Genomic DNA, 72,089 nt, shown 5'->3' with positions numbered 1-72,089 from the left:
AGGGCACCCCTCGGTGTCAATTTCCATGATCACTGCACAGGTCCTCAATTGTGTCTTATAGTAATTTTGGACGTATCAGAGAGGCCACTCTTCTACACCGAAAGGAACCTCTGGGGAAAAAATTAGGACCGACCGTACAATGAAATATATGCTGAACGCTGTAAGAGAAAACGTCTGGACGCCAGGACGGATGCGTAACCGATCCAGTGGCTTTCCGTAATAGCCCGCATACTACCCAAAACCTAGCCCCAAACCTAAACCAGGAGCTAGGAGATGAAATTCAATCAATCAATCAATCAATCAATCAATCAATCAATCAATCAATCAGTCAATCAATCTTTTTATTTCAACAACATCGGTGTTGGGGACCGTGAACAAAAATCCACCAAACGGGATTGATAGGGTCTACGGACCCATGTACCAGGCAAAAGGCAGCAGCGGCTTGCTGCCAACATAAGCATGCACATACTTTAACACATACAAAGTTACAATACATAGATATTAAAACAGCAATCCCATCGCAAGAAGATATGCGTAGGCATAACAACAAACTATAACAACAACAAGACGAAGCAAAACGTAACACCAGTTTTCTAAGATAAAATTACACCAAGCCATAAATTACACCAAGTTATACAATCAGTAGACAAGAAGTGGTATTTCAATTGAACAGCACGGTAAAAAAATAAAAGACACTGATGTTTCAAACAAAGACTTTTCAGTGTCAAAGCTTGTTTTGATAAAAGAGAAGAAGGTGACGTAGCATTTGTGTGCCATATTTCGTGCGGGCCCGCAGCATTTCCCAGCGTGCAAAAGTGCGGGCGTTACGCTGGTACTGCTTTGCAATTAGTTTTGAAATATGCGGCAGAAAATTGTAACTTTTTCTTAGTCCACTTTTGTATCGTTTGATCAGTGTGGTTCTGTAATACTCAGGCATTGGAACTGAATTCATACATTTAAAAATAGGATCGCTGTGGCTATCATATGCTGCGTTTACAATTATTCGGCCTGCCTTTTTCTGCAATACATGAAGTTTAGTGATATTGGATTGCGTGATTGTGCCCCATACCAGATGACGATAGTTGACGTAAGATAAAAATAACCAGTTGTCAATAAGAAGTGTAACACTTCTGGGTCAATCAATTCGTCAATCAATGCTCCTAAACTGTGAAAACACAGTCTACGCAGACACTGGGACGTTAGACACGACGAAGGCAACAATTGTCGTTGTGGAGTACCGTGGATATCTGTGACTTCATTACCCTCCTACACACAGGAACAGAAAAGCGAAAATCCTCTTGGCGATCTGCCTCGCCTAACTACCGTATAGATGCTGAAATATCGTTACACACGCTGGAAAATCCCGGGGGCCATGTCTACTAACGTGAAACGTGAGGAAGTACGAAGCATATAGTGTATCAGTGTTTTCAAATGTAAGTCTCAATCTTTCCACACAACGCAGGCCGATTGGTCGGCGGAGAAGCGCCGGTGAGAGGATCAATCATGCGCTTCCTGAGGCGGTGGCGCCCTCTCTTGCATTGTACCGGATTTAAGCAGCTTGCATGCCCCATCTGCCCCAGTTTGGGGTAGTGGCAGGGGTCCACTCGAGTGCAGTGCAATGCCCGCGTCTACCGTTGTCAGATGGGGGGGGTTGAAATGTGAGGCATCACCGAGGGGCTCGTCCTCCGTGATCATCGCAGCCCTGGCAGCACGTAAGTATGCCTTTTCTTTCTTCCACCGACCACCCGACCCGATCAAGCCTAGCGTCAAGAGCCGGTGGGTACCTCAGTGTAACACAAATTATAGCCCGTCTAGAAACAGATTCTGCTTACGCTTGACGATTGTTGAAGCGGACAGAGAGCGTTGCACAAATATTTGAATCATAAGTTATTTTGAGCTGGTTTTATCCATCATACGTTGTAGCGCGAGGTGTTGGAAAACGAGCGTCCTGGTGTTTTAGTACCGTGACCACGACACGCCGACAGCCCCAGCCCCTAAGGGGCATCGCCCCTAATAGGCCATCAGTCTCTTGGTTGTAGGCATAGTACCTAAACGCTTGATATGATTCTTAAATCCACAATGATGAAAGTTCACATCTCATCAACATACGGACAAAGGGTCTGAAACGGAACGACGCAGCCGACGACGATCCAGAAAACTCGCATATTGTGCTCCCTTTTGACAACTACTGCAACACGTAACTCCACAAAAAATATTGAGAACGTCTCCTCATCCTGCGCCTAGGAGCACCATCCTTCCCCGTACCACACGGGGATCTCAACGCCGCAGAATCGCAAGCTCTGCGTGGGAGAGAAACCAACACATATAACCACAAGCCCGCATGGGCGAAGGTGTAAATAGGAAACATGCTACAGTAACCTTAAAGTGCGCCAAACACAGAAAAACACCCACTCTCTTTATGCAACCTGCTCATATTGAAGGATATGCTCATGGGGGAACAACTCTTACATTACACTTATATCGACACATAGGAGGAATATCATTTGGACCATTCGCCACAAGGAAAAACACTCCAGAAATGGGGCCACGTAAATAGCGACTCTGACAGAACCGATTCGCCGCCACTAATTCTTCGTGGCAGCGCCGCTGCATTCGGCGCAGTAAACGAAGAGTATGCAAACATTACGTTCGCACGCTCGCAGATGAGAAGGCAGGCGACGAAGTCGAGAGTTACGCCGGTGCGTCTTTGAATGGACTGACGGCGGCCATTACCTGGACATTCACAGGCTTGCCAGAATTCAATGGATCCCGGCAAATTTCCAACACATACGGCCTCTGAGAATAAGTAACAATCCTGGGCATTCTGGCCGCCACCTGGCAAAATTATGAACTTTCCGCCCATCTCACCGCGAAGAAATTTCGTATTATCACGAATTCATACGTTGCTGTCCGTGAATTGAATCGTCCGCTTTCTCCGAACACTACGGCGACAAATATCCCCACCAGGATACAATACCTACAAATGGAAGGATTCAAAATTCGCATTGTTTGTAATACGGGTCATGCATATTTCCGGCGCACAAGGCAACCGCATTGCTCGAGACGCTGCCAGGCTGAGGCTACAATCTCCTCCGTCGGTACCCGCCACGACTGTTCCCCCCCAACCTTTATGCAGATCGGCAGCAACAGCTACGCCTCCTAAAAAAAGAAAGCAGCAAGCGTTTGCAAGATGAAACTCGGGTCCTAACCAACTTGGCGGCGGCGGGAGTATGTTAAGAGATAAAGATGCGCAGGCAGGGGGCTACAGTAGGGGGAGTAGAAGAGGAGCATCGGAGGTGCGAACTGCCTCGATAATCGACTCGATCACCACATCGGAAGCCACACGCTGGTCTTCTTACGCTAGACATTTTCTGGTGCCGTGAAACCCGGGAACCGGCGCACGAGCGAATCTACGTTCGACGGCGCAGCGGCTCCGATGCACGCGAGGCTTGGATACCTTCGTACTGCTTTATCCTGGAAGCCTTGCCCTCGGCCGCCGCCCCTTTCGGCTTGTGCCCAAGCCCGCCCTTGTCCCCTTGGTATTCGCAACCCCAGCGTCTTGCTTCACCGACTGGTGCCATGGACGCTCTTCGTATTCGCCGAGATGTCCTGCGAGCGACCATCTCCGGTGCCATGACAGTCCTCGACGCCTTGCTGCGGAGCCAGGCAGCAACGGCCCATGACAGACAAAATGTCCTCGACCTCATCTTGCATGACAAGGTGATCCTTCACAAACTCGACGCTCAAGTTCAGGAGAACCTGAAGGATGAAGAATTTGATGCCGACGTTTGAAGGGCGATCGATTACGACGAGCGTATCTGCGCCCTGCGAACGCGTGTACGCTTCTACGCGAGCCAAGACTTTTCCGCAAGCCCCGTTCTTCAACCTCAGGCGGCCCTGTTTACCACCCGCATCACAACCTCGACTATTCGCACGCTTCCCGAGGAGGCCTGGCGGACAATGGTCCCGGGTGAAGTGCCGCCCGTCCGGGAAATAACTGGTGCGGCGGTAGAAGAACAGGACAACGACGACGGAGGCACTGCAGCCTTTCAGGACGCCAAGAAAGACTCCGATGGGCTCAGCCCGGCCGCCCAACCATGGTGTTGCCGAGATGTCCGTTGTGGAGAAATCTCAGGGACCCTGCCGAGACCTCGCCGTCGCTGAAACGACCATCGTTTCCGAGACGTCTGACCGGTCTTGCCGCAGTGCTGGCGTCACCGACGCGGCTCTCACGTGAGAGGCGTCATTACAGCCCTTCCGCAACCCTCGCATTCACGACTTGACTACCGCTACGGAGACGTCGGACCCTTTCTGCCATGGCCCTAGATTCGGTGATGCGACTCTTGTTTTGGAGACCTCCGAGTTTTCCTGTTGCGACCCTCATGTCGGCGACGCATCTCTCGTTTCGCAAGCATTTCAGCAACACATTTTCGAGTCAAATACATTTTCATTGGGTCCAGCAACAAAAACACTATTCGTGCAGAAGGTGAACTCGTTTCAGGAGATAACGAAGCGCCTGCTGCTCCGACGCTCTGTGAGCGAGCTTCGACGCGGGAAGCGAGCTTCGACCGCGCTAGTTCAGGCCCGGTGGGGAGGCATCCTCAACAAAAGCTTCGATGGTGACTAGCACTTCTTCAAGAAGAGGAAGTCGATGCTGGATGCGCCATTCTACAGTGTTGATAGGTCCGAAGAGAGCGAAGTCCCGTGGTTCGCAGAGAAACCGGGTGTGCTTCTGGAACACACCGATTACTTCACGGAACGCCCATCAGACGTGGGCGCAACGACAGTGCCACTACGCTTGCCGCATGATCTCTGTCAATTTGACCGACCACATAAGCTGTTCTCATCCGATCCCGGTGGCCGCCTTGACAAAGCTGTTTACAAAAATCGACGGCACCGAGATGCCCAGCCGAATGCTCCACTGGATCCCCGAGCCAGTCTTCAAGCATCGCTGCTGTGAAATCATGCGCCTCTATGGAAATAAAGAAACTGGTCTTAGTGGGGCCCGTACTTCGCCACCGACCGTGCCGCTGCCGGCTAGCTCCTAACCAACTTGGCGGCGGCGGGAGTATGTTAAAAAATAAAGATGCGTAGGCAGGGGGCGACAGTAGGGGGGTAGAAGAGGAGGAAGTGGAGGATCGCATGCGCTCACTGCCTCGCTATTAAACTGGATCCCCACATCGGAAGCCAGACGCTGGTCTTCTTTCGCTACAGCATCCTTGCTCCTCTCAAGCCCTTCTCGTGTGCGGGCGAGATATTCGCCAATAAAGTATATGCGAATGCATATACACCACCCATTTACATAGTGGTCAGCCCCGGAAGGCTCTCAATTGCACCGATGCTACCTCTGTAATTGTGATGGCATACCAAATCTCTTTCACTTAATTTGGCTCTCTCCTGTATGCGCCCGTAACCGCCGTCAGCTGCTAACTGTAGGTCCTGCATCCGTGACTGAACTGGAGCACGTTCGTCGTGTCCGTGACGACCATGCTACTCTACAAATAATAACCTAGTACGCGCTTGAAAACGTTCTCTACAAATTGGTGTAGCGGTCTGACGGACTGTCACGGACTCACCATATCCACCACGACCAATGTCAAAGGCAAATAGTGCATTTTGGTGGAAACGAAATATGGGCTCAAGTCGGCGTTCCAACTGGGGAAGTTTCTCTTCTGGCGGGAGGGATTCGCAGCTACTTGGCGAAGTAGCATTTGAGGGGAAACGGCGACGGCGGGTTTTGGTCATTTTAGGGGCAGTCCTTGGAAGCCGTTACCTCTTCGCGGTTACGGCGTCTGTTTATGTCCGCGTAACCGATTGAGCGAAAGCAGCAGTGACGAAAGAAAGAAAACAGAGGAGCGTCTAGCGAACGTGAGGTGGACTATGTCACGTGCGGCTACGGCGTCATCTCTCTCCCTGCCTTTCCCTCTCACGTCTCAAGCGTCGCCACGAAGGAGCGTCCCCCCCTGACACTTTCCCCAGACGCTGTTCCATTCTTCGCTAATCCGAACCACGTGACGTTTGAGCGGGAGGTTCCAACACGATATGCAACAGCATGCTCGCTGCTCCCTTAAGCGGGGCTAATCCGAACCACGTGACATTTGCGCGGGAGGTTCAAACATGACTTGCAACATGCTGGCCGGCGGAGGCGCCGTACTGCGAGGTAGCAGCACAGTAGCGCACGCCGCCGTACGTTCGCTGATCACGCGAACACTTCCTGAGACGCCGCAGAAATGTGCCCGTGCCCGCGAAGACTGCAGCTCGCGCTGCGCACAACTTTCATTTAGGGTGTGTAGTAATCGAGACTGCATTTTTTACGCCCATCCGTGCTTCTGTTTATTTTTCGCCAACATCTGATAACCGCATACCGTCGTTAGCTGCCGACTACTTAACTTGCTAAAGGGCCATCGATGGACGCGAGGGGGAAAATAGTTGTGAAAGAGGTGTGGAGGAGCCCCGGAGCGGCGCCGAGTAAATCGATATCTCCGGAATGAAAACTGGGTGGTCACACATATACTGCTTTGCAGTAAAAAGGCCTTCCCGTGTCGCAGTCTAAACTGGGTCCTTCGCGCTATGAAGCCGACGTTTATCTGATTGCGTAGTCACTGCATACGGGGCGCTCAGCATTGTCGTTGCGCAGGCGTTGGCTTTGGACGTTGGCTGCTTGATAGATCGTAGAGTTTAACGCGCCGAAGGTGCGCCTGGGCTATGACGCGCGCAGTAGTTCAAGGCTTCATATTTAGTTTGACGACCTAGTGGCATTTAACGTGCGCTGAAATCTCAACACACCGGTGTTTTCGCTTGTTGCGGCCATCAGAAAACCAGCAATCGTGGCCAGGTTTGAACCCGTGTCCTTGGCCTCAGCAGCAGAGAATTTGGCTGCGCTGAAGTGCAGTTTGGCTTTGGAATTTGGATTTGGAGTTTGGCTTTGAACTTTCGCAGTTTTGATTTGCACCTCAGGAGCGTGGATTTTGACTTTCATTAGACGCAGTTTGCATCGAGAAAGCGGCGGGTTTTAACCATCCTTATCGTAAAAAAGGGGCTCCGATATTTTTTTTTCTTGACTAACGCTGGTTGCATGCTAAAGCTATGAACAATTAAATATCCCGTTTGGCTAATAATACCAAATTGGTGGATAGTAACAGCGCAAACAACACTACGCTATAATATTAGAGGGCAACACCACGGCGCTGACTTACTGTATTTCATTTCGCTTGCCAGTGGTTTCTCTACAATCCTAGACAACAACGAAAAAGGAACGGAATAAAGCGAGAATTGGGCACGTGATCACACGAGAGATAGTGAATACCACGTAGCAATGAGTTCGCGTTTTTGTTACGTGTGAAGGTAATCTACTTTCGAAGCAAGCCTTAAAATGGACCCTAGTGTTCTAATCTTTGAAAGGTACGAAGATACTTTTTTAGCGGCTCTCTAGTCTTCATAACCTGTACATTTAGATTTTAATTTGAGGTCTCCTTTGTCGTACGCATGAGGGCGCCACGCATAGCCCAGTCTTCACTTGACCAGGTCACCCAGATTCGGAGAGTGGGATGGCTCCTTTTTTCATTCTTTCCTAAGTCACACTTTTTCTTCTCAGCAACAAAACTAGGGCTGACTCCACCTACAGACGGACGGACAGACGGACAAACAGACGCACACATAGACATATGCTGAGACGGACGCACAGACGGACAGACAGATAGAGGGACAAAACGAACAGCCGGACCAAATTATCACGTTAAGTAGCCGAACAAAGGTATTGTCTTTCGATGTCACTGGCAGTAGCGGCAGTGGCAGCAGTTCGTCAAAGCTTACCCGCTCACTTCGTGTGTCGCAGGTCCCTTCAAGAAGCACCGCTGCGTCACGGAACTATCCGACGGCTGCTGATAGTCTTTCGTCAGACACACGGCGGTGCCTGTTCAACACTCAGCGGCGCCACTGCAAGTTATCGACATCGTTCATTGGACCGGGCGGTCAACGACATTTCAAGCACCGCTATAAAGCCTGCGCACCAGGAAGAGACCATCACTGGCAGTAGCGGCAGTGGCAGCAGTTCGTCAAAGCTAACCCGCTCACTTCGTGTGTCGCAGGTCCCTTCAAGACGCACCGCTGCGTCACGGAACTATCCGACGGCTGCTGATAGTCTTTCGTCAGACACACGGCGGTGCCTGTTCAACACTCAGCGGCGCCACTGCAAGTTATCGACATCGTTCATTGGACCGGGCGGTCAACGACATTTCAAGCACCGCTATAAAGCCTGCGCACCAGGAAGAGACCATCACTGGCAGTAGCGGCAGTGGCAGCAGTTCGTCAAAGCTAACCCGCTCACTTCGTGTGTCGCAGGTCCCTTCAAGAAGCACCGCTGCGTCACGGAACTATCCGACGGCTGCTGATAGTCTTTCCTCAGACACACGGCGGTGCCTGTTCAACACTCAGCGGCGCCACTGCAAGTTATCGACATCGTTCATTGGACCGGGCGGTCAACGACATTTCAATCACCGCTATAAAGCCTGCGCACCAGGAAGAGACCATCACTGGCAGTAGCGGCAGTGGCAGCAGTTCGTCAAAGCTAACCCGCTCACTTCGTGTGTCGCAGGTCCCTTCAAGAAGCACCGCTGCGTCACGGAACTATCCGACGGCTGCTGATAGTCTTTCGTCAGACACACGGCGGTGCCTGTTCAACACTCAGCGGCGCCACTGCAAGTTATCGACATCGTTCATTGGACCGGGCGGTCAACGACATTTCAAGCACCGCTATAAAGCCTGCGCACCAGGAAGAGACCATCACTGGCAGTAGCGGCAGTGGCAGCAGTTCGTCAAAGCTAACCCGCTCACTTCGTGTGTCGCAGGTCCCTTCAAGAAGCACCGCTGCGTCACGGAACTATCCGACTGCTGCTGATAGTCTTTCCTCAGACACACGGCGGTGCCTGTTCAACACTCAGCGGCGCCACTGCAAGTTATCGACATCGTTCATTGGACCGGGCGGTCAACGACATTTCAAGCACCGCTATAAAGCCTGCGCACCAGGAAGAGACCATCACTGGCAGTAGCGGCAGTGGCAGCAGTTCGTCAAAGCTAACCCGCTCACTTCGTGTTTCGCAGGTCCCTTCAAGAAGCACCGCTGCGTCACGGAACTATCCGACAGCTGCTGATAGTCTTTCGTCAGACACACGGCGGTGCCTGTTCAACACTCAGCGGCGCCACTGCAAGTTATCGACATCGTTCATTGGACCGGGCGGTCAACGCCATTTCAAGCACCGCTATAAAGCCTGCGCACCAGGAAGAGACCATCACTGGCAGTAGCGGCAGTGGCAGCAGTTCGTCAAAGCTAACCCGCTCACTTCGTGTGTCGCAGGTCCCTTCAAGAAGCACCGCTGCGTCACGGAACTATCCGACGGCTGCTGATAGTCTTTCCTCAGACACACGGCGGTGCCTGTTCAACACTCAGCGGCGCCACTGCAAGTTATCGACATCGTTCATTGGACCGGGCGGTCAACGACATTTCAAGCACCGCTATAAAGCCTGCGCACCAGGAAGAGACCATCACTGGCAGTAGCGGCAGTGGCAGCAGTTCGTCAAAGCTAACCCGCTCACTTCGTGTGTCGCAGGTCCCTTCAAGAAGCACCGCTGCGTCACGGAACTATCCGACGGCTGCTGATAGTCTTTCCTCAGACACACGGCGGTGCCTGTTCAACACTCAGCGGCGCCACTGCAAGTTATCGACATCGTTCATTGGACCGGGCGGTCAACGACATTTCAAGCCCCGCTATAAAGCCTGCGCACCAGGAAGAGACCATCACTGGCAGTAGCGGCAGTGGCAGCAGTTCGTCAAAGCTAACCCGCTCACTTCGTGTGTCGCAGGTCCCTTCAAGAAGCACCGCTGCGTCACGGAACTATCCGAGGGCTGCTGATAGTCTTTCCTCAGACACACGGCGGTGTCTGTTCAACACTCAGCGGCGCAACTGCAAGTTATCGACATCGTTCATTGGACCGGGCGGTCAACGACATTTCAAGCACCGCTATAAAGCCTGCGCACCAGGAAGAGACCATCACTGGCAGTAGCGGCAGTGGCAGCAGTTCGTCAAAGCTAACCCGCTCACTTCGTGTGTCGCAGGTCCCTTCAAGAAGCACCGCTGCGTCACGGAACTATCCGACGGCTGCTGATAGTCTTTCCTCAGACACACGGCGGTGCCTGTTCAACACTCAGCGGCGCCACTGCAAGTTATCGACATCGTTCATTGGACCGGGCGGTCAACGACATTTCAAGCACCGCTATAAAGCCTGCGCACCAGGAAGAGACCATCACTGGCAGTAGCGGCAGTGGCAGCAGTTCGTCAAAGCTAACCCGCTCACTTCGTGTGTCGCAGGTCCCTTCAAGAAGCACCGCTGCGTCACGGAACTATCCGACGGCTGCTGATAGTCTTTCGTCAGACACACGGCGGTGCCTGTTCAACACTCAGCGGCGCCACTGCAAGTTATCGACATCGTTCATTGGACCGGGCAGTCAACGACATTTCAAGCACCGCTATAAAGCCTGCGCACCAGGAAAGGACCATCACTGGCAGTAGCGGCAGTGGCAGCAGTTCGTCAAAGCTAACCCGCTCACTTCGTGTGTCGCAGGTCCCTTCAAGAAGCACCGCTGCGTCACGGAACTATCCGACGGCTGCTGATAGTCTTTCCTCAGACACACGGCGGTGCCTGTTCAACACTCAGCGGCGCCACTGCAAGTTATCGACATCGTTCATTGGACCGGGCGGTCAACGACATTTCAAGCACCGCTATAAAGCCTGCGCACCAGGAAGAGACCATCACTGGCAGTAGCGGCAGTGGCAGCAGTTCGTCAAAGCTAACCCGCTCACTTCGTGTGTCGCAGGTCCCTTCAAGAAGCACCGCTGCGTCACAGAACTATCCGACGGCTGCTGATAGTCTTTCCTCAGACACACGGCGGTGCCTGTTCAACACTCAGCGGCACCACTGCAAGTTATCGACATCGTTCATTGGACCGGGCGGTCAACGACATTTCAAGCACCGCTATAAAGCCTGCGCACCAGGAAGAGACCATCACTCGCAGTAGCGGCAGTGGCAGCAGTTCGTCAAAGCTAACCCGCTCACTTCGTGTGTCGCAGGTCCCTTCAAGAAGCACCGCTGCGTCACGGAACTATCCGACGGCTGCTGATAGTCTTTCCTCAGACACACGGCGGTGCCTGTTCAACACTCAGCGGCGCCACTGCAAGTTATCGACATCGTTCATTGGACCGGGCGGTCAACGACATTTCAAGCACCGCTATAAAGCCTGCGCACCAGGAAAGGACCATCACTGGCAGTAGCGGCAGTGGCAGCAGTTCGTCAAAGCTAACCCGCTCACTTCGTGTGTCGCAGGTCCCTTCAAGAAGCACCGCTGCGTCACGGAACTATCCGACGGCTGCTGATAGTCTTTCCTCAGACACACGGCGGTGCCTGTTCAACACTCAGCGGCGCCACTGCAAGTTATCGACATCGTTCATTGGACCGGGCGGTCAACGACATTTCAAGCACCGCTATAAAGCCTGCGCACCAGGAAGAGACCATCACTGGCAGTAGCGGCAGTGGCAGCAGTTCGTCAAAGCTAACCCGCTCACTTCGTGTGTCGCAGGTCCCTTCAAGAAGCACCGCTTCGTCACGGAACTATCCGACGGCTGCTAATAGTCTTTCCTCAGACACACGGCGGTGCCTGTTCAACACTCAGCGGCGCCACTGCAAGTTATCCACATCGTTCATTGGACCGGGCGGTCAACGACATTTCAAGCACCGCTATAAAGCCTGCGCACCAGGAAGAGACCATCACTGGCAGTAGCGGCAGTGGCAGCAGTTCGTCAAAGCTAACCCGCTCACTTCGTGTGTCGCAGGTCCCTTCAAGAAGCACCGCTGCGTCACGGAACTATCCGACGGCTGCTGATAGTCTTTCCTCAGACACACGGCGGTGCCTGTTCAACACTCAGCGGCGCCACTGCAAGTTATCGACATCGTTCATTGGACCGGGCGGTCAACGACATTTCAAGCACCGCTATAAAGCCTGCGCACCAGGAAGAGACCATCACTGGCAGTAGCGGCAGTGGCAGCAGTTCGTCAAAGCTAACCCGCTCACTTCGTGTGTCGCAGGTCCCTTCAAGAAGCACCGCTGCGTCACGGAACTACCCGACGGCTGCTGATAGTCTTTCCTCAGACACACGGCGGTGCCTGTTCAACACTCAGCGGCGCCACTGCAAGTTATCGACATCGTTCATTGGACCGGGCGGTCAACGACATTTCAAGCACCGCTATAAAGCCTGCGCACCAGGAAGAGACCATCACTGGCAGTAGCGGCAGTGGCAGCAGTTCGTCAAAGCTAACCCGCTCCCTTCGTGTGTCGCAGGTCCCTTCAAGAAGCACCGCTGCGTCACGGAACTATCCGACGGCTGCTGATAGTCTTTCCTCAGACACACGGCGGTGCCTGTTCAACACTCAGCGGCGCCACTACAAGTTATCGACATCGTTCATTGGACCGGGCGGTCAACGACATTTCAAGCACCGCTATAAAGCCTGCGCACCAGGAAGAGACCATCACTGGCAGTAGCGGCAGTGGCAGCAGTTCGTCAAAGCTAACCCGCCCACTTCGTGTGTCGCAGGTCCCTTCAAGAAGCACCGCTGCGTCACGGAACTATCCGACGGCTGCTGATAGTCTTTCGTCAGACACACGGCGGTGCCTGTTCAACACTCAGCGGCGCCACTGCAAGTTATCGACATCGTTCATTGGACCGGGCGGTCAACGACATTTCAAGCACCGCTATAAAGCCTGCGCACCAGGAAATTACCATCACTGGCAGTAGCGGCAGTGGCAGCAGTTCGTCAAAGCTAACCCGCTCACTTCGTGTGTCGCAGGTCCCTTCAAGAAGCACCACTGCGTCACGGAACTATCCGACGGCTGCTGATAGTCTTTCCTCAGACACACGGCGGTGCCTGTTCAACACTCAGCGGCGCCACTGCAAGTTATCGACATCGTTCATTGGACCGGGCGGTCAACGACATTTCAAGCACCGCTATAAAGCCTGCGCACCAGGAAGAGACCATCACTGGCAGTAGCGGCAGTGGCAGCAGTTCGTCAAAGCTAACCCGCTCACTTCGTGTGTCGCAGGTCCCTTCAAGAAGCACCGCTGCGTCACGGAACTATCCGACGGCTGCTGATAGTCTTTCGTCAGACACACGGCGGTGCCTGTTCAACACTCAGCGGCGCCACTGCAAGTTATCGACATCGTTCATTGGACCGGTGGTCAACGACATTTCAAGCACCGCTATAAAGCCTGCGCACCAGGAAAGGACCATCACTGGCAGTAGCGGCAGTGGCAGCAGTTCGTCAAAGCTAACCCGCTCACTTCGTGTGTCGCAGGTCCCTCAAAAAAGCACCGCTGCTTCACGGAACTATCCGACGGCTGCTGATAGTCTTTCCTCAGACACACGGCGGTGCCTGTTCAACACTCAGCGGCGCCACTGCAAGTTATCGACATCGTTCATTGGACCGGGCGGTCAACGACATTTCAAGCACCGCTATAAAGCCTGCGCACCAGGAAGAGACCATCACTGGCAGTAGCGGCAGTGGCAGAAGTTCGTCAAAGCTAACCCGCTCACTTCGTGTGTCGCAGGTCCCTTCAAGAAGCACCGCTGCGTCACGGAACTATCCGACGGCTGCTGATAGTCTTTCGTCAGACACACGGCGGTGCCTGTTCAACACTCAGCGGCGCCACTGCAAGTTATCGACATCGTTCATTGGACCCGGCGGTCAACGACATTTCAAGCACCGCTATAAAGCCTGCGCACCAGGAAAGGACCATCACTGGCAGTAGCGGCAGTGGCAGCAGTTCGTCAAAGCTAACCCGCTCACTTCGTGTGTCGCAGGTCCCTTCAAGAAGCACCGCTGCGTCACGGTACTATCCGACGGCTGCTGATAGTCTTTCCTCAGACACACGGCGGTGCTTGTTCAACACTCAGCGGCGCCACTGCAAGTTATCGACATCGTTCATTGGACCGGGCGGTCAACGACATTTCAAGCACCGCTATAAAGCCTGCGCACCAGGAAAGGACCATCACTGGCAGTAGCGGCAGTGGCAGCAGTTCGTCAAAGCTAACCCGCTCACTTCGTGTGTCGCAGGTCCCTCCAAGAAGCACCGCTGCGTCACGGAACTATCCGACGGCTGCTGATAGTCTTTCCTCAGACACACGGCGGTGCCTGTTCAACACTCAGCGGCGCCACTGCAAGTTATCGACATCGTTCATTGGACCGGGCGGTCAACGACATTTCAAGCACCGCTATAAAGCCTGCGCACCAGGAAGAGACCATCACTGGCAGTAGCGGCAGTGGCAGCAGTTCGTCAAAGCTAACCCGCTCACTTCGTGTGTCGCAGGTCCCTTCAAGAAGCACCGCTGCGTCACGGAACTATCCGACGGCTGCTGATAGTCTTTCGTCAGACACACGGCGGTGCCTGTTCAACACTCAGCAGCGCCACTGCAAGTTATCGACATCGTTCATTGGACCGGGCGGTCAACGACATTTCAAGCACCGCTATAAAGCCTGCGCACCAGGAAAGGACCATCACTGGCAGTAGCGGCAGTGGCAGCAGTTCGTCAAAGCTAACCCGCTCACTTCGTGTGTCGCAGGTCCCTCCAAAAAGCACCGCTGCGTCACGGAACTATCCGACGGCTGCTGATAGTCTTTCCTCAGACACACGGCGGTGCCTGTTCAACACTCAGCGGCGCCACTGCAAGTTATCGACATCGTTCATTGGACCCGGCGGTCAACGACATTTCAAGCACCGCTATAAAGCCTGCGCACCAGGAAAGGACCATCACTGGCAGTAGCGGCAGTGGCAGCAGTTCGTCAAAGCTAACCCGCTCACTTCGTGTGTCGCAGGTCCCTTCAAGAAGCACCGCTGCGTCACGGAACTATCCGACGGCTGCTGATAGTCTTTCGTCAGACACACGGCGGTGCCTGTTCAACACTCAGCGGCGCCACTGCAAGTTATCGACATCGTTCATTGGACCGGGCGGTCAACGACATTTCAAGCACCGCTATAAAGCCTGCGCACCAGGAAAGGACCATCACTGGCAGTAGCGGCAGTGGCAGCAGTTCGTCAAAGCTAACCCGCTCACTTCGTGTGTCGCAGGTCCCTTCAAGAAGCACCGCTGCGTCACGGAACTATCCGACGGCTGCTGATAGTCTTTCCTCAGACACACGGCGGTGCCTGTTCAACACTCAGCGGCGCCACTGCAAGTTATCGACATCGTTCATTGGACCGGGCGGTCAACGACATATCAAGCACCACTATAAAGCCTGCGCACCAGGAAGAGACCATCACTGGCAGTAGCGGCAGTGGCAGCAGTTCGTCAAAGCTAACCCGCTCACTTCGTGTGTCGCAGGTCCCTTCAAGAAGCACCGCTGCGTCACGGAACTATCCGACGGCTGCTGATAGTCTTTCGTCAGACACACGGCGGTGCCTGTTCAACACTCAGCGGCGCCACTGCAAGTTATCGACATCGTTCATTGGACCGGGCGGTCAACGACATTTCAAGCACCGCTATAAAGCCTGCGCACCAGGAAAGGACCATCACTGGCAGTAGCGGCAGTGGCAGCAGTTCGTCAAAGCTAACCCGCTCACTTCGTGTGTCGCAGGTCCCTTCAAGAAGCACCGCTGCGTCACGGAACTATCCGACGGCTGCTGATAGTCTTTCCTCAGACACACGGCGGTGCCTGTTCAACACTCAGCGGCGCCACTGCAAGTTATCGACATCGTTCATTGGACCGGGCGGTCAACGACATTTCAAGCACCGCTATAAAGCCTGCGCACCAGGAAGAGACCATCACTGGCAGTAGCGGCAGTGGCAGCAGTTCGTCAAAGCTAACCCGCTCACTTCGTGTGTCGCAGGTCCCTTCAAGAAGCACCGCTGCGTCACGGAACTATCCGACGGCTGCTGATAGTCTTTCGTCAGACACACGGCGGTGCCTGTTCAACACTCAGCGGCGCCACTGCAAGTTATCGACATCGTTCATTGGACCGGGCGGTCAACGACATTTCAAGCACCGCTATAAAGCCTGCGCACCAGGAAAGGACCATCACTGGCAGTAGCGGCAGTGGCAGCAGTTCGTCAAAGCTAACCCGCTCACTTCGTGTGTCGCAGGTCCCTTCAAGAAGCAACGCTGCGTCACGGGACTATCCGACGGCTGCTGATAGTCTTTCTTTAGACACACGGCGGTGCCTGTTCAACACTCAGCGGCGCCACTGCAAGTTATCGACATCGTTCATTGGACCAGGCGGTCAACGACATTTCAAGCACCGCTATAAAGCCTGCGCACCAGGAAGAGACCATCACTGGCAGTAGCGGCAGTGGCAGCAGTTCGTCAAAGCTAACCCGCTCACTTCGTGTGTCGCAGGTCCCTTCAAGAAGCACCGCTGCGTCACGGAACTATCCGACGGCTTTTGATAGTCTTTCGTCAGACACACGGCGGTGCCTGTTCAACACTCAGCGGCGCCACTGCAAGTTATCGACATCGTTCATTGGACCCGGCGGTCAACGACATTTCAAGCACCACTATAAAGCCTGCGCACCAGGAAAGGACCATCACTGGCAGTAGCGGCAGTGGCAGCAGTTCGTCAAAGCTAACCCGCTCACTTCGTGTGTCGCAGGTCCCTTCAAGAAGCACCGCTGCGTCACGGTACTATCCGACGGCTGCTGATAGTCTTTCCTCAGACACACGGCGGTGCTTGTTCAACACTCAGCGGCGCCACTGCAAGTTATCGACATCGTTCATTGGACCGGGTGGTCAACGACATTTCAAGCACCGCTATAAAGCCTGCGCACCAGGAAAGGACCATCACTGGCAGTAGCGGCAGTGGCAGCAGTTCGTCAAAGCTAACCCGCTCACTTCGTGTGTCGCAGGTCCCTCCAAGAAGCACCGCTGCGTCACGGAACTATCCGACGGCTGCTGATAGTCTTTCCTCAGACACACGGCGGTGCCTGTTCAACACTCAGCGGCGCCACTGCAAGTTATCGACATCGTTCATTGGACCGGGCGGTCAACGACATTTCAAGCACCGCTATAAAGCCTGCGCACCAGGAAGAGACCATCACTGGCAGTAGCGGCAGTGGCAGCAGTTCGTCAAAGCTAACCCGCTCACTTCGTGTGTCGCAGGTCCCTTCAAGAAGCACCGCTGCGTCACGGAACTATCCGACGGCTGCTGATAGTCTTTCGTCAGACACACGGCGGTGCCTGTTCAACACTCAGCGGCGCCACTGCAAGTTATCGACATCGTTCATTGGACCGGGCGGTCAACGACATTTCAAGCACCGCTATAAAGCCTGCGCACCAGGAAAGGACCATCACTGGCAGTAGCGGCAGTGGCAGCAGTTCGTCAAAGCTAACCCGCTCACTTCGTGTGTCGCAGGTCCCTCCAAAAAGCACCGCTGCGTCACGGAACTATCCGACGGCTGCTGATAGTCTTTCCTCAGACACACGGCGGTGCCTGTTCAACACTCAGCGGCGCCACTGCAAGTTATCGACATCGTTCATTGGACCGGGCGGTCAACGACATTTCAAGCACCGCTATAAAGCCTGCGCACCAGGAAAGGACCATCACTGGCAGTAGCGGCAGTGGCAGCAGTTCGTCAAAGCTAACCCGCTCACTTCGTGTGTCGCAGGTCCCTTCAAGAAGCACCGCTGCGTCACGGAACTATCCGACGGCTGCTGATAGTCTTTCGTCAGACACACGGCGGTGCCTGTTCAACACTCAGCGGCGCCACTGCAAGTTATCGACATCGTTCATTGGACCGGACGGTCAACGACATTTCAAGCACCGCTATAAAGCCTGCGCACCAGGAAAGGACCATCACTGGCAGTAGCGGCAGTGGCAGCAGTTCGTCAAAGCTAACCCGCTCACTTCGTGTGTCGCAGGTCCCTTCAAGAAGCACCGCTGCGTCACGGAACTATCCGACGGCTGCTGATAGTCTTTCGTCAGACACACGGCGGTGCCTGTTCAACACTCAGCGGCGCCACTGCAAGTTATCGACATCGTTCATTGGACCGGGCGGTCAACGACATATCAAGCACCACTATAAAGCCTGCGCACCAGGAAGAGACCATCACTGGCAGTAGCGGCAGTGGCAGCAGTTCGTCAAAGCTAACCCGCTCACTTCGTGTGTCGCAGGTCCCTTCAAGAAGCACCGCTGCGTCACGGAACTATCCGACGGCTGCTGATAGTCTTTCGTCAGACACACGGCGGTGCCTGTTCAACACTCAGCGGCGCCACTGCAAGTTATCGACATCGTTCATTGGACCGGGCGGTCAACGACATTTCAAGCACCGCTATAAAGCCTGCGCACCAGGAAAGGACCATCACTGGCAGTAGCGGCAGTGGCAGCAGTTCGTCAAAGCTAACCCGCTCACTTCGTGTGTCGCAGGTCCCTTCAAGAAGCACCGCTGCGTCACGGAACTATCCGACGGCTGCTGATAGTCTTTCCTCAGACACACGGCGGTGCCTGTTCAACACTCAGCGGCGCCACTGCAAGTTATCGACATCGTTCATTGGACCGGGCGGTCAACGACATTTCAAGCACCGCTATAAAGCCTGCGCACCAGGAAAGGACCATCACTGGCAGTAGCGGCAGTGGCAGCAGTTCGTCAAAGCTAACCCGCTCACTTCGTGTGTCGCAGGTCCCTTCAAGAAGCACCGCTGCGTCACGGAACTATCCGACGGCTGCTGATAGTCTTTCGTCAGACACACGGCGGTGCCTGTTCAACACTCAGCGGCGCCACTGCAAGTTATCGACATCGTTCATTGGACCGGGCGGTCAACGACTTATCAAGCACCACTATAAAGCCTGCGCACCAGGAAGAGACCATCACTGGCAGTAGCGGCAGTGGCAGCAGTTCGTCAAAGCTAACCCGCTCACTTCGTGTGTCGCAGGTCCCTTCAAGAAGCACCGCTGCGTCACGGAACTATCCGACGGCTGCTGATAGTCTTTCGTCAGACACACGGCGGTGCCTGTTCAACACTCAGCGGCGCCACTGCAAGTTATCGACATCGTTCATTGGACCGGGCGGTCAACGACATTTCAAGCACCGCTATAAAGCCTGCGCACCAGGAAAGGACCATCACTGGCAGTAGCGGCAGTGGCAGCAGTTCGTCAAAGCTAACCCGCTCACTTCGTGTGTCGCAGGTCCCTTCAAGAAGCACCGCTGCGTCACGGAACTATCCGACGGCTGCTGATAGTCTTTCTTTAGACACACGGCGGTGCCTGTTCAACACTCAGCGGCGCCACTGCAAGTTATCGACATCGTTCATTGGACCGGGCGGTCAACGACATTTCAAGCACCGCTATAAAGCCTGCGCACCAGGAAGAGACCATCACTGGCAGTAGCGGCAGTGGCAGCAGTTCGTCAAAGCTAACCCGCTCACTTCGTGTGTCGCAGGTCCCTTCAAGAAGCACCGCTGCGTCACGGAACTATCCGACGGCTGCTGATAGTCTTTCGTCAGACACACGGCGGTGCCTGTTCAACACTCAGCGGCGCCACTGCAAGTTATCGACATCGTTCATTGGACCGGGCGGTCAACGACATTACAAGCACCGCTATAAAGCCTGCGCACCAGGAAAGGACCATCACTGGCAGTTGCGGCAGTGGCAGCAGTTCGTCAAAGCTAACCCGCTCACTTCGTGTGTCGCAGGTCCCTTCAAGAAGCACCGCTGCGTCACGGAACTATCCGACGGCTGCTGATAGTCTTTCCTCAGACACACGGCGGTGCCTGTTCAACACTCAGCGGCGCCACTGCAAGTTATCGACATCGTTCATTGGACCGGGCGGTCAACGACATTTCAAGCACCGCTATAAAGCCTGCGCACCAGGAAAGGACCATCACTGGCAGTAGCGGCAGTGGCAGCAGTTCGTCAAAGCTAACCCGCTCACTTCGTGTGTCGCAGGTCCCTTCAAGAAGCACCGCTGCGTCACGGAACTATCCGACGGCTGCTGATAGTCTTTCGTCAGACACACGGCGGTGCCTGTTCAACACTCAGCGGCGCCACTGCAAGTTATCGACATCGTTCATTGGACCCGGCGGTCAACGACATTTCAAGCACCGCTATAAAGCCTGCGCACCAGGAAAGGACCATCACTGGCAGTAGCGGCAGTGGCAGCAGTTCGTCAAAGCTAACCCGCTCACTTCGTGTGTCGCAGGTCCCTTCAAGAAGCACCGCTGCGTCACGGTACTATCCGACGGCTGCTGATAGTCTTTCCTCAGACACACGGCGGTGCTTGTTCAACACTCAGCGGCGCCACTGCAAGTTATCGACATCGTTCATTGGACCGGGCGGTCAACGACATTTCAAGCACCGCTATAAAGCCTGCGCACCAGGAAAGGACCATCACTGGCAGTAGCGGCAGTGGCAGCAGTTCGTCAAAGCTAACCCGCTCACTTCGTGTGTCGCAGGTCCCTCCAAGAAGCACCGCTGCGTCACGGAACTATCCGACGGCTGCTGATAGTCTTTCCTCAGACACACGGCGGTGCCTGTTCAACACTCAGCGGCGCCACTGCAAGTTATCGACATCGTTCATTGGACCGGGCGGTCAACGACATTTCAAGCACCGCTATAAAGCCTGCGCACCAGGAAGAGACCATCACTGGCAGTAGCGGCAGTGGCAGCAGTTCGTCAAAGCTAACCCGCTCACTTCGTGTGTCGCAGGTCCCTTCAAGAAGCACCGCTGCGTCACGGAACTATCCGACGGCTGCTAATAGTCTTTCGTCAGACACACGGCGGTGCCTGTTCAACACTCAGCGGCGCCACTGCAAGTTATCGACATCGTTCATTGGACCGGGCGGTCAACGACATTTCAAGCACCGCTATAAAGCCTGCGCACCAGGAAAGGACCATCACTGGCAGTAGCGGCAGTGGCAGCAGTTCGTCAAAGCTAACCCGCTCACTTCGTGTGTCGCAGGTCCCTCCAAAAAGCACCGCTGCGTCACGGAACTATCCGACGGCTGCTGATAGTCTTTCCTCAGACACACGGCGGTGCCTGTTCAACACTCAGCGGCGCCACTGCAAGTTATCGACATCGTTCATTGGACCGGGCGGTCAACGACATTTCAAGCACCGCTATAAAGCCTGCGCACCAGGAAAGGACCATCACTGGCAGTAGCGGCAGTGGCAGCAGTTCGTCAAAGCTAACCCGCTCACTTCGTGTGTCGCAGGTCCCTTCAAGAAGCACCGCTGCGTCACGGAACTATCCGACGGCTGCTGATAGTCTTTCGTCAGACACACGGCGGTGCCTGTTCAACACTCAGCGGCGCCACTGCAAGTTATCGACATCGTTCATTGGACCGGGCGGTCAACGACATTTCAAGCACCGCTATAAAGCCTGCGCACCAGGAAAGGACCATCACTGGCAGTAGCGGCAGTGGCAGCAGTTCGTCAAAGCTAACCCGCTCACTTCGTGTGTCGCAGGTCCCTTCAAGAAGCACCGCTGCGTCACGGAACTATCCGACGGCTGCTGATAGTCTTTCGTCAGACACACGGCGGTGCCTGTTCAACACTCAGCGGCGCCACTGCAAGTTATCGACATCGTTCATTGGACCGGGCGGTCAACGACATATCAAGCACCACTATAAAGCCTGCGCACCAGGAAGAGACCATCACTGGCAGTAGCGGCAGTGGCAGCAGTTCGTCAAAGCTAACCCGCTCACTTCGTGTGTCGCAGGTCCCTTCAAGAAGCACCGCTGCGTCACGGAACTATCCGACGGCTGCTGATAGTCTTTCCTCAGACACACGGCGGTGCCTGTTCAACACTCAGCGGCGCCACTGCAAGTTATCGACATCGTTCATTGGACCGGGCGGTCAACGACATTTCAAGCACCGCTATAAAGCCTGCGCACCAGGAAGAGACCATCACTGGCAGTAGCGGCAGTGGCAGCAGTTCGTCAAAGCTAACCCGCTCACTTCGTGTGTCGCAGGTCCCTTCAAGAAGCACCGCTGCGTCACGGAACTATCCGACGGCTGCTGATAGTCTTTCGTCAGACACACGGCGGTGCCTGTTCAACACTCAGCGGCGCCACTGCAAGTTATCGACATCGTTCATTGGACCGGGCGGTCAACGACATTTCAAGCACCGCTATAAAGCCTGCGCACCAGGAAAGGACCATCACTGGCAGTAGCGGCAGTGGCAGCAGTTCGTCAAAGCTAACCCGCTCACTTCGTGTGTCGCAGGTCCCTTCAAGAAGCACCGCTGCGTCACGGAACTATCCGACGGCTGCTGATAGTCTTTCTTTAGACACACGGCGGTGCCTGTTCAACACTCAGCGGCGCCACTGCAAGTTATCGACATCGTTCATTGGACCGGGCGGTCAACGACATTTCAAGCACCGCTATAAAGCCTGCGCACCAGGAAGAGACCATCACTGGCAGTAGCGGCAGTGGCAGCAGTTCGTCAAAGCTAACCCGCTCACTTCGTGTGTCGCAGGTCCCTTCAAGAAGCACCGCTGCGTCACGGAACTATCCGACGGCTGCTGATAGTCTTTCGTCAGACACACGGCGGTGCCTGTTCAACACTCAGCGGCGCCACTGCAAGTTATCGACATCGTTCATTGGACCGGGCGGTCAACGACATTACAAGCACCGCTATAAAGCCTGCGCACCAGGAAAGGACCATCACTGGCAGTTGCGGCAGTGGCAGCAGTTCGTCAAAGCTAACCCGCTCACTTCGTGTGTCGCAGGTCCCTTCAAGAAGCACCGCTGCGTCACGGAACTATCCGACGGCTGCTGATAGTCTTTCCTCAGACACACGGCGGTGCCTGTTCAACACTCAGCGGCGCCACTGCAAGTTATCGACATCGTTCATTGGACCGGGCGGTCAACGACATTTCAAGCACGGCTATAAAGCCTGCGCACCAGGAAGAGACCATCACTGGCAGTAGCGGCAGTGGCAGCAGTTCGTCAAAGCTAACCCGCTCACTTCGTGTGTCGCAGGTCCCTTCAAGAAGCACCGCTGCGTCACGGAACTATCCGACGGCTGCTGATAGTATTTCGTCAGACACACGGCGGTGCCTGTTCAACACTCAGCGGCGCCACTGCAAGTTATCGACATCGTTCATTGGACCGGGCGGTCAACGACATTTCAAGCACCGCTATAAAGCCTGCGCACCAGGAAAGGACCATCACTGGCAGTAGCGGCAGTGGCAGCAGTTCGTCAAAGCTAACCCGCTCACTTCGTGTGTCGCAGGTCCCTTCAAGAAGCACCGCTGCGTCACGGAACTATCCGACGGCTGCTGATAGTCTTTCCTCAGACACACGGCGGTGCCTGTTCAACACTCAGCGGCGCCACTGCAAGTTATCGACATCGTTCATTGGACCGGGCGGTCAACGACATTTCAAGCACCGCTATAAAGCCTGCGCACCAGGAAGAGACCATCACTGGCAGTAGCGGCAGTGGCAGCAGTTCGTCAAAGCTAACCCGCTCACTTCGTGTGTCGCAGGTCCCTTCAAGAAGCACCGCTGCGTCACGGAACTATCCGACGGCTGCTGATAGTCTTTCGTCAGACACACGGCGGTGCCTGTTCAACACTCAGCGGCGCCACTGCAAGTTATCGACATCGTTCATTGGACCGGTGGTCAACGACATTTCAAGCACCGCTATAAAGCCTGCGCACCAGGAAAGGACCATCACTGGCAGTAGCGGCAGTGGCAGCAGTTCGTCAAAGCTAACCCGCTCACTTCGTGTGTCGCAGGTCCCTCAAAAAAGCACCGCTGCTTCACGGAACTATCCGACGGCTGCTGATAGTCTTTCCTCAGACACACGGCGGTGCCTGTTCAACACTCAGCGGCGCCACTGCAAGTTATCGACATCGTTCATTGGACCGGGCGGTCAACGACATTTCAAGCACCGCTATAAAGCCTGCGCACCAGGAAGAGACCATCACTGGCAGTAGCGGCAGTGGCAGAAGTTCGTCAAAGCTAACCCGCTCACTTCGTGTGTCGCAGGTCCCTTCAAGAAGCACCGCTGCGTCACGGAACTATCCGACGGCTGCTGATAGTCTTTCGTCAGACACACGGCGGTGCCTGTTCAACACTCAGCGGCGCCACTGCAAGTTATCGACATCGTTCATTGGACCCGGCGGTCAACGACATTTCAAGCACCGCTATAAAGCCTGCGCACCAGGAAAGGACCATCACTGGCAGTAGCGGCAGTGGCAGCAGTTCGTCAAAGCTAACCCGCTCACTTCGTGTGTCGCAGGTCCCTTCAAGAAGCACCGCTGCGTCACGGTACTATCCGACGGCTGCTGATAGTCTTTCCTCAGACACACGGCGGTGCTTGTTCAACACTCAGCGGCGCCACTGCAAGTTATCGACATCGTTCATTGGACCGGGCGGTCAACGACATTTCAAGCACCGCTATAAAGCCTGCGCACCAGGAAAGGACCATCACTGGCAGTAGCGGCAGTGGCAGCAGTTCGTCAAAGCTAACCCGCTCACTTCGTGTGTCGCAGGTCCCTCCAAGAAGCACCGCTGCGTCACGGAACTATCCGACGGCTGCTGATAGTCTTTCCTCAGACACACGGCGGTGCCTGTTCAACACTCAGCGGCGCCACTGCAAGTTATCGACATCGTTCATTGGACCGGGCGGTCAACGACATTTCAAGCACCGCTATAAAGCCTGCGCACCAGGAAGAGACCATCACTGGCAGTAGCGGCAGTGGCAGCAGTTCGTCAAAGCTAACCCGCTCACTTCGTGTGTCGCAGGTCCCTTCAAGAAGCACCGCTGCGTCACGGAACTATCCGACGGCTGCTGATAGTCTTTCGTCAGACACACGGCGGTGCCTGTTCAACACTCAGCGGCGCCACTGCAAGTTATCGACATCGTTCATTGGACCGGGCGGTCAACGACATTTCAAGCACCGCTATAAAGCCTGCGCACCAGGAAAGGACCATCACTGGCAGTAGCGGCAGTGGCAGCAGTTCGTCAAAGCTAACCCGCTCACTTCGTGTGTCGCAGGTCCCTCCAAAAAGCACCGCTGCGTCACGGAACTATCCGACGGCTGCTGATAGTCTTTCCTCAGACACACGGCGGTGCCTGTTCAACACTCAGCGGCGCCACTGCAAGTTATCGACATCGTTCATTGGACCCGGCGGTCAACGACATTTCAAGCACCGCTATAAAGCCTGCGCACCAGGAAAGGACCATCACTGGCAGTAGCGGCAGTGGCAGCAGTTCGTCAAAGCTAACCCGCTCACTTCGTGTGTCGCAGGTCCCTTCAAGAAGCACCGCTGCGTCACGGAACTATCCGACGGCTGCTGATAGTCTTTCGTCAGACACACGGCGGTGCCTGTTCAACACTCAGCGGCGCCACTGCAAGTTATCGACATCGTTCATTGGACCGGGCGGTCAACGACATTTCAAGCACCGCTATAAAGCCTGCGCACCAGGAAAGGACCATCACTGGCAGTAGCGGCAGTGGCAGCAGTTCGTCAAAGCTAACCCGCTCACTTCGTGTGTCGCAGGTCCCTTCAAGAAGCACCGCTGCGTCACGGAACTATCCGACGGCTGCTGATAGTCTTTCCTCAGACACACGGCGGTGCCTGTTCAACACTCAGCGGCGCCACTGCAAGTTATCGACATCGTTCATTGGACCGGGCGGTCAACGACATATCAAGCACCACTATAAAGCCTGCGCACCAGGAAGAGACCATCACTGGCAGTAGCGGCAGTGGCAGCAGTTCGTCAAAGCTAACCCGCTCACTTCGTGTGTCGCAGGTCCCTTCAAGAAGCACCGCTGCGTCACGGAACTATCCGACGGCTGCTGATAGTCTTTCGTCAGACACACGGCGGTGCCTGTTCAACACTCAGCGGCGCCACTGCAAGTTATCGACATCGTTCATTGGACCGGGCGGTCAACGACATTTCAAGCACCGCTATAAAGCCTGCGCACCAGGAAAGGACCATCACTGGCAGTAGCGGCAGTGGCAGCAGTTCGTCAAAGCTAACCCGCTCACTTCGTGTGTCGCAGGTCCCTTCAAGAAGCACCGCTGCGTCACGGAACTATCCGACGGCTGCTGATAGTCTTTCCTCAGACACACGGCGGTGCCTGTTCAACACTCAGCGGCGCCACTGCAAGTTATCGACATCGTTCATTGGACCGGGCGGTCAACGACATTTCAAGCACCGCTATAAAGCCTGCGCACCAGGAAGAGACCATCACTGGCAGTAGCGGCAGTGGCAGCAGTTCGTCAAAGCTAACCCGCTCACTTCGTGTGTCGCAGGTCCCTTCAAGAAGCACCGCTGCGTCACGGAACTATCCGACGGCTGCTGATAGTCTTTCGTCAGACACACGGCGGTGCCTGTTCAACACTCAGCGGCGCCACTGCAAGTTATCGACATCGTTCATTGGACCGGGCGGTCAACGACATTTCAAGCACCGCTATAAAGCCTGCGCACCAGGAAAGGACCATCACTGGCAGTAGCGGCAGTGGCAGCAGTTCGTCAAAGCTAACCCGCTCACTTCGTGTGTCGCAGGTCCCTTCAAGAAGCAACGCTGCGTCACGGGACTATCCGACGGCTGCTGATAGTCTTTCTTTAGACACACGGCGGTGCCTGTTCAACACTCAGCGGCGCCACTGCAAGTTATCGACATCGTTCATTGGACCAGGCGGTCAACGACATTTCAAGCACCGCTATAAAGCCTGCGCACCAGGAAGAGACCATCACTGGCAGTAGCGGCAGTGGCAGCAGTTCGTCAAAGCTAACCCGCTCACTTCGTGTGTCGCAGGTCCCTTCAAGAAGCACCGCTGCGTCACGGAACTATCCGACGGCTTTTGATAGTCTTTCGTCAGACACACGGCGGTGCCTGTTCAACACTCAGCGGCGCCACTGCAAGTTATCGACATCGTTCATTGGACCCGGCGGTCAACGACATTTCAAGCACCGCTATAAAGCCTGCGCACCAGGAAAGGACCATCACTGGCAGTAGCGGCAGTGGCAGCAGTTCGTCAAAGCTAACCCGCTCACTTCGTGTGTCGCAGGTCCCTTCAAGAAGCACCGCTGCGTCACGGTACTATCCGACGGCTGCTGATAGTCTTTCCTCAGACACACGGCGGTGCTTGTTCAACACTCAGCGGCGCCACTGCAAGTTATCGACATCGTTCATTGGACCGGGTGGTCAACGACATTTCAAGCACCGCTATAAAGCCTGCGCACCAGGAAAGGACCATCACTGGCAGTAGCGGCAGTGGCAGCAGTTCGTCAAAGCTAACCCGCTCACTTCGTGTGTCGCAGGTCCCTCCAAGAAGCACCGCTGCGTCACGGAACTATCCGACGGCTGCTGATAGTCTTTCCTCAGACACACGGCGGTGCCTGTTCAACACTCAGCGGCGCCACTGCAAGTTATCGACATCGTTCATTGGACCGGGCGGTCAACGACATTTCAAGCACCGCTATAAAGCCTGCGCACCAGGAAGAGACCATCACTGGCAGTAGCGGCAGTGGCAGCAGTTCGTCAAAGCTAACCCGCTCACTTCGTGTGTCGCAGGTCCCTTCAAGAAGCACCGCTGCGTCACGGAACTATCCGACGGCTGCTGATAGTCTTTCGTCAGACACACGGCGGTGCCTGTTCAACACTCAGCGGCGCCACTGCAAGTTATCGACATCGTTCATTGGACCGGGCGGTCAACGACATTTCAAGCACCGCTATAAAGCCTGCGCACCAGGAAAGGACCATCACTGGCAGTAGCGGCAGTGGCAGCAGTTCGTCAAAGCTAACCCGCTCACTTCGTGTGTCGCAGGTCCCTCCAAAAAGCACCGCTGCGTCACGGAACTATCCGACGGCTGCTGATAGTCTTTCCTCAGACACACGGCGGTGCCTGTTCAACACTCAGCGGCGCCACTGCAAGTTATCGACATCGTTCATTGGACCGGGCGGTCAACGACATTTCAAGCACCGCTATAAAGCCTGCGCACCAGGAAAGGACCATCACTGGCAGTAGCGGCAGTGGCAGCAGTTCGTCAAAGCTAACCCGCTCACTTCGTGTGTCGCAGGTCCCTTCAAGAAGCACCGCTGCGTCACGGAACTATCCGACGGCTGCTGATAGTCTTTCGTCAGACACACGGCGGTGCCTGTTCAACACTCAGCGGCGCCACTGCAAGTTATCGACATCGTTCATTGGACCGGGCGGTCAACGACATTTCAAGCACCGCTATAAAGCCTGCGCACCAGGAAAGGACCATCACTGGCAGTAGCGGCAGTGGCAGCAGTTCGTCAAAGCTAACCCGCTCACTTCGTGTGTCGCAGGTCCCTTCAAGAAGCACCGCTGCGTCACGGAACTATCCGACGGCTGCTGATAGTCTTTCTTTAGACACACGGCGGTGCCTGTTCAACACTCAGCGGCGCCACTGCAAGTTATCGACATCGTTCATTGGACCGGGCGGTCAACGACATTTCAAGCACCGCTATAAAGCCTGCGCACCAGGAAGAGACCATCACTGGCAGTAGCGGCAGTGGCAGCAGTTCGTCAAAGCTAACCCGCTCACTTCGTGTGTCGCAGGTCCCTTCAAGAAGCACCGCTGCGTCACGGAACTATCCGACGGCTGCTGATAGTCTTTCGTCAGACACACGGCGGTGCCTGTTCAACACTCAGCGGCGCCACTGCAAGTTATCGACATCGTTCATTGGACCGGGCGGTCAACGACATTACAAGCACCGCTATAAAGCCTGCGCACCAGGAAAGGACCATCACTGGCAGTTGCGGCAGTGGCAGCAGTTCGTCAAAGCTAACCCGCTCACTTCGTGTGTCGCAGGTCCCTTCAAGAAGCACCGCTGCGTCACGGAACTATCCGACGGCTGCTGATAGTCTTTCCTCAGACACACGGCGGTGCCTGTTCAACACTCAGCGGCGCCACTGCAAGTTATCGACATCGTTCATTGGACCGGGCGGTCAACGACATTTCAAGCACGGCTATAAAGCCTGCGCACCAGGAAGAGACCATCACTGGCAGTAGCGGCAGTGGCAGCAGTTCGTCAAAGCTAACCCGCTCACTTCGTGTGTCGCAGGTCCCTTCAAGAAGCACCGCTGCGTCACGGAACTATCCGACGGCTGCTGATAGTATTTCGTCAGACACACGGCGGTGCCTGTTCAACACTCAGCGGCGCCACTGCAAGTTATCGACATCGTTCATTGGACCGGGCGGTCAACGACATTTCAAGCACCGCTATAAAGCCTGCGCACCAGGAAAGGACCATCACTGGCAGTAGCGGCAGTGGCAGCAGTTCGTCAAAGCTAACCCGCTCACTTCGTGTGTCGCAGGTCCCTTCAAGAAGCACCGCTGCGTCACGGAACTATCCGACGGCTGCTGATAGTCTTTCCTCAGACACACGGCGGTGCCTGTTCAACACTCAGCGGCGCCACTGCAAGTTATCGACATCGTTCATTGGACCGGGCGGTCAACGACATTTCAAGCACCGCTATAAAGCCTGCGCACCAGGAAGAGACCATCACTGGCAGTAGCGGCAGTGGCAGCAGTTCGTCAAAGCTAACCCGCTCACTTCGTGTGTCGCAGGTCCCTTCAAGAAGCACCGCTGCGTCACGGAACTATCCGACGGCTGCTGATAGTCTTTCGTCAGACACACGGCGGTGCCTGTTCAACACTCAGCGGCGCCACTGCAAGTTATCGACATCGTTCATTGGACCGGTGGTCAACGACATTTCAAGCACCGCTATAAAGCCTGCGCACCAGGAAAGGACCATCACTGGCAGTAGCGGCAGTGGCAGCAGTTCGTCAAAGCTAACCCGCTCACTTCGTGTGTCGCAGGTCCCTCAAAAAAGCACCGCTGCTTCACGGAACTATCCGACGGCTGCTGATAGTCTTTCCTCAGACACACGGCGGTGCCTGTTCAACACTCAGCGGCGCCACTGCAAGTTATCGACATCGTTCATTGGACCGGGCGGTCAACGACATTTCAAGCACCGCTATAAAGCCTGCGCACCAGGAAGAGACCATCACTGGCAGTAGCGGCAGTGGCAGAAGTTCGTCAAAGCTAACCCGCTCACTTCGTGTGTCGCAGGTCCCTTCAAGAAGCACCGCTGCGTCACGGAACTATCCGACGGCTGCTGATAGTCTTTCGTCAGACACACGGCGGTGCCTGTTCAACACTCAGCGGCGCCACTGCAAGTTATCGACATCGTTCATTGGACCCGGCGGTCAACGACATTTCAAGCACCGCTATAAAGCCTGCGCACCAGGAAAGGACCATCACTGGCAGTAGCGGCAGTGGCAGCAGTTCGTCAAAGCTAACCCGCTCACTTCGTGTGTCGCAGGTCCCTTCAAGAAGCACCGCTGCGTCACGGTACTATCCGACGGCTGCTGATAGTCTTTCCTCAGACACACGGCGGTGCTTGTTCAACACTCAGCGGCGCCACTGCAAGTTATCGACATCGTTCATTGGACCGGGCGGTCAACGACATTTCAAGCACCGCTATAAAGCCTGCGCACCAGGAAAGGACCATCACTGGCAGTAGCGGCAGTGGCAGCAGTTCGTCAAAGCTAACCCGCTCACTTCGTGTGTCGCAGGTCCCTCCAAGAAGCACCGCTGCGTCACGGAACTATCCGACGGCTGCTGATAGTCTTTCCTCAGACACACGGCGGTGCCTGTTCAACACTCAGCGGCGCCACTGCAAGTTATCGACATCGTTCATTGGACCGGGCGGTCAACGACATTTCAAGCACCGCTATAAAGCCTGCGCACCAGGAAGAGACCATCACTGGCAGTAGCGGCAGTGGCAGCAGTTCGTCAAAGCTAACCCGCTCACTTCGTGTGTCGCAGGTCCCTTCAAGAAGCACCGCTGCGTCACGGAACTATCCGACGGCTGCTGATAGTCTTTCGTCAGACACACGGCGGTGCCTGTTCAACACTCAGCGGCGCCACTGCAAGTTATCGACATCGTTCATTGGACCGGGCGGTCAACGACATTTCAAGCACCGCTATAAAGCCTGCGCACCAGGAAAGGACCATCACTGGCAGTAGCGGCAGTGGCAGCAGTTCGTCAAAGCTAACCCGCTCACTTCGTGTGTCGCAGGTCCCTCCAAAAAGCACCGCTGCGTCACGGAACTATCCGACGGCTGCTGATAGTCTTTCCTCAGACACACGGCGGTGCCTGTTCAACACTCAGCGGCGCCACTGCAAGTTATCGACATCGTTCATTGGACCCGGCGGTCAACGACATTTCAAGCACCGCTATAAAGCCTGCGCACCAGGAAAGGACCATCACTGGCAGTAGCGGCAGTGGCAGCAGTTCGTCAAAGCTAACCCGCTCACTTCGTGTGTCGCAGGTCCCTTCAAGAAGCACCGCTGCGTCACGGAACTATCCGACGGCTGCTGATAGTCTTTCGTCAGACACACGGCGGTGCCTGTTCAACACTCAGCGGCGCCACTGCAAGTTATCGACATCGTTCATTGGACCGGGCGGTCAACGACATTTCAAGCACCGCTATAAAGCCTGCGCACCAGGAAAGGACCATCACTGGCAGTAGCGGCAGTGGCAGCAGTTCGTCAAAGCTAACCCGCTCACTTCGTGTGTCGCAGGTCCCTTCAAGAAGCACCGCTGCGTCACGGAACTATCCGACGGCTGCTGATAGTCTTTCCTCAGACACACGGCGGTGCCTGTTCAACACTCAGCGGCGCCACTGCAAGTTATCGACATCGTTCATTGGACCGGGCGGTCAACGACATATCAAGCACCACTATAAAGCCTGCGCACCAGGAAGAGACCATCACTGGCAGTAGCGGCAGTGGCAGCAGTTCGTCAAAGCTAACCCGCTCACTTCGTGTGTCGCAGGTCCCTTCAAGAAGCACCGCTGCGTCACGGAACTATCCGACGGCTGCTGATAGTCTTTCGTCAGACACACGGCGGTGCCTGTTCAACACTCAGCGGCGCCACTGCAAGTTATCGACATCGTTCATTGGACCGGGCGGTCAACGACATTTCAAGCACCGCTATAAAGCCTGCGCACCAGGAAAGGACCATCACTGGCAGTAGCGGCAGTGGCAGCAGTTCGTCAAAGCTAACCCGCTCACTTCGTGTGTCGCAGGTCCCTTCAAGAAGCACCGCTGCGTCACGGAACTATCCGACGGCTGCTGATAGTCTTTCCTCAGACACACGGCGGTGCCTGTTCAACACTCAGCGGCGCCACTGCAAGTTATCGACATCGTTCATTGGACCGGGCGGTCAACGACATTTCAAGCACCGCTATAAAGCCTGCGCACCAGGAAGAGACCATCACTGGCAGTAGCGGCAGTGGCAGCAGTTCGTCAAAGCTAACCCGCTCACTTCGTGTGTCGCAGGTCCCTTCAAGAAGCACCGCTGCGTCACGGAACTATCCGACGGCTGCTGATAGTCTTTCGTCAGACACACGGCGGTGCCTGTTCAACACTCAGCGGCGCCACTGCAAGTTATCGACATCGTTCATTGGACCGGGCGGTCAACGACATTTCAAGCACCGCTATAAAGCCTGCGCACCAGGAAAGGACCATCACTGGCAGTAGCGGCAGTGGCAGCAGTTCGTCAAAGCTAACCCGCTCACTTCGTGTGTCGCAGGTCCCTTCAAGAAGCAACGCTGCGTCACGGGACTATCCGACGGCTGCTGATAGTCTTTCTTTAGACACACGGCGGTGCCTGTTCAACACTCAGCGGCGCCACTGCAAGTTATCGACATCGTTCATTGGACCAGGCGGTCAACGACATTTCAAGCACCGCTATAAAGCCTGCGCACCAGGAAGAGACCATCACTGGCAGTAGCGGCAGTGGCAGCAGTTCGTCAAAGCTAACCCGCTCACTTCGTGTGTCGCAGGTCCCTTCAAGAAGCACCGCTGCGTCACGGAACTATCCGACGGCTTTTGATAGTCTTTCGTCAGACACACGGCGGTGCCTGTTCAACACTCAGCGGCGCCACTGCAAGTTATCGACATCGTTCATTGGACCCGGCGGTCAACGACATTTCAAGCACCGCTATAAAGCCTGCGCACCAGGAAAGGACCATCACTGGCAGTAGCGGCAGTGGCAGCAGTTCGTCAAAGCTAACCCGCTCACTTCGTGTGTCGCAGGTCCCTTCAAGAAGCACCGCTGCGTCACGGTACTATCCGACGGCTGCTGATAGTCTTTCCTCAGACACACGGCGGTGCTTGTTCAACACTCAGCGGCGCCACTGCAAGTTATCGACATCGTTCATTGGACCGGGTGGTCAACGACATTTCAAGCACCGCTATAAAGCCTGCGCACCAGGAAAGGACCATCACTGGCAGTAGCGGCAGTGGCAGCAGTTCGTCAAAGCTAACCCGCTCACTTCGTGTGTCGCAGGTCCCTCCAAGAAGCACCGCTGCGTCACGGAACTATCCGACGGCTGCTGATAGTCTTTCCTCAGACACACGGCGGTGCCTGTTCAACACTCAGCGGCGCCACTGCAAGTTATCGACATCGTTCATTGGACCGGGCGGTCAACGACATTTCAAGCACCGCTATAAAGCCTGCGCACCAGGAAGAGACCATCACTGGCAGTAGCGGCAGTGGCAGCAGTTCGTCAAAGCTAACCCGCTCACTTCGTGTGTCGCAGGTCCCTTCAAGAAGCACCGCTGCGTCACGGAACTATCCGACGGCTGCTGATAGTCTTTCGTCAGACACACGGCGGTGCCTGTTCAACACTCAGCGGCGCCACTGCAAGTTATCGACATCGTTCATTGGACCGGGCGGTCAACGACATTTCAAGCACCGCTATAAAGCCTGCGCACCAGGAAAGGACCATCACTGGCAGTAGCGGCAGTGGCAGCAGTTCGTCAAAGCTAACCCGCTCACTTCGTGTGTCGCAGGTCCCTCCAAAAAGCACCGCTGCGTCACGGAACTATCCGACGGCTGCTGATAGTCTTTCCTCAGACACACGGCGGTGCCTGTTCAACACTCAGCGGCGCCACTGCAAGTTATCGACATCGTTCATTGGACCGGGCGGTCAACGACATTTCAAGCACCGCTATAAAGCCTGCGCACCAGGAAAGGACCATCACTGGCAGTAGCGGCAGTGGCAGCAGTTCGTCAAAGCTAACCCGCTCACTTCGTGTGTCGCAGGTCCCTTCAAGAAGCACCGCTGCGTCACGGAACTATCCGACGGCTGCTGATAGTCTTTCGTCAGACACACGGCGGTGCCTGTTCAACACTCAGCGGCGCCACTGCAAGTTATCGACATCGTTCATTGGACCGGGCGGTCAACGACATTTCAAGCACCGCTATAAAGCCTGCGCACCAGGAAAGGACCATCACTGGCAGTAGCGGCAGTGGCAGCAGTTCGTCAAAGCTAACCCGCTCACTTCGTGTGTCGCAGGTCCCTTCAAGAAGCACCGCTGCGTCACGGAACTATCCGACGGCTGCTGATAGTCTTTCGTCAGACACACGGCGGTGCCTGTTCAACACTCAGCGGCGCCACTGCAAGTTATCGACATCGTTCATTGGACCGGGCGGTCAACGACATATCAAGCACCACTATAAAGCCTGCGCACCAGGAAGAGACCATCACTGGCAGTAGCGGCAGTGGCAGCAGTTCGTCAAAGCTAACCCGCTCACTTCGTGTGTCGCAGGTCCCTTCAAGAAGCACCGCTGCGTCACGGAACTATCCGACGGCTGCTGATAGTCTTTCGTCAGACACACGGCGGTGCCTGTTCAACACTCAGCGGCGCCACTGCAAGTTATCGACATCGTTCATTGGACCGGGCGGTCAACGACATTTCAAGCACCGCTATAAAGCCTGCGCACCAGGAAAGGACCATCACTGGCAGTAGCGGCAGTGGCAGCAGTTCGTCAAAGCTAACCCGCTCACTTCGTGTGTCGCAGGTCCCTTCAAGAAGCACCGCTGCGTCACGGAACTATCCGACGGCTGCTGATAGTCTTTCCTCAGACACACGGCGGTGCCTGTTCAACACTCAGCGGCGCCACTGCAAGTTATCGACATCGTTCATTGGACCGGGCGGTCAACGACATTTCAAGCACCGCTATAAAGCCTGCGCACCAGGAAAGGACCATCACTGGCAGTAGCGGCAGTGGCAGCAGTTCGTCAAAGCTAACCCGCTCACTTCGTGTGTCGCAGGTCCCTTCAAGAAGCACCGCTGCGTCACGGAACTATCCGACGGCTGCTGATAGTCTTTCGTCAGACACACGGCGGTGCCTGTTCAACACTCAGCGGCGCCACTGCAAGTTATCGACATCGTTCATTGGACCGGGCGGTCAACGACTTATCAAGCACCACTATAAAGCCTGCGCACCAGGAAGAGACCATCACTGGCAGTAGCGGCAGTGGCAGCAGTTCGTCAAAGCTAACCCGCTCACTTCGTGTGTCGCAGGTCCCTTCAAGAAGCACCGCTGCGTCACGGAACTATCCGACGGCTGCTGATAGTCTTTCGTCAGACACACGGCGGTGCCTGTTCAACACTCAGCGGCGCCACTGCAAGTTATCGACATCGTTCATTGGACCGGGCGGTCAACGACATTTCAAGCACCGCTATAAAGCCTGCGCACCAGGAAAGGACCATCACTGGCAGTAGCGGCAGTGGCAGCAGTTCGTCAAAGCTAACCCGCTCACTTCGTGTGTCGCAGGTCCCTTCAAGAAGCACCGCTGCGTCACGGAACTATCCGACGGCTGCTGATAGTCTTTCTTTAGACACACGGCGGTGCCTGTTCAACACTCAGCGGCGCCACTGCAAGTTATCGACATCGTTCATTGGACCGGGCGGTCAACGACATTTCAAGCACCGCTATAAAGCCTGCGCACCAGGAAGAGACCATCACTGGCAGTAGCGGCAGTGGCAGCAGTTCGTCAAAGCTAACCCGCTCACTTCGTGTGTCGCAGGTCCCTTCAAGAAGCACCGCTGCGTCACGGAACTATCCGACGGCTGCTGATAGTCTTTCGTCAGACACACGGCGGTGCCTGTTCAACACTCAGCGGCGCCACTGCAAGTTATCGACATCGTTCATTGGACCGGGCGGTCAACGACATTACAAGCACCGCTATAAAGCCTGCGCACCAGGAAAGGACCATCACTGGCAGTTGCGGCAGTGGCAGCAGTTCGTCAAAGCTAACCCGCTCACTTCGTGTGTCGCAGGTCCCTTCAAGAAGCACCGCTGCGTCACGGAACTATCCGACGGCTGCTGATAGTCTTTCCTCAGACACACGGCGGTGCCTGTTCAACACTCAGCGGCGCCACTGCAAGTTATCGACATCGTTCATTGGACCGGGCGGTCAACGACATTTCAAGCACCGCTATAAAGCCTGCGCACCAGGAAAGGACCATCACTGGCAGTAGCGGCAGTGGCAGCAGTTCGTCAAAGCTAACCCGCTCACTTCGTGTGTCGCAGGTCCCTTCAAGAAGCACCGCTGCGTCACGGAACTATCCGACGGCTGCTGATAGTCTTTCGTCAGACACACGGCGGTGCCTGTTCAACACTCAGCGGCGCCACTGCAAGTTATCGACATCGTTCATTGGACCCGGCGGTCAACGACATTTCAAGCACCGCTATAAAGCCTGCGCACCAGGAAAGGACCATCACTGGCAGTAGCGGCAGTGGCAGCAGTTCGTCAAAGCTAACCCGCTCACTTCGTGTGTCGCAGGTCCCTTCAAGAAGCACCGCTGCGTCACGGTACTATCCGACGGCTGCTGATAGTCTTTCCTCAGACACACGGCGGTGCTTGTTCAACACTCAGCGGCGCCACTGCAAGTTATCGACATCGTTCATTGGACCGGGCGGTCAACGACATTTCAAGCACCGCTATAAAGCCTGCGCACCAGGAAAGGACCATCACTGGCAGTAGCGGCAGTGGCAGCAGTTCGTCAAAGCTAACCCGCTCACTTCGTGTGTCGCAGGTCCCTCCAAGAAGCACCGCTGCGTCACGGAACTATCCGACGGCTGCTGATAGTCTTTCCTCAGACACACGGCGGTGCCTGTTCAACACTCAGCGGCGCCACTGCAAGTTATCGACATCGTTCATTGGACCGGGCGGTCAACGACATTTCAAGCACCGCTATAAAGCCTGCGCACCAGGAAGAGACCATCACTGGCAGTAGCGGCAGTGGCAGCAGTTCGTCAAAGCTAACCCGCTCACTTCGTGTGTCGCAGGTCCCTTCAAGAAGCACCGCTGCGTCACGGAACTATCCGACGGCTGCTGATAGTCTTTCGTCAGACACACGGCGGTGCCTGTTCAACACTCAGCGGCGCCACTGCAAGTTATCGACATCGTTCATTGGACCGGGCGGTCAACGACATTTCAAGCACCGCTATAAAGCCTGCGCACCAGGAAAGGACCATCACTGGCAGTAGCGGCAGTGGCAGCAGTTCGTCAAAGCTAACCCGCTCACTTCGTGTGTCGCAGGTCCCTCCAAAAAGCACCGCTGCGTCACGGAACTATCCGACGGCTGCTGATAGTCTTTCCTCAGACACACGGCGGTGCCTGTTCAACACTCAGCGGCGCCACTGCAAGTTATCGACATCGTTCATTGGACCGGGCGGTCAACGACATTTCAAGCACCGCTATAAAGCCTGCGCACCAGGAAAGGACCATCACTGGCAGTAGCGGCAGTGGCAGCAGTTCGTCAAAGCTAACCCGCTCACTTCGTGTGTCGCAGGTCCCTTCAAGAAGCACCGCTGCGTCACGGAACTATCCGACGGCTGCTGATAGTCTTTCGTCAGACACACGGCGGTGCCTGTTCAACACTCAGCGGCGCCACTGCAAGTTATCGACATCGTTCATTGGACCGGGCGGTCAACGACATTTCAAGCACCGCTATAAAGCCTGCGCACCAGGAAAGGACCATCACTGGCAGTAGCGGCAGTGGCAGCAGTTCGTCAAAGCTAACCCGCTCACTTCGTGTGTCGCAGGTCCCTTCAAGAAGCACCGCTGCGTCACGGAACTATCCGACGGCTGCTGATAGTCTTTCGTCAGACACACGGCGGTGCCTGTTCAACACTCAGCGGCGCCACTGCAAGTTATCGACATCGTTCATTGGACCGGGCGGTCAACGACATATCAAGCACCACTATAAAGCCTGCGCACCAGGAAGAGACCATCACTGGCAGTAGCGGCAGTGGCAGCAGTTCGTCAAAGCTAACCCGCTCACTTCGTGTGTCGCAGGTCCCTTCAAGAAGCACCGCTGCGTCACGGAACTATCCGACGGCTGCTGATAGTCTTTCCTCAGACACACGGCGGTGCCTGTTCAACACTCAGCGGCGCCACTGCAAGTTATCGACATCGTTCATTGGACCGGGCGGTCAACGACATTTCAAGCACCGCTATAAAGCCTGCGCACCAGGAAGAGACCATCACTGGCAGTAGCGGCAGTGGCAGCAGTTCGTCAAAGCTAACCCGCTCACTTCGTGTGTCGCAGGTCCCTTCAAGAAGCACCGCTGCGTCACGGAACTATCCGACGGCTGCTGATAGTCTTTCGTCAGACACACGGCGGTGCCTGTTCAACACTCAGCGGCGCCACTGCAAGTTATCGACATCGTTCATTGGACCGGGCGGTCAACGACATTTCAAGCACCGCTATAAAGCCTGCGCACCAGGAAAGGACCATCACTGGCAGTAGCGGCAGTGGCAGCAGTTCGTCAAAGCTAACCCGCTCACTTCGTGTGTCGCAGGTCCCTTCAAGAAGCACCGCTGCGTCACGGAACTATCCGACGGCTGCTGATAGTCTTTCTTTAGACACACGGCGGTGCCTGTTCAACACTCAGCGGCGCCACTGCAAGTTATCGACATCGTTCATTGGACCGGGCGGTCAACGACATTTCAAGCACCGCTATAAAGCCTGCGCACCAGGAAGAGACCATCACTGGCAGTAGCGGCAGTGGCAGCAGTTCGTCAAAGCTAACCCGCTCACTTCGTGTGTCGCAGGTCCCTTCAAGAAGCACCGCTGCGTCACGGAACTATCCGACGGCTGCTGATAGTCTTTCGTCAGACACACGGCGGTGCCTGTTCAACACTCAGCGGCGCCACTGCAAGTTATCGACATCGTTCATTGGACCGGGCGGTCAACGACATTACAAGCACCGCTATAAAGCCTGCGCACCAGGAAAGGACCATCACTGGCAGTTGCGGCAGTGGCAGCAGTTCGTCAAAGCTAACCCGCTCACTTCGTGTGTCGCAGGTCCCTTCAAGAAGCACCGCTGCGTCACGGAACTATCCGACGGCTGCTGATAGTCTTTCCTCAGACACACGGCGGTGCCTGTTCAACACTCAGCGGCGCCACTGCAAGTTATCGACATCGTTCATTGGACCGGGCGGTCAACGACATTTCAAGCACGGCTATAAAGCCTGCGCACCAGGAAGAGACCATCACTGGCAGTAGCGGCAGTGGCAGCAGTTCGTCAAAGCTAACCCGCTCACTTCGTGTGTCGCAGGTCCCTTCAAGAAGCACCGTTGCGTCACGGAACTATCCGACGGCTGCTGATAGTATTTCGTCAGACACACGGCGGTGCCTGTTCAACACTCAGCGGCGCCACTGCAAGTTATCGACATCGTTCATTGGACCGGGCGGTCAACGACATTTCAAGCACCGCTATAAAGCCTGCGCACCAGGAAAGGACCATCACTGGCAGTAGCGGCAGTGGCAGCAGTTCGTCAAAGCTAACCCGCTCACTTCGTGTGTCGCAGGTCCCTTCAAGAAGCACCGCTGCGTCACGGAACTATCCGACGGCTGCTGATAGTCTTTCCTCAGACACACGGCGGTGCCTGTTCAACACTCAGCGGCGCCACTGCAAGTTATCGACATCGTTCATTGGACCGGGCGGTCAACGACATTTCAAGCACCGCTATAAAGCCTGCGCACCAGGAAGAGACCATCACTGGCAGTAGCGGCAGTGGCAGCAGTTCGTCAAAGCTAACCCGCTCACTTCGTGTGTCGCAGGTCCCTTCAAGAAGCACCGCTGCGTCACGGAACTATCCGACGGCTGCTGATAGTCTTTCGTCAGACACACGGCGGTGCCTGTTCAACACTCAGCGGCGCCACTGCAAGTTATCGACATCGTTCATTGGACCGGGCGGTCAACGACATTTCAAGCACCGCTATAAAGCCTGCGCACCAGGAAAGGACCATCACTGGCAGTAGCGGCAGTGGCAGCAGTTCGTCAAAGCTAACCCGCTCACTTCGTGTGTCGCAGGTCCCTTCAAGAAGCACCGCTGCGTCACGGAACTATCCGACGGCTGCTGATAGTCTTTCCTCAGACACACGGCGGTGCCTGTTCAACACTCAGCGGCGCCACTGCAAGTTATCGACATCGTTCATTGGACCGGGCGGTCAACGACATTTCAAGCACCACTATAAAGCCTGCGCACCAGGAAGAGACCATCACTGGCAGTAGCGGCAGTGGCAGCAGTTCGTCAAAGCTAACCCGCTCACTTCGTGTGTCGCAGGTCCCTTCAAGAAGCACCGCTGCGTCACGGAACTATCCGACGGCTGCTGATAGTCTTTCGTCAGACACACGGCGGTGCCTGTTCAACACTCAGCGGCGCCACTGCAAGTTATCGACATCGTTCATTGGACCGGGCGGTCAACGACATTTCAAGCACCGCTATAAAGCCTGCGCACCAGGAAGAGACCATCACTGGCAGTAGCGGCAGTGGCAGCAGTTCGTCAAAGCTAACCCGCTCACTTCGTGTGTCGCAGGTCCCTTCAAGAAGCACCGCTGCGTCACGGAACTATCCGACGGCTGCTGATAGTCTTTCGTGAGACACACGGCGGTGCCTGTTCAACACTCAGCGGCGCCACTGCAAGTTATCGACATCGTTCATTGGATCGGGCGGTCAACGACATTTCAAGCACCGCTATAAAGCCTGCGCACCAGGAAAGGACCATCACTGGCAGTAGCGGCAGTGGCAGCAGTTCGTCAAAGCTAACCCGCTCACTTCGTGTGTCGCAGGTCCCTTCAAGAAGCACCGCTGCGTCACGGAACTATCCGACGGCTGCTGATAGTCTTTCCTCAGACACACGGCGGTGCCTGTTCAACACTCAGCGGCGCCACTGCAAGTTATCGACATCGTTCATTGGACCGGGCGGTCAACGACATTTCAAGCACCGCTATAAAGCCTGCGCACCAGGAAGAGACCATCACTGGCAGTAGCGGCAGTGGCAGCAGTTCGTCAAAGCTAACCCGCTCACTTCGTGTGTCGCAGGTCCCTTCAAGAAGCACCGCTGCGTCACGGAACTATCCGACGGCTGCTGATAGTCTTTCGTCAGACACACGGCGGTGCCTGTTCAACACTCAGCGGCGCCACTGCAAGTTATCGACATCGTTCATTGGACCGGGCGGGCAACGACATTACAAGCACCGCTATAAAGCCTGCGCACCAGGAAAGGACCATCACTGGCAGTAGCGGCAGTGGCAGCAGTTCGTCAAAGCTAACCCGCTCACTTCGTGTGTCGCAGGTCCCTTCAAGAAGCACCGCTGCGTCACGGAACTATCCGACGGCTGCTGATAGTCTTTCCTCAGACACACGGCGGTGCCTGTTCAACACTCAGCGGCGCCACTGCAAGTTATCGACATCGTTCATTGGACCGGGCGGTCAACGACATTTCAAGCACCGCTATAAAGCCTGCGCACCAGGAAGAGACCATCACTGGCAGTAGCGGCAGTGGCAGCAGTTCGTCAAAGCTAACCCGCTCACTTCGTGTGTCGCAGGTCCCTTCAAGAAGCACCGCTGCGTCACGGAACTATCCGACGGCTGCTGATAGTCTTTCGTCAGACACACGGCGGTGCCTGTTCAACACTCAGCGGCGCCACTGCAAGTTATCGACATCGTTCATTGGACCGGGCGGTCAACGACATTACAAGCACCGCTATAAAGCCTGCGCACCAGGAAAGGACCATCACTGGCAGTAGCGGCAGTGGCAGCAGTTCGTCAAAGCTAACCCGCTCACTTCGTGTGTCGCAGGTCCCTTCAAGAAGCACCGCTGCGTCACGGAACTATCCGACGGCTGCTGATAGTCTTTCCTCAGACACACGGCGGTGCCTGTTCAACACTCAGCGGCGCCACTGCAAGTTATCGACATCGTTCATTGGACCGGGCGGTCAACGACATTTCAAGCACCGCTATAAAGCCTGCGCACCAGGAAGAGACCATCACTGGCAGTAGCGGCAGTGGCAGCAGTTCGTCAAAGCTAACCCGCTCACTTCGTGTGTCGCAGGTCCCTTCAAGAAGCACCGCTGCGTCACGGAACTATCCGACGGCTGCTGATAGTCTTTCGTCAGACACACGGCGGTGCCTGTTCAACACTCAGCGGCGCCACTGCAAGTTATCGACATCGTTCATTGGACCGGGCGGTCAACTACATTTCAAGCACCGCTATAAAGCCTGCGCACCAGGAAAGGACCATCACTGGCAGTAGCGGCAGTGGCAGCAGTTCGTCAAAGCTAACCCGCTCACTTCGTGTGTCGCAGGTCAGTAACGAATTCCCGCAAATGGCCTCTGTAGTTGTTTTGTGAGCTGCTTCTGTCGCTGCTGCCTTTCATCGCATTTTATCGTATCTTGTGGGTGTGGTTAGCTGATTGAGCCATTAACTGTGACGTTGGCCAAACCAGACTCAGACGATGATGAAAACAAGCATTGCCGATGTTAGGCGTGAGCTGGAAGATGAGATAAAAAAATTGTAGGAAGGAATTAGAAGCCCAAATTGAAGAACTTCGAAACAGTGTGAAATTCATCAGTGATGAGTTTGACAAAAACAAAGCTGAACTCGGCGCTGTAAAAGCAGAAAATAAGAAATTGCGGGACGAGAACCAATCCCTTAAGTCTAAGTGTGAAGTTCTCACCGCGCAGTTGTCAGGTACCGAGCACCGCGTAAGAGAATGTGAGCAGTACTCTCGTAACGCGAACGTGGAAATCAAAGGTGTGCCGATTTGTAAGGAAGAAAGCCTTCTAGAGCTGATGGCTAAAATTGGTGACAAGATCGGTGAGCCGATTTCCACGTCGGACATTGAAATGTGCCATCGCGTGCCTGTCCCTAAAACAGCGAACCAGCAGAACATCATTGTCCAGTTTGCTCGGCGCACAAAGCGCGACGCAATCCTCGATAAGGCCCGCAAGGCGAAAATTCTCGGCACTGATCTTGGTCTTACCGGAGCTAATCCGGTGTTCATTAATGAACACCTATGCCCGGAACTAAAGAGGCTTCTCGGTCAGGCAATATCTCGGAAACGCGAAGTTGGGTGGCGGTTTGTGTGGGTGCGCAACGGCCATATACTCGCACGACGAGCTGAGAACACGCCTGTGCTCAGAATCACTCATGCGTCAGATGTTGCGAGGATGACATAAGGGTCCTGTACGCAAGTTAACTACAGTCTCAAGGTCTTTTTTTTTCAGTATGTTTGGTTGTAGTATTAGTTTGGCTGAAAGTTTCCACATAGCAATTGCACTACCACTCAGAGTTAACAATTTTATGTTGATGAAAGCAGGAAAAATGTTAATCAGAACCTGTAAGTGTACAACAATAAGCTATTGGTCAGCTATAACGATGTTCCATCAACACAGATATAGTATGTTGGTTTGTCGACTTCGGCATCGTGTAATATCTGATCTTCAATGCAGGCGTCGGCCTATTGAACAGGCTGAGTGTGCGCAGTGTGTTACGTATTTCAATGCTTCACTTCGCCTTGTAGTTGTTTGTTTCTTCTTTTGTATCGCTGCTCCACTTGAACGGGTCTATCTGAAGTGATAGCCCCACACGACCTTGCCTGCCCTAAAGACGGCAGACACCTCAGTTTTTTTTCATTGCAACGTCCAATCCGCCAGGAACAAACATGAGTGTATAACTGCGCTTCTCAATGATTTTTCGTTTAATTTTCATGTCATCATGATAACCGAAACGTGGTATACTTGTGACGATGAAGTTCTTGTACTACCGGGTTATACATCTTTTTTCTTAAATAGGCAAGGAAAGCGAGGTGGAGGAGTGCTTCAGCTAATAAAAAGTGAACTTTCGGTGAATTTGCTGCCTACCTTTACAGTATCTTAAGTAAACTACACAGTGCTATCTGTAACGTGCGGTGACTACATCTTTACAGTTATATATAGGCCACCATCTGGTAATTTGACTAGCTTTTTTTCTTTTTTAGAAAATTTATTGTGTTTTGCGAACGATAATAAACTCAGAATGGTCATTGGTGGTGACCTTAACTGTAACTTGTTAGAAGTTAATACAACGACTAATGAACTTTTATTACTGCTAGAATCAAATAATTTTAAGAATGTAATTTCTGAACTTACGCGCATTACGCTGGAAGCTGAAACTCTTTTAGATCTCTTTATTACACAGGCTGAGGTACAAAATATAAAAGCCGGAGTTATCGAAAATACCGTTAGTGACCATCTTCCGATTTATATGTTTCTAAAGGCTAATCCCCAATGCAAGAAGATTTATTCATCCTCAACAGTTCTGATTGAGGACATCACTGATACTACCCTGAATACTTTCAGGGAACGAATTACTTTATTAAACTGGCATGATGTATTAACCTCGCACAACGCAAATGAAGCCTACAATATTTTTATTGACAAATTTACTTGTGCCTATAAAGAGTGCTTTAAATTAAAAAAACGTGTGAAATCTAAGAAAATACGTAAACCTTGGGTCACCGCAGAATGCCTCGAGATGATCCGTAAGAAGAACTTCTTGTACGCGCAATTTATAAAACTCCGGAAGCCAGAAGATTTTAAATGTTTTAAAAAATACAGAAACCTTGTAACTAAAGCGTTGCGAAATGCAAAGCGGGACTACTTCACGAACCTACTGAATGAGGTCACTGTGAGACATCCCGATAAAACATGGCGTTCACTAAACACACTTTTAAACCGGTCGCGAACGTGCAACGAGATAACCCAAATCGAACACAACGGTGCTGTTCTTAGTGGCGTACATCTGGCAGATGAGTTTAACTCTTATTTTACTAACCTAGTTAAAAGTAACCATGACGAATCTATCAGGCAGTTTCTGACGACGCCTAATGAAAATAGCGTATTTTTGAGCCCAACGACGCAACAGGAAATTTTCGCAGTTTTTATTTCGCTGAGCAACTCGAGGTCCAGGGATGTTGATGGCATTTGCATAAGACCAATAAAGTACGTTCTTGACTGTATTTTACCAGCATTGGAGCATATTTATAACCTATGCTTGCACTCTGGGGTGTTTCCAGACAAAACGAAACGGGCTAAAGTGGTAGTTATATACAAATCTGGAGATAAAAACAATTTCTCAAACTACCGTCCGATTTCTATACTTCCTGCATTTTCAAAAGCTCTAGAAAAGATTATATCAATACGAATCAATTCTTTCTGTGACAAGAATAATATATTATCAACTCAGCAGTTTGGCTTTAGGAAGGGTAGATCGACAGAGCTAGCACTACTAACACAAAAAGACATTATCCTACAATCATTCGAAGATAAGAAACTAACCATGGGTATTTTCGTTGATTTCTCAAAAGCATTTGATTCTCTTAATCACCATTCACTATTATTAAAACTTGAACACTATGGTTTCCGCGGTGTTGCCTTGGCATTATTCAGATCATACCTTGACAATAGGGAACAGTGTGTTTTGATCAATGAATGTATGTCTAAATTTATGAAACTAACCGCTGGCGTTCCTCAGGGTAGTACACTCGGGCCACTACTTTTTAATCTATATGTCAATGATGTCGTAAACATAACTACTGAAGCTACATTTATTATCTATGCCGATGATACGAGCATCTTTATACAATCTAAAGATCCGCATGAACTTTGCCAAACGGCGAACGCTACATTGGACAATCTAAATATATGGAGTGCGGCTAATTCACTTAAAATAAATACCACGAAAACCAAAGCAGTTGTGTTTACCCCCTCCCAGAAGCGTTTATATTATCAGTTTCGCGTTCGAATTGGCTTAAACAACATCGAAGTAGTGTCAGAAATTAAAACACTTGGGGTAATCTTTAATCAGAATATGTCTTGGACTTCGCATGTGAACCGAGTGCTCAGTTCTCTGGCTAAGATCTCAGGCGCTCTTTGCAGAGTCCGTTATGTTTTACCTGAGAAATTTAAATTATTAGTTTTCAAAGCTCTTTTTTGCTCCCAGATAAATTATTGTACCTTGGTCAGGGGAACTACCTCAAAACAAAATATAAATAGGATTTACTCAGCCCAAAAAAAAGTCCCTCCGACACATAGCAAACCTAAGCTATCATTCACCCGTCGACCATCTTTTCCATTCCTATAAGGTTTTACCGTTTACTTCTTTATACAATTTCAATTTACTCATCCGGTACAAAAACAGCCTCAAGCATAATAACACAACATTTTTATCTCTATCCAGTTTGCAGAGTGTCCCTGACACCGGGTATTCTTTTCGAAATAATGATAATTGGGCGATTCCGTTTTGTAGGACCAACCACGGCCTGGATATGGTTAACAACCGTGTACCACGAATTTTAAATGAATTCGCCTCCAAAGGAATTAATTTACATAGTATTACACCTACTCAACTGAAACTTTATTACCTTCACAATCATTTGTAAACACCGCGTTTTTTTTTCTTCCTTTCTTTGAATTGCTATGCATTGTTTCATTTGTAATTGCCATTGTGCGTTTGTAACGTGATTCCAATGTTTTGCAGTTCTTTTTCCCTATATTCTGTGTGCTGTAGAATCCTGCACTTTTTTTCCACCGAAATCCTACAAAGTTGTAACTATGTACTAGATGAGTCTTTCTTTTTCTTTTATCCTTCTTTACATTGCACTGCAAATGTCCAGTGTCATGATTTTGTTTGTGAACGTGAAAAGCATGATAAAAAAAAACTTTTTTTTCCAGTTTAATTTTTTTTTTGCCTGGTGTTGTATTTTTTACCTGCAAATAAGAAACTCCGGAATTGTTCGCTATGTGCCCCACTGCTTTGTAAAGGGAGTTGGGTCCCTGTCAAGCTGGCTGCGTCCAGCTTTTTGCCCTCCTTCCTGCATTTTCTGTTGTTGTTGTTGTTACGAAAATGCAAAATAAACGAATGAATGAATGAATGTACAAAGTATGGTACGTAATAGCTCCAGTGAGCGATAGTACTTTACCTATGTGAAGTAAGTACGCAGAAAGAAATATAGCCAGCATTACAATGCACGACGAGCGAAGGTTTATGTGTAATTGTGAAACGTTATTTACGATCCTTGCAATGTTCATTTTAACTGATCTCTGGACGGTGGGACACACAAGCGCTGAGTATAGGGGTCTTAGTTTCTTAGTGACCATCGAGTTTTAAATAGCTGGTTGTGTTGCAAACTTCTGACAATGAAGCAACAAAAACATTGATTATCGTTTACTTATGACTTAGCATTGTGGCGCCCCATATTTTTTAGGTTTTTTGGTGGCACTGATGGAGCAGGTCAACCCAGACGGAATCGTTTGTTTGGTTGAGTTTTGTCACAGCTTTTTTTGAGATAGGCATTTGAGACTTCGACAGTGACCGGCCGCGGTGGCTCAGTGACTAACGCGGTGTGCTGCTGAGCACGAGGACGAAGGTTAGATTGCCGCCCGCGGCGGCCGCAGTTCTGATGGAGGCGAAAAGGAAAAAAAATGGCAGCATCTCCACTCCGTGGATGGTGGCGAGGATGCGGAGTACGGAGCCTCAAAATGACGTCCAAGTTGCGCCCTGAGTGACATCTGATTTGCGCCCCGATCGTAATTCGGTTTGAGCCATGAGTTGCAGCTTGATTATTCTCTAAATGAAACTGCATCTCACGGCTCAAATCGAATCCTAAGGTCCTAAGGTGCTCCGTACCTAAGGGAGTAAGCCGTGTGACTCTCGGGTACTAACTCACGGTCGTAGCTCAATGGGTAAGAAAAGTGACACTAACTCGGTCTGGTCTACCAAACAAAGGCTCGAATCCTGCCGGTGCCTATGTGATTTTTTGCGATTGTAAAGCTATGCGCATGGACGCGGACGAACATTGTGTGGTCCTAAGGTACTCCGCACCTAAAACGCCCCTGTGTACGAGATTCCGCGCCCGTTAAAGATTTCCAGGTGGTCAGAATAAATCCGGAGACCTCCACTATGGCACAGCTCATCGCCTGCATTGCGTCCGCGCGTTGAACCCTACTATCAATCAATCATTTCGTCAGTTCATATTCGTTCTCATTTTTAGTTAGTTTCGTTATGAGCGTGAGGACGTGGTAGCAGGTTTGCGCTGCAATTTTGTTACTTCATTTTTATTTTTATGTATTTTTCTTTCTTCCCTCTGGTTACCACGGAGGCCAGATTTGGGTATTAGTACTCAAATGGGGCAATTATTTTCTTTGTTCGATGCATACGCTTCTTTTGTTCTTTATTTATTTGTTTTTGTCTCAAAATTACACATACACTCACGCTATTATGACGATTGGTTTTCTTAAGTTCCCAAAGTGCGCATTTTTTAGTATATTCAAGGCACCGAATAGTTACTGTTCAGTGATTATGTGACGCTTCGTATGCGAATTTGTTCGACTTAGTTATCATTCGCAGTATCTGTATGCGTTACCGCCTTCTCTGCCTATTTATTACCGCGCTGTGATAGGGGATTTAGGCGTAGTATTTATACAAATTCGGTAGGGGCCATCAAGGCTGCTAACGTGTAGTAATTACAAAGCCAAGGAGCGGCGTCCGAGGACCATCTCCGTCATCCCCTGCTTGGTTCCCCGTTCGTCAGCACTCGCGCTGCACTATCTCTGACACAGTCACCAACGCCGACGAGCAAACAGCGTATGCGTTACCGCGAAACGTTGCTACAACTTCGCCGACTCCCTTCCCTGCGCAGTTCCCTCTGCCAAGGGTACGTAATTTTTTATACCTTTCGCCTTGTCACCGCCGACGATGACGGTCACTTATCGCACTCGATGAGAAAAGAAGGGTTTTGTCACTATAAATAAATTGCACATTTGACGTTAGCGTGCGCGGGAAAGAATCCTGGCAAACAAAACGCCTCAAATTTTAGCAGGAACACTCTCAATACTTTTTCGTTCGTTGCCTTCGCGCTGTTTTGGAGCGCAGTGCTTATGCGGCCAATCTGCGGTTGTGCGGCACCCCTCGCCGTTTATCTCTTGATGTAGCCGAGAGTACGGGGATAACACCGAAGAGGCAGCGAGCAAGAAAGCGGATGAGGAGGGTCCGGTGTAAGTGTGAGGAGGAAAGTGGAGTTCCGCGGGAGCCGCGCGACACGTGGTGCCCGGCGGCGATTCGCTACGAGATGGCGCCAGAGTACCGCGCGCCGCGGTGTGTTCACCGATGACGGGATCACTAAAGAATACTGCCGGAGCGTCCACTACCACAATCTATAATATATGGAAGCGAAAGGCGACGTGAGAGGTGTAATGTCTGATGAAAAAAAGTGGTCTGTAACCTTACATATATGTCAGTCTGAAATTAATTTCTCAGCATATTTTGCAGTTGAAACAAGTACACAGCCGTGCTCAAATTTCGCCGCAGAAAGCGTCGTAATCGTCAGCCAATATGTTTTCGAAGTTTGCTTTCTTAATTAATATTCGTATCTTCGCCCGTAACAATAGATAAATATGTCAACTTCTTTTTTTTTGGGGGGGGGGGGGGGGGCGTTCAATAGATGTGCGGTAGGCACACGTGAGGGGAAACGCTCGCATAGCTTATACTGGTAACATTTGATCAGCAACAAAACATTTGGCGCATTGGCACTATAGCGGTCAATTGCAACCTCAATAAAAAATCTTCGTGGTTTCGACCATGGGGTCGCGCCGTAGTGCAAGGCGACGAATAATTTCTATCACTTCGGCATCTTTAACGTCAGCTTAAATATCCGCACACGGCAAGTTTCATTTTTCGTGTCAAGCGCTACTTGCTTTTTATAGGCTACTTATTCATACTAGTTGGTGCTGAAAGTGAGTTACAATGGTAGAGTGTAGATACGAATAACTTTAGATGAATAACATATTTTACCATGGAAAGAAAAACATGGCAATTCCTCTTTAGCATCCGACCAATACAGCTAAAAGACAGCTGCTGAAGATTCAAATATTCTGTTAATTTTTCATGGAATACAGGACCAAGTGTTTGATCATCTATTTCAATTTCTCACCTTGTTTGATAAATCCACGGTGTTCCGTTCAAGGTTGCATCTTCAATTCGATACAGAATTGCGTGCGTTTTTTTGTAGTAACTTGTAACACGATACCTTTGTGTCAATAATAAATCTTCGTTAGCACCCTGTATGCTTTGAATGTTAAACTCTTTAAATACACAATTCACTTGTCATGACCATATATGTAGACATCCTAATTTTAAATTGGACATTTATCTCCCAGAGAAGAAACAATAAAAGGCTAAGGGTACTTCTCTGAGGTACACACCTGGTCACTGGTTTTCTACCCAATGGTTTAGATTCTTTTTCGGTCGGGAAGTTTTATGTTGAATGAACTCGTCATGCTCTTCTTTTTTGCCTGAAAGTTTTTCGCCTCCGACGATGTCGTTGTTTACCGTCAGCGTTTGACAGGTGGTGCAGCCATTGTTCCAAAGCGTGTGTTTGGACGCGTCCACAGCTTGTCAGAGTTGATTGAGAGGAATTTCAAAATAGGCATAAAAGTATTCCAGTTTTTTGTTAGACCATATTCTTCGATTTCTGTATTGCTTACAAGCGCCTAGTTTTCAGAAGTTTTTATTTGTATAAAGCTAGGTTATTACTAACCATTAGCCTCGTTTATAGAATCTAAGTATTACAAATTGTGCACCTTATATGACGTATGACCCGCTTTGTTATTCACATCTTGCAAGAGTTTCCACGCTAAACGGATGGAGCTTATGGAACGTGCATTTTAGCAATTGCTAATATCAGACAATAAAGCGCCGTCAATTGATTTATCGTCTGGCCTGGAGGAACGTCATTCTGTTTCTGGCGCAGTGAATCGCTAGAAACGCTTCGAAAAAAGAGAAAGCTATTTGCTGATATGGTATTGACGTTTTTTTTCTGCATCGCTTGACTTACCATGAATGATCCCGTTGGCAGGAATGGTATCGCTCATTTATTAGCCAAGGGCCCCCACTCTAAAAGCACAATATACTGAAGAGGATGATATGCGTGTCGAGAAGAAACTTGCATTGACGAAACCGATACAGAATTTCGTGCGTTTTTTCTAGTAACCTGTAAAGAGATACCTTTGTGCCAATTAGAAATCTTCGTTAGCACCCTTTGTGCTTTGAATGATAGACTCTTTTAAAACCCAATGCACGTGTCATGACCATATATGTAGACACCTAATTCCAAATTGGACATTTATCTGCTGGAGAAGAAATAATAAAACGCTAAGGGTACTTCCCTAAGGTACAAACCTGGTCACTGGTTTTCTATCCGATGGTTTAGATTCTAATTCGGTCGGGCATTTTTATGTTGAATGAACTCGTCTGCTGTTCTTTTTTGCCGGCACGTTTTTCGCCTTCGACGATGTCGTTGTTTACAGTCAGCGTTTGCAACGTTCCTGTACAGATAAAAATGCGGTTTTGAGTTGGGTTGCTTTAATCGAATCAACGTTTAAATCGCCCTCAGGAAATTTTATTTGCCGTAAAGATCAAATAGAGGTAACAGAAGTCCTCAAGGCAAAAAAGCATGTGAATGTGTACTTGAAATAAATGTGAATGTGAATGTGTACTTGAAGTGTTTAAAAATGTGCCTTTTGAGCACAGTAACTACGCCCCGGCTATGATTAGGGCCGTAGTGAATGGCTCCGTCGTATGGTCGACCGCATGGCGATCTCTAATGTGCGTCAAAATATCGACACGCGGGCGTTTTTGTTTTTCGCCCTGATCACTGAAAGGGCCGGCGATAGAGGATTCAATGGCGCCCTTTGGCTCAGCCACACGACTCTTGAACAACTGAGCCCCCACTGCAGGTAAAGCGTTAGTTAGGACAGCGCTTTTCTATAGTGTTGACAGCTAACATAAGAAATCTCTCTAGTCTTTTGGGGTTGATCAACAGCACCATCTATTTTATAATATCGCAATCATAAAAAGGGACCACATTTCAGCCTTTCAAACTTAACGTCATCATAGCATCAAGCAGGACTCCACTTCGACCCCCTAAATGAGTTTTGGGGAAATCCCGTTTATTTTCTAGTCAACGTCCGTTCACAAAATGCAAGCATAAGCGCTTTAATCTATTGAGGTATTCAGACAGCTTTAATCTATTGAGGTATTCAGACAAACGTATCCGCAGTTTTGGCGTCGAATATTTGTGGCCTGAAAACTTTGTTTCGTCTTCCGCACGACCGTATCTTCCCTGGCTCTTCTGTACTTAAATATTTTGGATCCGAGTTCTTGTTTACCTTGCCAGGTCAAGTGCTCTTTCACGTAAACAGCAGCCATTTCACCGGAACAGATTTCATACGCCTTGATTCCACCATGGCATCTCGGCATTAGGCATGTTATAGCATCTGCACGAGGGCATAAACCCAACCTTGCATTTTTTGGCCTTTGAAAGAAAAGGGTAGCACTTTACTAGGCCCACGGTGCGTGCCATTGTAATATAGTCACTTTGCTGAACGGCGTTCCCTATGGCATGCATTGATGGTATCTGTCCGGATGGACTCGCCAGCATTTCCGCATGATTTCAAAATCGTTTCGTGGGAGTCCGGATGGCGTCAAAGACGCTTAACTCCAAAATTGCTGGATATACTAGGCTAGTCGAGATCTTCCACGCGCCGGGTAAGCCTAAAGTAGTCTTCATATGACTGATTCTGTATGCTATAGCACTCATTTTCTTTTTAAGGCGAAATCCTTAGATCTCAATCTTATAAACCGGTGTGTGCAATTGCCTATAAGAAGCTCAAAGAAGACGAAGGCGCAATACGCGTAAACTGTAGAATTCCGACAGATGCTAAAAAGGTGGCCATATCACTCGTAACAACCCAACAATGAGCCCCGCCACACTCACAAACATCTACATAGACTCCCTGCTTCCATGCGACATGCCTTCGTGGAGTCTTGTAGATATTTTTAGATGTCTATGTAGATGTTCCTTTCGACACTGCCTCTTCTAGTCACAGGGAATGGACAGGCCAGAATCCACTTGGTACTGAGCACGTGGCATCTTCATTCGAGCTCCCGCTGACCAGGACCGTGCATTGAAACCTAACGATACACACACATAATAAACCGACGCTGTACCTAAAAGACAAAACGCAGACCCACCCCCCCCCCATACCTCGTTATATTGAGAAGAAAAAAACACTACTCAGGCAAGCCCAAACACACTAGCAACACCGCTATGGCTACACCGCCTAGGATTTGGTGCTGCCAGTAGCCATCATTCCCTCAGTAAAGCCTCTGCAACGCGCCACACTTACCCAAAAACATATTCCACAGGAATGCGCAAACACCTCAGCACTCATATCGCCTCACATTAAGGAGTGGCTGGCTACCGCCTGCAATAACCAAGATCAGCGCGGGACGTGGTGACCTTCATCCGGTGGGCCACCAGGAGCTGCCTGGGCGGAGGCGGCTGATTAGATACCACCCCCACCACAGCGGTCATAAAAAAAGAAAATAAAATTTCTACTTTCTCTCTCTCTGTCTATTGAAACGAGTGAGATGCAAAAAATTATTGTGAGGTTAGCGACTCCGGAACCCTGAGGGGGGGCAGGGGGTGGTGTCGCCCCCCCATCATTTTTCCATAGTGGCACAGGGCCCCTTACGTTCCGGTCGTACGCTCGAATGAAATGTTTCTCAAGACCTACACTTAAAATTTTCCAACTGGTGCAATGCTTTCGAAAACGCAGATGACCCATTCGATGAACAACGTTGGCATGATGGCCGGTGTACACGCCACAAATTAAGGCAGGCCACTCAACCTGCCACATTAACCACACTCTTAAATCTCAACTACGCAACCAGATCTACAAGCAAAATGTCGGAATATTGACTAACAGACGGAGAGGGAACAACAACACATCGATGGATGAGAAACACTTGCCGCATGCTACCGCACTTCCCTACAACATGATGCACAAGGCAGGAAATCACCGGACACTGTACCAACAAAACTTCCCATAACACTTGCAAATGTTCAAAACATGCACAAAAGATTGATCACCAGCTGATTGATTGTCCTTAACAGGGAATAAAAGACTACTCCCGACGCGCAAATTTCCAAACACCAGGGTACATACTAAGCCATAGAAAAAACCGTAAGAAAGATCAACGAAATCATTGACCAAGACTAACTTCCCCAATTTCGGGTCCATGGCAGACAGCCTTCGCGACGCTACTTAACGGAAACCCAACAGTCAGGTAAAATAGCCTGTCCCGAAGTTCAAGGTGTTGTTCTGTTCTTTTCCTTTTGTTAATGGGACACTGAAGTGAATTTGTCAAGCTCCCGTTTTTGCTTGCACTGCGTTGACTGGCTCAAATAAGCACACCTTTCATCGTTTATCTGGGCGATTAGACTGTTTTGTAGAGCCTACAAAAAAAAACTACCATGCGCGGCTTGCGATAGCCGCACCAACACCAGTGACGTCAGTTAAAGGAGCTACTTGATTGGGCGATGTCCAAGATTTGCATTCAAACAAGTTTCGGTTTCGGTTCCGGTTCTCTTAAACAACATACTTGGCATCCGACGTTATCGGTGTATGGGCATTCTCGCTATCTCAGTAATCAACATGTCACACTTCTTACACGTTTTCGGCTGTAATATGCGTCAGATAAGCCTACGAGGACGGCTTAGAATCGTAGGAATCACTAGCCGCGGCGTACGCAGCGGGTGAACACCCTCCGCGTCACCGCAGACGATCAAATGCGATGCGCTTTCCCGCCATCTTTGGAGCTTGCCTGGCTCATGCCTGTATTGTAAAAAGTTTGTTGGCATCAGGCCAAGGGTCTGTTGATTCGGGACTGTGTCCACTGCCCGCAAGCAGTCGGTGCTATATGCAACAGCACGCCAGCGCGAAGTAGCTAGCTCGTGGGTGTCAGTCTGCGCGCATTCCGCGAACTCGCTTGTGGACCAATGAATGTTACAGCGCAAAAATGTGAATTCAGTATAGAAAACATCGGCCAAAAACAAAGAAATCAACTTTAAAACGATGTGGTTGAGCCTGCTTTCATGAGGAAGCGGTAAAACACGAAAGTAAAATGTGCCCTCACAGGAGCATTTGAATGTTTATTCTGCGTCGATATGAATTTGCACGCCGCTATTTATATTTCATCGCTATGGCACCTTTAGACGCATCAACACTACACACTGGATTACACGCGCCGGAGCATTGCTTAAATCCGATTGAAACCCCAGGCGCTCGCAAACCGAGCGAACGAAACCGAACGGGTTGTCAGCGAATCGTTTGGTAAAGTCGCTGTCCGCTACAGCGGAAGATTTGCGGGTCGGCAGCAGCCTTGTGGGTGTGCATGGAGAGCGACGTCTTGCTTGCGGGTCACTTCGGCAAAGGTGCGACCACATTAGCCCCGCTTCGTGGCCTGTACGCCAGACACTTGTGTTGCGATGAGCTCAGCTTGTGGAACGCGGTGGCGGCGTAACAGAAGTTGAGCGGTGTTCCACATAGGCGGCGGACGGATAAACACAGCAGTTTCCGCTGCTATACGCTGCCCTATCGAGGCGCCAAATTTCGGCGCTGATTAGCGCCATGACGCACTTCTTTGATTCACCTCTCCTAGAAGGCAGCACCATCTGAATGGAGAAGTTAGAGGGAATGACATAAGACGCTTTCGTGCAGCTATCCCGGCATGACTTCATGGCTCAGGACAGTCGACTTCCGGCCACCGCTGTATCAGAAATAAAATGTCAAATTTTTGTGTTGTACCTTCCGTGTTTTAACAGTGCACAGAGAACTGTTCGGTCTGAGTGCACCCGTAATAAGCAGTCAGCACACCGCAAGAACCTATTCCATTATCATGTATTCCTCAGATAGCAGGGACTACAGCGAAATTAAAGAGCAAACAAGCTGGAGAAAGCAAGACTAAAGCATCACGATATATATCGGTGTACACATGACAATTTTCACTAAAGTACGTCAATTTGAAATATCGTTACATAAAATATGACGTACCTGTTCATGACGGAGAAGTGCAGTAATACTATTGTGGCGTTGCACTATATGAAGATGTGTTTCTTGTAGACGTCTGTTGATAATTACAGCTTTTTAAAACATTTATGTGTGTTTTGTGTGGTGATTTTTTCTTACCACACCCAAATTAAGTACACAATATATTTGGCATACTTAGCAAGGGCATGCTACATTAAACGTGGGATTAACGTGAAGTAAATACTGACTGTCATGTGCTAGTCCCGAAAAACCAAGACTACAGAAATATCTATTTTTCTCAGAATAAGCCGTTCTTCAAAAAGAAGCCAAAATATCGTGTTGTGAAATCAGATAAATTCGCTCGCACAATATTCTCTACCACAGCACCACCTCTTTTAGAATTCAATGCCAATATTTTTGGACATTGTGTTGAGCAAGACATTCGTAGGCATTGTTTTCCAACACAAACACAACAGCGACTGAACTTGTACGGAGACAAGGCCAAGTGATTGGACTGAACTGCCCGCACGTGTTTCACGGTGCCAGTGTGTAATGCCGGCGCAAGAATGAACGCCCCCATAACAGTGACTACATTGTTATGGGGGAGTTTAGCAAGTCCGCTAAGTGACACTTAGCAAGTCCGCACACTTTTGGTTTGATCTACTTGCATTGCGCCAATGTTGAAAAAATACAGACCTGCAAAAACAGGACATGACGTTTATTTGGACAAAAAAAACGCGACTGCAGAAGCGAACGTCAAAAACAGGACTGTCTCTGCCGAGACCTTAGTCTGGTTACCTTAACATTAACAAACGCGAGCAATAAAGCCGCCGTTTCATTATTTATGCATCGAGGGTACGTTGTTACGCTAGGAATATGCGCCTATGTCCCAAAAGGGCCTTTTACCGTTCAGTTCGGCGCACAGCAAGCTTGTCAAGAGGAGAGTTGCCATGGGGGTTCTCACAAATGCTCTCAACATGTCCTGTCCTCATTAGGTACAACATAGTTTCGACGCCGAGGTCCGCCGCCTGAACTCTGCCGGCTACCCGAGTAACCTTGTGTGCGCTTTAGCGTCGAGGTTGTTGTGCGCGTTTTCCTCAAGAGTTCCAGAAAAGAGCCCTCAGAAGGAGCAACAAAAAACAGCGGTGATTCCGTACGTTCACGGCGTCAGCCATGCCCTCAAGAAGATTGTAAACAAGGCAGATGTTCGGCTCGTATTCTCTGCACCTAAAAAAGTGGGCCGATTGTACAAGCGGGTCAATGCTGAAACACCGCAGGCAAGCACATGCGTGAAAAACCACATGACACGCTATGTTGAATGTGCGGAAAACGTCGTATACGAAATTCCTTTGTCACCGTGTGGCCGCACTTACATCGGGCAGACAGGCCGCTGCCTCAATAATCGCCTGAGGGAGCATGCCAACAATGTAAGGACGCAATCAAGTACCACCTTGGCAACGCATTGCGCTTCCTGCGGCTGCGCCCCCTTCTTCCATGACTGCGTGATTCTCGCGGGGTATCCTGGACGTAGAGAGCGGGAAATTTTTGAAGCGTTCAAGATCAAAAAGAAAGGAGGTGCTTGTATTAGTGAGGCATCAGTTTCACTTCTGGAAAAGGAAATGCTGTACCTATCTTGAACTTTAGACTTTGTATCGGCACGTGGCGGTTCATGTTTACGAGATATCGTGGTTTTGTCCGATGTGATATCTACTAGGTCATTACCGGTCCTTCTGTTGTTTTCCTTTTTCTATATATATGTTTTCTGCTGCAATAAAGCGCTCAGTTGTTCATCAGCGCCTGTGGTTTAGTCTCACCTTTCTTCATCCCGTCGTTTGCGCTGTTTTTCTTAGTTTAGACAAAGGTGAGCTAATACTACTAAAATCGTTTATTCACACCCTCACTTCGATAAGCACACCAAAACCATTACAATTAGACAGCCGGGCAGGCAGGCAGCCAGGCAGGCAGCCAGGCAGCCAGGCAGGCAGGTAGGCAGGCAGGAGAGGAGGTAGGTAGGTAGGTAGGTAGGTAGGTAGGTAGGTAGGTAGGGAATTTTATTTTCTGAAGTACAAAATACAATAAGGAAGAGAAAAGAAGAAAAAAAAAGTTCCTTAAGCAACTTCAGCTCCCCTTACGCCTTACATAAACAGCAGTGATGTAGCACGCTGCGAAAGGACGACCAGATTAATTTAAAATTCCTACAGGATAGCCACGGTAATTTCAAAAGTCCACAGTATCATAAAAATAAGAAGCAGCCGTAGAAAACAAAAACGTATACGAAGGAGAAAACTGGTAAACCGATGAACGGGTAAATAAATCTACATATAAATACTCAGCAATAAATAAACTCCAATACTACAAAGGCTCAAAAACGTGCATAAGCTACGTTAAAATTTTCTTCGAGATTCTCCTTATAAACACATTGTATATGCAGTAGCATGACATGAAACAAACAGCGAAAGCCACTTCCGGCTTGTAGTCGAAATCTGAAACAGCGATAAACACATTAACTAGCAGATTAGTGTGTACAAACACAACAAGATTGCGCAACAAAAGCCACACAAGCCTAGAGTAAAAACAAAGGTATGTGAAAATAAGCAGGAAGAAAATCTCACATCCTAAACAGAAATAAAACGAAGGGGGAAGCTATCCGTTCTTGCCACTGATCATGATGATTAAAGAGCTTACTATCGCCACCGGCTGATTACTGCAGTAATCATCATGATCAGTGGCAAAACAATAGCGAAGGCTTGCACTGCATGCATCACTGCTTACACTATGGCACTGAGTGCCTCGGTGGCTGAAAACTGGCGATTGAAGCACACATCCAGCAGCTTCAGGGCATCTGCCTTTTGTTCTTAGGCGTCCGCAAGACGTGTCCGCACAACCTCCAGCGCCCTCTGTTGATGTTGTGATTTCCTGCACGGCAGTGCATACCCAGTAAACAATAAGGCTATGCTTCATTAGAAATGTTATTTCTAAAGTTGCTTTTTGTTGCAGGTTGAAGTGTTTGTGCTCGTAACAAGTAATTAGGATGTGCCAGCAGCACAGTTGCAGCTGTTCCTTATGACTGCAACGAATCAGAGTGCACCAAGTTACGTCAAACTGTTTGTTGTGTTTTTCCTCCTGCGTGCAGATGACAAGGTAAAGAGACGTATTTATGAGGCGCTAGCATGCATTCCCATTCAAAAGGTACACAAATAGATGTTAATAGCACTGCCCAAAGTTTAGTGCGTCTGTATTTGTACGGAAATGAACACAAAGCTGCATGTTCTCCTGCTGAAATCTGATCAGGTGGGCGTTGACTGAAGACATGAGCGTGATCGTGTTCTGGGTGTGCCGCGAAGCACCGCTGAGAGGGTCCCTAAAAGATATTGGTAAGTGTTTAGCGAACAACGTAACATGTCTTCTTGGGCTAAAATGAAGCATCCTATAGGTCTGGCAGTATGCCTTCTTCAACCAAGAGTGCATGTTGTCGTTCTGGTTTACGTACCCTACGAACTGGCATGGCTACAAGGATCGTGTCCTGGAGCAGGTGGTTGGGGAGCCGAGCTGCCAGAAGGAGGGAGTGCTCTTGATGGACTCAATGGGGATGGCAGGAGGGCTGATGGCGACAGGTGCGCTGGCATGGCTACAAGGATCGTGTCCTGGAGCAGGTGGTTGGGGAGCCGAGCTGCCGGATGGAGGGAGTGCTCTTGATGGACTCAATGGGGATGGCAGGAGGGCTGATGGCGACAGGTGCGCTCTGCAGATGTGGGCTCGGCACGGGAGAAAGGTCCCCTCTCAGCCCCCGACGGGGACGGTCATGTCGAAAGGAAGCTCCCCACGAGTAGGCGACGCACTCGCGTCGGATTGGTTTCTCCGGGACCCGCCGCACCGTCCGCCTCTGCTGCCTACCGAACCCTACTGCCGCCGCGTCCCACCGGAAAGATGTCCGAAAACTCCCTGTTTCTGCACGGAGACCCGTCTGCACAGCCTTTCAGAATGGAAGATTTCGGGTCCACACTTGGTGACGCGAAATCACGGACTCACATCACGGACCCCCAGAAGATCGAATACCTCGGTCCCTTTCAGTTTTCAGCGGACATGGAGGAGCTGGCAGCACGCACGGATGTCACAGTGAAAGGTACGCGGTGCCTTGTGATCAACCCTAACCGCCGAGAAATCGCGGTAAGGGTGCACTGGGTACCGCCAAAAGTCCCAGACGAGCTGATCATCCGACAGTTCGAACGTTTTGGCCGAGTTCAAAGAGTGGTTCGTGAAGGGTGGCAGAAATCCGGCGTCACGCACATGACCAGCACCACGAGGATCTTCCACGTGATTCCCTCAACACCGACATGCCTGGAGGCGATCCCCCATCAGGCGACTCTCAACGGTTGCCCCATTCTAATCGAGGTGCCCGGACGGCCGTCGCTCTGCCTCCGTTGCTACCACACCGGACACTATCCGAAAAACTGCTCAACACGATGGTGCCGCGCGTGCCGCGCTTAGGGGCATGACGAGACTAACTCCACGCAGTCGTACGCGTCCAGAGCGAAGCAGAGAACGCCCACGAGGAATCTCGAGGAATACATGGACGCCGATGACATGGCGGTGATGAAGAGCACCGAGGGACCTGAGGCAGCCGCTCACCCACCACCTCCTCTCCAGGCATCCCCGCACGTGCCTTCGCCTCCAGTCTACACCGACGTTCCGGTGGAAGAAGCAGGCCAGCTACGCGAGGCAGAGGGGAAGAGAGAAGAGAAGAGCGAAGACAACGAGACGCCCGGCCTCCGACCTTCAGTCAGATCCGAGCCCAACGCGCACGCCGAGAGAGGGAACGGAAACGAGACACACCGCCTCCCACCCCTCGCAGCCGGGAGTACCTCCGACAGGACGATGGGGACAGAAGGGACGGAAGAGAATGCCAGCAGCGCCGATGACGTTCGCCCCTTCCCCCCGAGGCGACCGGCAGGCAGGAGGAACCACAACGAGGCCGCCCAGCACCAGGAAGCAAGCGGCCCCTTCCCAAAAGCCTTGCAAGGAAAAGGAGGAGACGCCAGCGATGCCGGGGCGAGTAGAGAAACGGTCAGCGACGGGGCCCACGAGAGCGGCGCGCCCCGTGAATTCAAGGAAACGGTCGCGGAGCGGGGTTGCGAAACTTCCCTGACCAAACCCAAGCCCGCGGCGGGCTACAAGCAGCGGAGTGAGGAGGCGAAACCCACCGGCATTGAGGGAGAGGAGGCGGCCCTCCTGAACGACTAGCCAGGAGGGACCAGCTGTGACGACGCGGACGACGAGTTCCCGACGAAGGCCGCCGTAGCACCACGCAAACCCGATAACATCACGGGAGTTGCGACTCGGCGGAAGGCACGCAGGAAACACGGCGGTGCAGTCACCAACAAACCCAGCCAGGGAGATACCGGGTCAACGACCGCCGGGGGAAGCTCGACTAACGAAGCTCGACTAACGGACGGGCTTGTCCTGACCGGTAAGCGCTTTTCACACCATGGCATCACACCAGAATGCAGTCACTCTTGTCACTTTAACTGTCGTAAGTCTAACCTCGCAGAAAAGGAAACATTGGGTAGTTGACCTCCTGAATGAAACAAAATAGAGAGAGAGATAGCCTTTATTACATCAGGAAGACGCTAGGTCAAGTGGGGGAAGTGGGAGTAGAGGGTGGGATATTCGTAGCTTGGGACATCTTGAAAATAAACCGTTCAAGTTGAAGCTGGTTGGCTCCTTACGAAGGCGGAAGAGGCCATGTGGGGTGAGGAGAGCAGGCTCACGGCTCTAAACTGCTCGCGCTAGACCGCTTTCTAGAGAGTAGTGCGCAATTAAAGTCAGCGTGGAGGGTTCCAGTGTTCGAGGGTCGATGTATGAGGAGGAGGCATTTGGAGGAGGCTTGAAGTTTCTGTAACGCGTAAATTTCGGACAGTGCCAAATTAGGCGCTGGAGATTGGCGGGTGTGAGGGAGGCGCAGAAGGGACATCGAGGCGGCAGGGATGGGGTGTACCATTTACGGAATGTCTCTGGGGTTAAGCTAGCATTTGCAAAATATTTGTTCATAAAAAGTTCGGCTGATCTTGGGAGCGGCGGTAGAGCAGATAAAAAGCCGGTTGGAGTGAGGGTCTTGAGGCGGTCTTTTTTGTCTTTTTTGTACCGTAGAATCTGTATGGCTGGCGGTAATGACTCAGGATGCGGAGGAGCCAAGTCGGGTAGAAGCGGAGGACTGGAGGTTATACCCTCCCGTGCAGCCGAGTGAGCTGCCTGGTTCCCCGGTGACGACTCCTCGTGTCCAGGCGACCTGTCCATGCGAAGATAGATGCCGCTAGATTTTAGGATGGAGATCTGATGCAGGATTTCGTTGGCAATGGGATTGGTCGATGTGGGACTTTGTAGTGTTTTCGGGGCTTCGAATGAGTCCGTCAGGATGCGTATTTGTGAAGGGACGGCGGAGTGAAAGTCGAACATGAGGAAGTCGATGGCTTGAATGATGGCATGGAGTTCCGCTTCCAGAATGGTAGCACATGGAATATTAAGGGTTTGTTTGCCTTGGATGGAGGGGACATCAGGTGATGTCAATGCGGTGCCAACTAGTGGATTAGCTATGCTTGCGTCGGTGTAAATATTTCTTGGGGGCGTTTGCTGTTATGGAGGGCGTTGATGCGGGCTGCGCGGACGGGGTGGTCGTTACGCGGGACGGCATGGGTGGTTGTAGAGTCCGTGACAGAAGGGCAGTTCCAGGGAGCTAAAGGCGGTGGGATGTCGTTGGGTTGTAACGGCTTCAGATTGTCCCAGGCGATGGTGGAGACATTTTGATGAGTTAATGAGCGTTTATGAAGGGATTGATGTACTTGCTCTTGAATGATATTTTCCAAAGGGGGAAGAGCAACTGCAGCTTGCAGGTTCTCAAGACGAGTATGTTTGGGTAGTCCACTGATGGTGCGAAGGGTGGCTCTGTGCAGATTTTGAAGTATTCTCATGTGCGTTTTGTTAAGGTCGTAGGATTGGGCTGCGTAAGTTATAGTACCAATGGCGACAGCTTGTGCTAATGTTTGGGTCGCCTTCTGGCTTGCTCCACCACATTTGTTCGACATGCGACGTATGGCATGTTGAATTGTTTTCCATTTAGGTTTGAGTTGTTGTAACCATATCGACGGGCTATTTTTGTGTCCGATTGGGATTCCGAGTAATCTCATGGGTTGGAAACTAGCGGTTATAGGGGTACCGGCGAGAAGAAGAGTTAGAGGATTATAGTGCGGAGGGGGTTTGTGGCCAAATACGGGTAAGAATTCGGTTTTTTTCAGGGGCCAATTAGAGACCAAGAGTGGTGAAGGAGCATTCGAGGCTATTTACTGCGGCTTGGAGTTCGGTTTGCATGTCTTCCCGGCATAAAAAGTCGGCTGATTCAGTCCATATGGTTCCGTCATCAGCATATATTGTGAAGCGGGCAGCAGAGTCACGCTCGAGATTTCGAGCTACCCTCGCCATGGCGAGGTTAAATAGGATCGGAGAAAGTATGGATCCCTGAGGTACCCCGCGGTCAAGGTAGTATGTGCGAGGAGTCCAGCCTGGGTGCGATCCTTGAATTCGTATTGGACGAGCGTTCAGAAAGTTGCGGATCCAGATTTGAGCCCGGGCGCTTTGGTAGGCGTGTGCCAGTTCTTCTAGTATGGCGGATTGGCTGACGCGATCAAAAGCCTTACGTATGTCCACGGCTAGTATCAGGTCGGGAGGAGAGTGGTTATGATGGGAGCGATTTATCACTCGGCGTAATAGACAGAGGCTATCGTGAGTGCTCAGGTTTGGGCGGAAGCCAGTCTGCGCAGGATGAAAGTATGGCTGTACATATTCCAGGTAATGGGTCATACGGTTATTTAGAGCCGTTCTATGAGTTTACAGAACACAGGAGTGAGCGAGATGGGGCGGAAGTTTGTGAGGTCAGTTGGGCCAGTACCAGGCTTCTTGGGTTTAGGAACAGGGAAGATGAGAGTTAACTTAAGAGGTTCAGGAACTTCACCAGTTTCCCAGCAGCGGTTAACATGTTCAAGTAAGACAACAAGGGAAGTCTTCGGCAAGTTGCGGAGGTGTTTCCAAGTTACACCGTCATGTCCAGGGGCAGATTTGGGTTTACCTTGATGAATGGCCGTGTGAAGTTCATTGAAGGTGAAGGGAAGGTCGAGGTCGTCCTGCGGCGAGGAAATAGGTATGTATGGAAGAGGGGGAGGGGGATTGAGTTGGGCGTGGGGGAAGAAAGCCATAATAATTATCATGCTCAACGGCGACACGGTCTTTCGTGAGAGTGAGAGTAGAAAAGAGGGGAAGTCGCTGTTTTTTCTTAGGGCATAAACGTTGGTGGATCTTCCATAGAGCCCGAAGACCTTTTCCATGACCGAGCGTTGCACAGAGATTATTCCAGTGGTTATGAGAAAGGTGACGTTGATATGACGCGATGAGTTTATACTGGCGGCGGATGCGGATAAGGATTGAATGGTGTTTGCCGGTAGTTCGGTACAATTGTGTGAGAAAGTGTACTTTTTTCCAGAGGTTTGTGAGGTGGGCATCGAGAGCCGGTGTGTCTGAAGAGCACTCGATTTCTTCGGTGGCTGCTTGGGTACCAGTTCGAATGAGATTCGTAAAATCATCGAATGAGGTGGGAGGGTCTTTTTGATCTATATGTTCGCGGAAAATGTCCCAGTCAAGTCGTGATAGGGTTTGCTTGGTACGCGTTTTCTTTCCATGAAACGTTATAAGGAGGGGGAAGTGATCGCTACCCCAGGTTGTAGAGTATGGGGACCAGCCCTTGATGAGACCGGGCGTTGCCCAAGTGAGGTCTGGCGTGGTGTCTTCCTGAGCTTTATGAAGGCCAATTCTTGTCGTTTGAAATGGTTCATTGATAAGAATGAAATTGTGGATATCCATGGTGTCGGCGAGAGATCTTCCTCGAGCAGAGGTGCGGCTGTAACCCCATTGAGGGTGAGGGGCGTTGAAGTCACCACCAACTAGTATTGGAATATTTGGGTGATGGGTGATGAGAGCCGGGATCCAGGCAAACTCGGAGGAGCGTGAGCTACTCTCGATAGGTTTATAGTAGGCTGAGACCAGAAGAATTTTGCGGCCAGTAGGAAGGCGTGTGAGAACTGCAACGACTTCGTGATTACAGGAAGAGAACTCAGGGAGGACGATCGGTGAGGTCGCGATATGAGACTGTACAAGAATTGTGGCATACCCTGGGGTGATAGCTGATTTTACTTTGCAGCGACCGCGTGTTAGTTGAGTGATTGATGGGTGTGTGTGTGCAACGTAACCGGGGATGCTCGGAGTTCCGTGTGTTTCTTGGAGGAGAATAAATGAAGGCTGGGTTCGTTTAATCTTCATCAGTAAAGTAGTGCGTTGGGGCTGGAAGCTACGGCAGTTCCATTGCAGTGCAGTTATTGGAGCAATCATGACACAATCTGCGGACGCGGAGGTGGGATCTTTCTCGGGGGCTCTTTGGATGGGTCAATGGGCGGAAGGCGAGTAATGACTTGCTGTATAAGTTGGCGAAGTTGATTCACATGCGTGTCGATGTAGGCATGCGTGTTTTTTCAATATTCCTGTCGGGAGACTCGTTCTTGATGGATGTCAGTACGTATAGTTTGTAGTACTTCGGTAAGTTGGGGGTCCTTTTTAGATTTGGAGGTAGGAGTTCGTTTTGTACTAGGGCTTCTAGTGCGCCTTGTGGATAAAGGAAGCGTCGAAGTAGGTGGTTGGGAGGAGGGCGGTTGGGAAGGCGGGGGTCTAGATTGTTGGGCTCGTTTAAGTTCCATGATTACAGCCTTGAGTTGCTGGTTTTCCACACGAAGGGCATTCAGTTCAGCGAGGATATCGGCCATATTGCTCTCAGAGATTTTCAATTGAGGAGTATTTTTGGGCTCATTAGTAATGCTTTGGGTAGTAGGAAGACGGGGGAACGAAATGTCTCTTGCTGCACAAGATCCGCCCAAGAGACGCCATTGGGGCGGTCCTTGGCAGGGGGTTTGTTGGGTGGCGTGGGAACTCTTCCAGGGCAGGTGGGGTTCAGTGCAATGTGGCCCAAGTCGTCGCAAACGACGCAGTAAATGGTGGGTCCACAGTCTGTAGTGTCGGGATGCATTTTCCCACAATTGCGACAAACTGCTGGGGAAGGACAATGTCGAGACGTATGCCCGATGTTATGACAGTTATAACAGACCATGCGACGCGGTTGATATGGTGACACTTTGATTATGGCCATATAGTATTTGACCACTTTTGGGAGAGTTAGAGAGTCGAACATTAAGACGGCTCTAGTGGAGCGGCAAGGCGGTGAAATGCAATGATTTTGGCTTGTTCACAGCGAAGCCATTTCAAAATTTCTTCATTTGTTTCATTGAGCTCAACTTCAATTACACCTCTAGACGTGTTGGGCCGATACGGGGACAGTTTGATTTCGATTGGAATGGTGACTGAAGAGCCGCTCTGAAGGAAATGTAACTGAGTAGCCGATAAGAGACGTTGCGTGTGGGAATCGTCGTAGACGGTGATATAAAGGCAGTTACCCAGTTTGTCGTATCGGTGGGAAGCTAGTTCAGCAAGATAAGGGTTTGGTGCAGTTGTGCCAATTAGGTGGGCCAAGGTATGTTTGGGAATCTCATTGACGCTGACTTTAGCGAGCGGTCTGAGCACGAGCAGCGACCGTGGCCTACTCACCCGATCAGTTTTGTTCACGGTTCTACTGGTGGAAGAGGTTGGCCGAGTCCATGAAGCACGGTCATTGAGAGGGCCGAGTTGAGAGTCTGTTTTTGGGAAGTGCGGATGAGCTTCAACTGAGCTGGGAACACTGGGTTGCACGTCGCCTTGCATACACACATCTTCACATGCCGTAGTTGGGTCACTATGGGACGCTGTTCCATGGGTGGTAGATGAAGTGCTTGGTGGTGTAGAGGTGCAGGGCACTGTTGGAGGGACAGTCACATTCTGGGCCGGTGGCGGCGAAGCCGCGGTCAGTGGGGGCAGCGTGATAATGACTGGCGTTGTAGACGCAGGAAGTTGAAGCGATGCCGGTGCAAGTCCAGCACAGGGGGCCGCAGTAGCGCCGGCGGCGCTGACATGATAGCTGCGAGGCCTAAGGCAGCAGTGGTGGTGATGGGGCTAAATAAAGCCCCGTGGATCAACGAAACTGGGAAATTGGGTATTAAAATGAAGCGTGGTGCTTCGCAAGCACCGGGGTATCACTAAAAAGAAGGTGGGTGGTAGCGAACACAGTTTAAAAGCCGTTGAAGCAGGAGCCGATACGCAACCATACCGGCAGGCTCTTCGTCGTCGTGAAAATAGATGTGGCCTTTTTCAGGAAACCAAAATTGCCTCTCGAGAGGACGCTCAAAATTCTGTATGATTTTTCGGCCACCAGTTTTGGTGTTTTTACACCCTCACACCCACCGGAGCAGGTGGAACCGCAATTCTAATCCGGAAACACGAATTCTTAACAGTAATTGATTGGGAGCTGGCGAAGGACCGGCGCTTTTGCTCCGTCGACGTCCTGGTGGGAGGGGAGCTTACACGCTTTGTGTGCGTTAAGGGATCGCATGGAAAGACTTAAAGAGGCCATAGCCAAACGACGCGGAAGGCTTGAGACCCTCAACAAACATGATACCGAACACAAACATCAGGAGCAGTAAGCGGAAGGGCAGTAGAGAGCCCACAACGATTTTCCAGTGGAATTGCAGGGGCATCCGTTACAAAGACCTGGAACTCGCGCTATACATGAACACGGTAGAAATTCGACCAGCCATCCTCGCCTTGCAGGAGACAAGAGGAGTTCCGAGGATCCCGGGGTATGTCACATATACCGACCCCACTAAAATGGGAACGGCGATTCTCGTAGAGAACCATAAAGCAGCCACCCAACACCTTACAGCGCAGGCGGGATGCGTTGAAATACATGCAAGGGAAATCGGAAGTAAAAGCAACATATTCATTATGAGCGTCTACTGCAGACCGTCGCAAAAACAATACGATTTTGACCACGTCCTGCTGGATGTGAGGAAGCTTGCGGGGACCAGACCACTCCTGATCCTCGGCGACTTCAACGCACCGCACACGCTGTCGGGGTACAAGTTTCAATCAAAGAAAAAAAGGCTCTAGTCAAGACAATGGACGACCAAGATATAACATTACTGAACGAACCTGGGGTACCAACACGCAGAGGAAACAGTGTATCTAGGGATAAAACACCGGACCTGTCGTGGCTCAGCGGATCACACGAGGTTACATGGAAGTGCGAAGATGAGGATTTGAGCTCCGAGCACAGCGTCGTTACAATCACGATACGGGGTCCCAACTACCGAGCCAAGCTGGGAACAGCCCACATCACAGACTGGGACAAGATGAGCAAGCATACTCAAAAAGAAGAAGAAAACACAGACGAAACAGCGTCAACCAGCCTGACGTACAAGGAGTGGGCCGACAAGCAGAAACGGACATTACACCAGTTCACACAAACAATCATTACAACGACACAGGCACCATTCGTCGACAGCAGACTCGGCAACATCTGGGCGGCCCGACACTCATTAATGAAGCGCTGGAAACGGCAGAGGCGAAACAAAAAGTTAGCCCGCCGCATAGCCCAATTGAACACGGAAATATCCGACTACGTGGCCAAACTCAGCAGGGAGAATTGGCTAAAGATCTGCGACGGCCCCCAAGGTCAGCTATCGGTGGGGAAGACATGGAGGCTGCTACGCCCATAGTTTCTCAATATTACCTAGAGCGGAAAGTGTCGCTGCGATCGCACGCCGACATGGGAATTATGGGTAGTGTGCGAATCGGATTGGCAACTAGTGGCTAGTACAAAGGGCTATGGATTAGGCTTCTCGGCTCTGAAGTGCTTGTTAGTTCTGTTTTCGGTATGCTTTACCGTTTTTGGGATGCCACTTTCTGGCATTGAATGGCTATCACAGATATGTCTAAATAACAGCGTGATTAGCACTTAACGCACGTGCGCGCGTTAGCGGCGAGTTTCTTAGGATGAAGGGGTGACCACATGCAGTGACGGCGACAAGCGACGCCGAAAGCGTAACTCAAAAGGTGCAACAGCAGAGTGCACTGGGTGACAGCGACAAACGAAAAAAATTAATACACTGCCGCCAATGTACTCTGTCGTCGTCACTCGTCGCTTCAGTTCACTGTATCGCCGCTGCCGCTCGCTTGTGGGCTGCTACTGGCCAGCAAAAAGCGAGCGAAGGTCCCAGCGGCCTGTTCATACCGCTTGCCACCGCCGCCCACACTACAGCCACTAAATAAGCTACGCTAGCCCACACTATCCGTTTTCTGTACACATTCAGTTACCATTTTCACATCGCTCGTCACCGCCGCTGCGTTTACTTACCCCTTGAAGCATGCACTGCCTTGGCCAAGCGCATGAGACAACATACATAGCAACTCGACAAGCCAGTATTTATTTGCCATTTGAAGCATTCATGCCATTTCATAATGCTTTGCGCGCGTACTTCAAGACTTACTTGCGGTAACACGCTTCACTTCTACGTTAAATTATACCTGCTTAGACAAAACAAATAAATACAACGGGATTATACCATTCTAGCATCTGTAATGCTGCATCGCCTGCAAAGGCGCGTAGCATACGATAATGAGACTAATGAGAGGGAGCAAGAACACAGCTTTAGACAATATAAAAAAATGTTTCAGCTAAGTATTACACAAAATAAAAGAAAACCTCACCCAGTTTGAAGAATGTAATAACTTAAAAATATATCCGAGACGGCCCGCTGTATCTGGCAGCGTGAGCCAAAGGCGGGACTTCTACTTTTTTCTTTTCTTTGTAACCATCTAATTTGTTTTGCAGCATAAGACCTCGAACACAGTGCCTCACACAAAACAAAATTTGTTGACAGCGGCACTTTCGGCAGCAATTTTTTAAACAAAAACTCAATTTGCGTAGCCACGAAGTCATTGCCGGCCATGCCATGCCGAACTTCCGGCCGAACTACACACAATGGCGGCACTCATGGAGGCGTAGAGCGCTTCCGCCGAATCACGTTGACGCTAGCGCCAGATTCCACTCTAGGTAAGCTGGTGAGAAACTCTATGGCTACGCCATCTTATCGACCCTACAGGCAGCAAAACAGCAAGCAACCGAGTACTGACGAAAGTGCTAAACACATACAACGGCGATGGTGACAAGCTGATCAAGGCCCTCGAAGAACGCTAACTATAAACAGAACAAGTAAAACATCCAACCCCGCAAGAATATACGGGTCTGAACAACGAAGAGCTCGACAGACCCTTCTCACTCTCGGAACTCTGATCTGCAGTCGACGAGAGTAACAAGAGGAGTGCCCCTGGGAAGGACGCCATCACGTATAGGCTACTTAAAACATGAGCGACAAAGCGGCGCAGACTATCCTTGAGCACATCAACGCAGCTTGGGAGAGCTCGCAGCTTCCTCCGGAATGGAAAGAAGCAAAAGTTCGCTTCATCCCTAAACCCGGAAAAGCTACAGCCATTCAAAACATGAGACCAATCTTTCTAACGTCATGCGGTGGGAAGGGCATGGAGAGAATGGTGCTCCGTCGACTCGAAACACACCTGGAGGACACAAATCAAATGCCAAGGACTATGTTCGGTTTCAGGAAGCATCTTTCCACCCAAGATGTAATGCTTCAGCTTCAAGAGCTGGTCGTCAAGGAGGCCACAAGGAACATCCCCAAGACGATCCTGGCCCTCGACTTGAAGGGCGCGTTTGATAATTTCACGCATGCAAGCATTCTAACCTCAACGGAACGAAGTGTGGCGCCCGCACATTCGGATACATCAAGAACTACCTGGCCTCTCGAATGGCACAAATATCGGTGGGCAATGAGAAGTCGGAACCTATTGAGCTAGGTGAACGTGGCACCCCTCAAGGGGCTCTCCTGTCACCACTTCTCTTTAATTTGGCTCTCTTACCCATGCCACGCCTCTTAGACCAAATAGAGGGGATCGGGCACGCTTTTTATGCGGATGACATTACAATATGGACGGATCGAGCAGGTTCCGACGGCTGGATAGAGGAGACCCTCCTGGCGGCAGCGCTGACTGTACACGAGTACGCAGAGACCTGCGGACTTAGCTGCGCGCCGCAAAAGTCGGAGCTCCTCGTGGTCCAAACCGGCAAACCCCGCAAGAGGCCCCCACTAGACATCTCCATCCAAATCGAAGACGCCGAAAACAAACCGACGGACAAATGTCGTATCATCGGACTAATTCTACCGCAAAACGGAAAGGCATGTAGCTATCCACCGTATTTAGCATGTTCCCATACAATTGATTGATTGATTGATTGATTGATTGATTGATTGATTGATTGATTGATTGATTGATTGATTGATTGATTGATTGATTGATTGATTGATTGATTGACTAGTTTTTAACGCACCAACGCAACGAACACGATGAGGCGCGCCGTAGTGGAGGGCTCTGGAATATTTTTGACCCCCTGGGGATCTTTTACGTCAGCCGAAATCTTGTACAGACGGGCGTTTCTCGCCTCCTTCAGGAAAGCGGCCGCCGCGGCCGGGAATCGAAACCCCCACTTCGTGCTCAGCACACAACTGTTCGCAGAGAAGCCGAAAGACTTCAAGTCGGTAAGAATGCCGTAACGCCACGCGGTGTCATACGCCTTCTCAAGGTAAAAAAACACCGTTACCCCAGAGTGAATCATGCGGATTGAGGCCGCCTATAGAATGTAAGGTACTGGCAGCTGATCTAACAGCGTATCGAAATGGGACTTCGAGAGCTAGAAGTCAGAAGAGAGGTAGAGGGAGCATGCCGTTATTAACCTATTAAATATTATCGTGCGTATTACTACAGCCTCAAGGACAGTGTTCAAAGTGATAGTGTGACATGCTAAGGATTTCCGGGCACCAATGGCTGCACCCCCCGAAGAGTGTGTGCAGCCATTCGTGTCCTTCCTGAATACCGTATACTATTTAGGAATTTGTTTCTT

This window comes from Haemaphysalis longicornis, unplaced genomic scaffold, assembly GCF_048455015.1.
Source record: "Haemaphysalis longicornis isolate Haplotype H1 unplaced genomic scaffold, Haemaphysalis longicornis Haplotype H1 scaffold_4, whole genome shotgun sequence".
In the NCBI taxonomy this organism is placed as follows: Eukaryota; Metazoa; Arthropoda; class Arachnida; order Ixodida; family Ixodidae; genus Haemaphysalis; species Haemaphysalis longicornis.
The sequence above is the reverse complement of the archived record's forward strand: the minus strand, read 5'-3'. Positions refer to the sequence as shown.